Here is a 58,534-nt window from a genome sequence, read left to right as displayed (position 1 = left end):
GTTGAATGTTTTTATACATTTTGGAGAAAGTTACAAAAAATGAAAGCAAAAACAAAGTTGTCACTTTCTTTTTTCTTCTATATTTGTCGGTTTTCAGACAGGGAAATCAGAATCAGAATTTGAAACAAAAGAAAAGAAAGAAAGACAAATTTATTTTTTGAAGTACAACAGAAAAAAGCAGCATTGTATTTGTACGTACTACGTACTACTGTGCAAGTAAGTGTAACAGAGCGCACTTGCTTGCTGTTCTTCACTTTCAACTCACCAGTCACCACACTGGTTTACAGGTTTGGGAAACCTTATAAAAAAATATATAAAAACAAAGGGTTGAATTGCAAAAAGACCCACAGGGTTTGGGTTCATTAAAATGAAAAATTTTGTACTTTTAATTTTGTGTTATTGAACTAAGGCAAAAATGACTCCTCCATCCTTTTTTCCCGTCAAAAACAATATTTCAAATACAACAATCTTTACAACTATCGAGTTTGCAAATTTATGATAGTCCTTATTTAGTTCATCACTAATATTACTTTATTCTCTACTAATAATAAGTTAGTAACTTATCAACTAGAAAATTTTGAAATATTTTGGAAAAAATTGTTGTACTTCTAGAGCTATTGATCTACCAATTATAATTGATAAAAAAGATATCACGTTCTTTATTTTATTTATATATAAAATCATTTATTCATTAAAATTTTAACAAAACATCATTTTAAATTTTAATGATACCATTTTCAAATTATAAAATATAATAAAATATTAATTTTAATTGTAATTGATGAGACAAAAGTGTCAATTTTGTCATTTCTAATAACTCATGGTCAATAACCAAAAATTTAAAGTTTGGATCAATTTTTCAAATACACTCCTTGAAGCTTCACTTTAAATTTTACTTTTATATATATATATATATATATATATATATATATATATATATATATATATATATATATATATATATATATATATATATATATATATCTGAAAGCTAAAAGGCATTATTTATTATTACTATGCTTCAGCTGAGCCACTTCAGTAGTTATGTCATTATCCTTTTTCTTTTCAGTTTTTTCTATAATTTTTTTAACATTTACTCATTTAAGGTGATTAAAAACTCATATATTTAACAATCAAAATATCATCTCTCTCTTATTTTGAACTATTTGTCTTATTATTAATTTCCCAACTTATTATTGCACTTTCTTTTTGTTAGGGTTTATGCCCTAAAATCTAATTTATTGGCATGTTATAAATAATCAAATTGTTTAATTATATGAGACTATTTATATGGACATTATCATATAGCCCTTGACATGCATAATGCATTGTATGTGGTTTATGTGATTTAATTATAGAAGATATAAATTATAAGTTCCTTGCAAACTAAAAAATGTAATTCGTAGTTAGTGATGAAACTGGCTGTTTTATCTGCGAAGATTATAACATGTCAACTATGATGATTTTTAGTGATCATGTAAGTGGAGACTTCTAATTGATGTGTTGGTGTGTCTTAATTGTGTAAGGCGCACTGAACTAGATCACTATGAAATAAATTATTCATTTAACAATTGTCACATGAATAATAAATCTCACGACTTCTATTTAACCTCTCAATCTTGAGAGGATTGTGAACATGATTATAAAATGTAGGTTACTTTGATTTATCAAGAGTGAGATTTAATTTAATAGTCAAAATCTCAGTATGTTGGGTAACCGTAAATAGTGTTAAGGGAATATATATTCTCAAGATAGAATCAATAATCTCTTTTTATAGAGACATAAAATATCCTCTTGAGATAAGACTTCTAGTTGATGTGTTGGTGTGTCTTAATTGTGTTAGGCACACTGAACTAGACCATTGTGAAATTAATTATTCAATTAACAATTGTCACATGAATAATAAATCTCACAACTTCTATTTTTATAGACTCTCAATCTTGAGAGGATTGTGAACCTGATCATGAAATGTAGGTTGCATTGATATATCAGGAGTGAGATCTAATTTAACGGTCAAAATCTTAGTATGTTGGGTAATTGCAAGTAGTGTTAAAGGAACACATATTCTCAAGATGGAATTCATAATCTCTTTCTATAGAAACACAAAATATTCTCTTGAGATAAGATTAAACTAGGGACTCAAGAAATAAAAATAGTGGTTTACAAAGTGACAATTTATTATGACTTTGTTCGTTATGCATGTTTCATGGAGGGGTCAAATGATGATATTATATTAGAATCTTGAGATATAATTTATTAATAGTGCAATTATATTTTCATAGTATTACTTCTTATATAATTTATGGTTACTTTGTACTTGTCAAGAGTTGATAAAAGCCCAAAACTCATTAGAGGTGGAGCCTTATTTCTCCTTTGGTCTCATCTCAAGCCACATCCTAAAACCCAACTCCTTTGGTCTCATCTCAAGCCACATCCTAAAACCCAACTGGGCTATCCGAAAGGCTAACCCAATTAGATAATCAATTGCTTATTTAATAAGAGTTATTAATCAAAATAACTGTCTAGGCAATTAAAACGTACGTACGATTAAAAAGAAGAGGAAACAGTTTTCTCTTTGATCTCTCTTGAACACAGTTTTCAACAAAAGAAAAAGTATGTACTTAAGAACTAATTGAGATATCACACATCTTGGGCACCAAGTGGAACTGGAATGAAGATTTAAGGTATTCTCAGGATACTATATGATAGGGGAATAATATAGCCCATCTCCAAGTCGTCCATACAGGTCGTCCATAGCCCACCTACTACCATAAACACCCTCAGTAACTTACCTACAAGTGCCTCGTCCAGGGAAGAAGAGCTCAAGACGAAGTACGCACCATCAGAGTGATGCACTCGTCCAGAGTGATGCACTCGTCCAGAGTGTCGACATCCTCGTCTTGAGCAAATTCACCCGTTAGACGAGGCAGCCCCCTCGCGTGAAACAAAGCACGCCCAACTGAGGAACTCAAGGACGAGGGTGTCACACTTAGGAAAATCTCCAAATGAGATATGATAATCCCTTATCCCACGCGTAACTGCCAGGTATCCGTTGTGAAACAAGAGCATAACTTCCAGACGGTTATGCAAGTTACGTTTGATTTCTATCTCTCCTTGAAGCCAGGAGAAGTTCCAATTTTGGTAACCGCCTATGATAACACTATATAAAGGCTGTTTCAGACAAACCCAAGGTATGTTCAGTTTTTACTCCAAAAAAGTTGGAATTCGAATAACTTAGAGGAAAAAACTAACTTTGCCATCGGAGGATTTTTGGCCGGCAGCCCCGGTCGCCTTTGATACGCTTTTCTTTCTTTTTCAGGCCGTAGAAAGATCCAGTAGTCCTTTCAAGTCCGAAGCATCCAGCCTACTGATTTTCTTGGCATCATCACTATATACTTCTTGTTTTTTTATTTTCATTACATTAAGGTACGCTTTTTATTCTTTGTTCTAGAATTCAAAGTTGTATGTTATCTCTCATGAATGAAGTAGATCCTTGCGTTGCTTCCACTACTTGTTTTGTATGAGATGCAAAACTACGTTTTCCAACACTTTCTCCAACCTTTCTCATTTTCTTTTACCTTTTTATCTCCCCCCTACTATGATACCCCGATTTTTGTCACTATCGTTGTTATCATCATTATTATTATATGGTTGAGGAGCTATGCATGTGCACCGTAAGATGGGAATAGACAATTTTGTGATGCTACAAAATATGTGAGAATTCTAAAGTTTTATGCAGTAGTATAAAATAAAAAAGGAAGTTGTAACGTAGAGGGCTACTTTGTGGGTTATGCATATAAAACCTTTAGTCTTCATTCTTTTTAGTTATGGAAAAGAAAAGAGAATAAAACTTCTTTGAAAAAAAAAATTAAGAGTTATTGGAATCCCTTAGAGTTCCAACTCATCTAAACAGGTCAATAGTTAATAAACATTAGATTGAGGTTAATTGGAAATAATAAAGTCTTGGAAGAATATTTAAGTTCTTGGGTCTTTTCTTTATGCGAGTGAAAAAAAAAAGAGTTAGAGAGAGAAAGACGATGGATGATACACCTTAGTTTTTTGCAGGACAGTAAGGAAGAAAATGATTTTAGTTAGTAGGTTTCAAATGATAAGATTTCACTTATTAAAGTATTTTTTTGTTTAGAGCTTATGGAAGATTAAAGTGTTTGGTTGCATTCAAATATATTAGCAAGAGAGGTAAGTAATTATGCATAATATGCACAAGTTTTGTTCATTAGGTTCCTAGAAGTCAAAGTTTTTAAAAGTCTTTAAACTCACATCTTCTAAAGTTTATCAAAAAAATTTTATATTATTGAAAGAGAAATTTTGACTTTTAAATATTGTTTAAAACATCTGCATCTTATTTAAAAGATAATTTCTAAGCTAAATTAAAGTTACAAAATATGAAAGCAAAAACAAAGTTGAGACTTTCCTTTTTCTTCTTTATTTGTTGGTTTTCAGACAGGGAAATCAGGGTCTGAATTTGAAACAAAAGAAAAGAAAGAAAGACAAATTTATTTTTTGAAGTACAACAGAAAAAGCAGCATTGTATTTGTACGTACTACTGAGCAAGTAAGTGTAACAGAGGTTATAAAAGGGCGTATAACTTGCTTGCTGTTCCTTACTTCTAACTCACCAGTCACCAAATTCAGGAAAAAAAAAACTCTTACCAGTCACCACACTGGTTTACACGTTTGAGAAACCTTATAAATATATATATAAACAAAGGGTTGAATTGCAAAAAGATCCACAGGGTTTGGGTTCATTTCAGTGAAACAATTTGTACTTTTAATTTTGTGTTATTGAACTAAGTCAAAAATGACTCCTCCATCTTTTTTTCGGTCAAGAAAAATATTTCAAATATAACAATCTTTACGGCCGTTGAGTTTGCAAATTTATGATAACTCTTATTTAGTTCATCACTCATATTACTTTATTCTCTACTAATAATAAGTTAGTAACTTATCATCTAGAAAATTTTGAAATATTTTGTGAAAAAATTATTGTACTTCTTAGAACTATTGATCTATCAACTATAATTGATAAAAAAGAGATCACGTTCTTTATATATATATATATATAATATCATTTATTCACTAAAATTTTAACAAAACATGGTTTTAAATTTTAATGATTCCATTTTAAAATAGAAAAATCAATAAAGCACTCATTTTAATTGTAATTGATGAGACAGAGGGATCAATTTTGTCATTTCCACTAATTCATGGTCAATAACAAAAAATTTAAAGTTTGGGTCAATTTTGCAAAAACACTCCTTGAAGTTTAACTTAAAATTTTACTTTATATATATATATATACACACATATATATAAAATTGATTGTACCAATTGCTTTGGATCCATACACATAACAAATTAAGAGCATTCATGAGTTGTATAAAAGTTGCTATTTTACATTATTTTATTTATTATACCATCTTACTTTACCATATACCTAACGCCTCAATTTTTATTTTTTCATACAATACTAAAATAATATAAATCAACAAAATAAAATAATATAACTACACCATAAAATTTTATAACTCTCTCGTCTTTTTACTTCTTCGTCCCCTTTCTCTATCCAACAGGACAAGCACTGCCGATTCAATTCAAATGCGACCCCAGCCATTAGCCATCGAAACCGAAGCCCAAGCACCACTAAAACATCCCAGCACCACTGAAACATCCTAACACCACTAAAACAACCCAACCCACACTGATTCAAACAAGCTCTAGCCACCAAAACGTCCCGCACCACTGAAACAATCAACCCACACCGAAACATCCCATCACCACCAAAACAACCAACCCACACCGAAACATCCCAACTCCATCGAAACAACCAACCCACACTGATTCAAAGAAGCCCCAGCCATCGAAACAACATAGCACCATCGAAAACCCACATCGATTCAAAGTCAAACAAGCCCCAACCACCAAAACTAATCAAGCACCACCGAAATCAAGCCAAACCACATCGATTCAAACCAACCCACCACCAATTCAAGCAAGCCATAGCCATCAAAACCAACCCAGCAACCCCAAAATCAAGCTAGGCCACCACTAATTCAAACCCACAATCACTGATTCAACATCTATTGAAAGCCACAACTTCAAACCCAAAATGCAACAAATCAGAACCAAAGCAACCCACAACGGCAAACACGCTGCTATCTACCAGATTGAAACCCACAACAGTGAGGGTGATGGTGAATTGAGGCTAGGGATTTTCTCAATGGATTCATCTTAACTGTGCTTTTTTTGTGTGTCTCTATTAATGGTAATTGTGGAAGTAGTTTTCACCTTAATCCCTGTTGGTGATTAAATTGAAAAGGGGCAAGAAGTCTGATCTATTTGGAAACTCATGAATTCTATGATTAGGTCCTAATTGCGGGACCAATTCATCTAGTACACGCTCAAGTTATTCCAACACTCTTGCGCAATCTTGGCGTTGATATTGTATTGTATATGTTCTCCTTTTACATACAAATATCGCAATTTAATTTCAAACATTCCAAAAAATCATATATTTTCAACTTGGAATCAAGGAAATGTCAAAATTTAACTTTTTCGTCCTAGTTGAATGTTGGATTAATCAACTCTATGGATCAAAAGTCATATGGATCAAAAGTCAAAATGACCAAGATGCCTTTTGTTGATTAATGGGGTTTAACCAAGATTTGAACAAAAATTTGACCATATTGCAACAATATGCTCAAATTCATCTCGATCGAATGGTCGGATTACTGAATCCCCTTTAAATTGACTACTCACCTGCCCATATTGGACTTGAAACAAGGAAGATATCATGGAAATGGTGAAAAAGTACCCAATATTTAGCCAATTTTGAGAACAAATGTCCATAAGCTTGATTATGATTCTAATCTTGATTAAATTATAATCAAATGACCACTGATTGACTTGAGTAAGAAGTCGTTAGAAATGTCTCATGATGAATTTCAATTTATTATACTTGGATAAAATTTCCACTTGAATAAAAACAAATTACAAGTATAAAAGGAAACTTAATAATAAAAACTTTAGTTAGACGCCACTTTCCAAAGCATTTAATTTGCCAAATATGAAAATTAGAACCAAAAAGTTGATAGTGTTAAAAAGTAAACATCATGAAACATTGACAACACAAAAATATCCAAAGACCAAGAATGAAGTAAAATTCTCTTTTCCACGTGAAGGATTGATATCATGAGTAACACGCAAGCAATTACACTGCTTGTTGACCAATACTAACACTTAAGGCTCTTCCACACTACCTTTTTTACAAGCGTTTGCAGTTTGAAATGGACTTCTCTATCTTTTTCCATCTCTCACCTATAAACAATTGCTTTTTATCTCGTAGTTTGTCACTCACTACCTACTACATTGTTAGAGCTTTTTATTCATAGAGCTTTAGCAAGTGAGCTTTAAGAAACAATAATATTAGAATCTCAAAAAATAAACAATGTTATTGAAGATATGGCTTTGAGTAAGAATCAACAACTTTTGTCTAAGATTGCAACCAATGATCGTCATGGTGAGAATTCTCCTCACTTTGATGGGTGGAAGGCATATGATAACAACCCATATCACCCTATTGATAATCGTGAAGGAGTTATCCAGATGGGTCTCGCAGAAAATCATGTACAAGGAAAGCATCGCCAGGATTGGCCAAGCAAAACATGACTGTCTCGTTTGCTCCGGTAGCTCCACCACTCATGACTATGCGGCTTGGATCAAATGTGACCCTACCACCTCTCGCTTTACCCATAAAGTTTGCTACAACCTGCAAATAATTCACACATTTTCTTCTAATTGTCAGTAATATATCAAATATGTGTGTATATATATATGCCAGCTCTACGTCCACATTTCTCTATTTTATCTAATTTTCCTTACCCCAATACTTTAATCATTCTATAAAAAATAAATTCATACTTGTCTAAACTCCTTGAATCCATGATAGTCCTGGAAGATAGCAATATTCTTGAATTCGTGAACTCCTTTGGCGGTGCAAATGGAAGCTTTAGGATTTCTCCAAATCCACTTCTGAATCAAATCAAAGCAAAGCTGACATACATACATATATAACTCTGGATGTTAATTAATGTGCATTTTTTGTGAGGAAGAATAAATTCCTCTATCCCAACGTGTGCTCCACTCTTATGCTCTACCAATCACACAGTTTGACTATTTCTTTTTTTCCTATGACATACTGTAGTTGGTAGAATATGACGTGGAACATTCGTGTGTGAAAGAAGCTTATGTGAGATAAAAGCAAAATTAAGTATAAAATTATCCATCAAACCTGATTTTCTGCGAGACCCATCTGGATAACTCCTTCACGATTATCAATAGGGTGATATGGGTTGTTATCATATGCCTTCCACCCATCAAAGTAAGGAGAATTCTCACCATGACGATCATTGGTTGCAATCTTAGACAAAAGTTGTTGATTCTTACTCAAAGCCATATCTTCAATACTATTGTTTATTTTTTGAGATTCTAATATTATTGTTTCTTAAAGCTCACTTGCTAAAGCTCTATGAATAAAAAAAGCTCTAACAATGTAGTAGTAGTGAGTGACAAACTACGAGATAAAAAGCAGTTATTTATAGGTGAGAGAAGAGATAGAAAAAGATAGAAAAGTCCATTTCAAACTGCAAACGCTTGGAAAAAAGGTAAGAATAGAAGAGCCTTAGGTGTTATTATTGGTCAACAAGCAGCGAAGCTGCTTGCGTGTTACTCATGATATCAATCCTTCACGTGGAAAACAGAATTTTACTTCATTCTTGGTCTTTGAATATTTTTTTCCCATGTATATGAATCCTCTTTACTTGTCCAGGTTGCCGGGTTAGGTACTTAATTTTTGTTGTTCAGAACGAGATTTAACTAGTTTAACACTCCACGGAAAATAAAATGCAGGGCAATATGTGAAGTTTCCACGAAGTACACTAGATGATCACGAGGTTTGAAAGAATGAGAGAGAGGTTTTGGTGCTGACTTTTTATTTTTTTTGGAGAAACAAGACCCGAAAGTCTGCAAGATTTATATAAAAGAAGATTACAAAGCATCACGGCCTACAATAGGAGCTATATCGTCAGGTGCGGATTCCATCCACACCTGAAGCTCGTTACCAGATTTAGACTTTCTGGCAAGGAAATGAGCGACTGAATTTCCAAGTCGTTTTACATGTGTGAAGTTATAGAAACGAAAGGTACTAGCAAGCCTAAGGGAATCATTAATGACCAGACCATACTCAGGGTGGTTAGACCAAGGAAGTCAATACCGTACCGGAGGCTGTACCGGTTTGACCACCGGTACGATATATTTCGGATACCGGTCAATACCGTTGTACCGTTTCGGGTTTACCGCTATTTTATATATATATATATATATATATATATATATATAGACACACACACACACACACACACCAAAATCTCTAGAACCATGTTTATAAACATATAATATTTCACTTATATTATAGTAAATATAAAAGTTTATTATAAAACATTACCTCAATTCATAATAAATTATTCATAGTTTTAGACTTTAGTATCAAATAAAAGAAAAAAACACACAATATAAAAAATAGAAAGCTTAGTTGTTCAATGCATACTAAGAAAACAAATAATACTAAGAAGTTAATATAAATAAGTTACCATTATGCCTTTACAAAAATTCAAAAATTACAAAACTAAAAAAAAAAAAAAAGCTTTTTTTTGTACCGGCCGGTATTGCCCGAAATTGGCCGGTATGGTCGATACGGCCATTATTTTTTCCGGTACAATGTAGAAGTGTACTGGTACCGGTGCACTGGCCGGTACGGCCGGTACCGGTACGGTATCGGCCACACTGGATTAGACCCTCCCTCACTTAGCGCTTTAGATATGATCTCGGCATTGCCCTCGATGGTAGCATCAAAGACACTTAGTTTCATGGCAAACTGGGCAGCTCGCCTACAAGCCAGAGCTTCCACCGTAGCTACTGAGGGAGGAAGAGGGATTCGTTCAGCGAGGGCACCAATCACGCTGCCAACAGAGTCTCAAATAATCACACCCAGACCAACAGCTCCTAATTCTTTGAAGATTGCCCCATCATAATTTACTTTGTATCTTGGGGAGATTGGAGGGATCCACCTGACCCTTTGGGCTAGAAGAGGGGGTTGCTGTTGACATGTGGGAGATTGGGCAGTTGCAAAGTTGCAGAGAAAGCGCAAAGCCCTGGACCGAATGTCTTGTAAGCTAGACCAACAGTCCCCCACTCAGTCAGAGTTTCTTTTTTCCCAAATCGACCAAAACAGCACAGCTAGGAGATTCATATCTGTATTTCCTTTAAAATTGAAAAACATATCTAGCTAGTCCGCAAAGGAGGAAAACTTATACTTGAGAATTTTTTTTTTAACTCATCAGCTTCCCAAATAGACCTAAGAACAGGGCAGCTCCATAGGGCATGAATAGTGTCTTCACAGTTAGAGAAACAGCCCGGGCAAACCACAGCTTGGACCACCCTCCTTCTCCATAGGTTGTATAACGTAGGAATTGCATCGTTTGCTGCCTTCCACAACAGGTGTTTGATTTTGTGAGGAACCTGTAAAGACCAAATCCATTCCACATATGCTTACGTCTGCTAGGGTCAGAACAGTTAGGGAGAGACAATCGTTTTGATGAAGATAATAATCTATAAGCACTACGAGTGGTATAAACACCTTGGCTAGAGGGAAACCAAACCTGCATGTTCGGGGAATTATGAATGCTCAACGGAATACCTGTAATGATCCTGGCTTCATGAGCTAGGAATTCACACTGAATCAGGTCCGAGTTCCATGAATGGGAGTCTTCATCAATCAAGGCACTAACCATTGAATTTGAATCGAGAATTAAGGCTGGCGAGGCAATATAGCTGCCGTGGGGGCATGGCAACCATTTGTCACCTCTAATCTTGATGGACTTCCCATCCCCAACACGCCAAACCAAACCCAACTCAACTACCCGTGTGGCTTGAATTATGCTCTTCCATGTGAAAGAACCTTTGCATGAACTATTAGCCTCCATAATTGAGCAAGTTGGAAAAAATTTAGCCTTAAAAACCCTGTGAAACAGGGTATCCTCATTGTTCTTTAGCCGCCACACTTGCTTGGCAAGGAGCGAGTCATTGAAGCTGTTAAGCTCTCTAAAACCCATCCCCCCTTCGCTTTTTGGAAGGCATAGTTTCTCCTAGCTGACCCAATGGATACGCTTCTGCTCCCCGCAATAACCTGTTTTGGTGCTGACTTGAAGTGCCTTATTCTGGGCGATTTTTTGGACCAAATCACACACAGGAATTTCACAAACTTCAGGATATCCCTTTATTCTCCACAATAACCAAAAGATTGTATTTTCTTGTTCACTTTTCTAAGTTTAATACATTACAATGAAATCCATATTTATAATGCAGAATACACAAAAGTCAATGATAATTTACATTGTGATTATATATTGATTGCTCCAATTCCATGAGTTTCTTTAACAATCAATATATTGATTTATTAATCAACCTTATAATTTTTCTCGATAATCTTGATTTGAAGCATTTGATCTTCAACAACAAAAGATCAAATCAAGATATTGTGTGGCTAGAAAAACCTTGAAAGCCAAACAATTAACCTGATGACAGAATAAGTGATGCTTTAAACTGTTCAAGGACCCCACAATGTTGCATTCCCCAATTTCAATGTTTTTCTCATTACATTCACATCCACTATCTTTTCTTTTCCTAGCTATACTTGGTGAAAATGGCCAAATACCACAATTTTCAGAAATTTGTAGCAATTAAGCACTGTTTCAGAACTAAATGAGAATGTACCACTTTTTATGTACTCAAACTCACTAAACTTGGGTTCTAAACAGTACTCGAGTTTAGTAAACTTGAGTTCCTAGTTTCATTCCACTGTGGCACTGCTAACTTGAAATTTGTGCAATTAAAAAAAATAATATGGTACTCGAGCTTGGTAAACTCGAGTTCCATGCAACACAAAACTCGAGTTCCATGCAACACAAAACTCGAGCATACCAGGCTCGAGTTCTTTGTAAATAAACATAAACATTTTTTTTTCTACGGTACTCGAGCTCACCAAGCTCGAGTTCCTTGTAATATGGAACTCGAGCTTGGTAAACTCAAGTTCATTTTTACCAAACTCATTAATTTCTTACTTCTCGAAAGCGTTATGGTCAAATTGGTTAAAATATTCGGGTTACAATGAGAAATTAGAACAACATGTAAAAGAAAAATCTCACTCCATTTTTAGCCATGGGCACACCAAAGGTTTAAGCTACATACTGTTATTACCGTATGGTCAAATGATTTATAAGTATTGCAGAAAGAGTGGACCACTCGGATAAAAAGAACTTAAGATTTACCACATCTGGATATGTAAGTTCTTGACTTGCAGTGTTTCTAAGAGGAATATGATACATTTTTTTTATGTATATCTAAATGTTTGGATGATGATGTGAACGTCGCTTTGGCAACTGTTTTTCTTGACGAGTTGTAGCATCCCATATTTAGATATTGTTCATTGTTTTCTCATAACACCTCATGAAATTGTGTTCTCTAAATTTAAAAGCCAAATCTGTATGCTTTTTCATGTTTAAATTTCACAATAATTGAATCTGTTTTTCTGCATTGATAAAATCTGTTTCTACATTAATAAAATTAGCTCTATGCACATCACGTTTACTGTATATTTAAATCTGCTTACTGCATTTATAAAATCTGCTTTTTGCATTAATTAAAATTGTTCATTGTTTTCTCATAAAAATTGTTCACTGTTTTCTGCATAAATTATTTCTAGCATTCTGCATAAAATTATTTTTTGTTCAACATTATTTAAAAAATTATTTACTCTCTTTTGTGCATAAATTATTTTCTGTTCACTATTTAAAAAATTGTTCATTGCTTTCTCATAAAACACCTCCTAAAATTGTGTTCTCTAAATTTAAAAGCCAAATCTGTATGTTTTTTCATGTTTAAATTTCACAATAATCGAATCTGTTTTTCTGCATTGATAAATCTGTTTCTACATTAATAAAACTTTCTCTTTGCACATCATGTTTACTGTATATTCAAATCTGCTTACTGCATTCATAAAATCTATTTTTTGGATTAATTAAAACTATTCATTATTTTCTCATAAAAATTGTTCACTATTTTCTGCATAAACTGTTTTTAGCATTAGCGCAGTTATTGCATTTAAATGGTTTTTGTGTTTTTTTAAATATGTAACCATATGAATAATGGACAAAATTCATGAAAGAAAAATGAATGATTCATATAAATCACCTAATGGTAAATGCCTCGAATAAATCCAAAGAGTAACTAATAATCCTACTTTATAGACAAAAGTAGTTATTATGCCTTTTTTGGATGAATCATATAGTCCTAAGGTTGTATGTAAACATGTTTGTTGTATGTAAACATGCAGTGAACAATTTATGCATAAAAAACAGTGAACAAATTTTCAAATAATGCTAAACAGAAAATAATTTTATACAAAATGCTAAAAATAGTTTATGCAGAAAACAGTAAACAATTTTTATGAGAAAACAGTAAACAATTTTAATTAATGCAGAAAACAGCTTTTATGAATGCAGTAAGCAAATTTGAATATACAATAAACATGATTTAGCATCAACTGTGGTATGAGTAGTTTTTTGAAGACAAGTCACTAGCCCATTACTGTAGCACCAACTGTAGTCATACAAATCACATGCGCCAACAGACGCCACTGTTTCACATGTGCTACTCAACAACTCGACACTGTTTCACACACTATCTAGTCATATCATCCACATTCATGTGAATACTTAAATATATGAATAATCGTACCCTGGTACCAGAGACATAGCACTGTGTCAATTAAATATAATGCTTTGTTCAAGAACACTGCAACTATCGCCCACATCTTCAAATCTCACTATGACATTGGGAACATTTAAAATCCTGTTCATGTATTGTTTTTCCAGCTTGTATTGACATGACAAGCCTTAATAACTGAAATTCTAATGCATGGAACATGAAATGAGGTTATAAATGCACCACAATAATGATCTTATTTCTACCCCACTAACTTCGTAGATTGACTAAGCTATGAGTCGCAATGCCTCAACATCAAATCACAATGCAAAACAAGTTTGGATCTACTTCAACAAATGGATTATCACAATTTCTAGCAGATCAGCAACTACAGATATACACAAACCACTATGAAGGGAAATGGGTTGGAAAGAAGAGAGATTTTGTTAATATGCCAATATACACGTATGAGAGTCTTGGAAGCGTCGGGCACATTATGGTCGGCAAACCTACAAAATTAAGTATAGATACCACCACAATAGAGTTCATCATAGCAGAATCACCATGGTCAACCCTATACGAGAAGAGGTGTGAGTTGGAGGTGTATTGTCGATGGCACAGGTTACGGGTTCGTAAGGCACGTTCAGCCGAGTTACCTAGAGGTGAACCTGCCAATCAAATGCAAAGGCGATTAGACCGTTTTCATGCAATCCAAAAAGTTAGGAAGCATTTAAAGGGGAAGGCGCAAGAGCAAGCCATCAAGTCTATTAATGAAGTTGCTGCATTAGATGATGAAAGAGATATTTCAGACTTCTCAGATTCAAGCAATGATGATTTCCAAAAAATTTTACCTACGAACATTAGACGTTGTTATTAATGTCTACACGTTCTGTGCAATACAGAATGTTGTTGTTAATGTCTGACAACTGATGATTATGTACATTCAACTTTTGCAAATCTAAAGATTAACTGTTCATTAGTTTTGGCTAAGTTTATATGAAATCACTTACTCATTTTTTCCCTGCTGTTCATTGTTGCTACATATGATTCATGGGCTTTGGTTGGACAATGTCTTCTGTTTTGTAATGTTGGAAACACCTTAGGAAGTGAAATGCCTCCAATTAGATATGTTGATGTTTCCAATATTCTATTTGTGTAATTTGAAATGTTACACGCATAACACTTATCACCCAAATTAGATTTATTGTACATTACTTGTTGAAAAATTTAATAGATTCAATACATACAGACACATCCAAACCACACAGACCAACCACTCTTTCACAAAAAAAACCATATGGCTCCGAAAGCAAGGACTCGCCACGTGAATACACAGATATGGAACCCTTTGCAATGCACTGTTTTCAAGGATGCAGTGCATCCCTGGAAAGTTTATGCATCAATTTTTGGGGTGAGCTGTGTCCACCATTAGCTCCCATAATCAAACGTATATGACCACAATTTTTGATCGAACAGTTGAGTAAATATTTATTCAAAATCTGCAGCATAACAGTAATTGGCTACGATTACAAGAGATATTTCAGTGTTTCAGGCTATGGGGCTGCTTAATTTGTAAGAGTGATGGTTCTGAGAGCAAAGTGATGCTTTTAATGTACATATTTATGAGATGTGATTTTTGACAGCTCAGTTTTAGGGCTCAAGATGGCTTTACCATGTGCTATTACTTCTAACCAGTAGTCACTATGGGAAGAGCATTTTGACTAGCATTCCTGAAAATGACCAAAGATAATAAACAGCTCTACATGTGCTACTTAACAGCTCGGCACTATTGAGCCCTGATCAGAAGTAGCCATCCACACTCACGTGAATACACAGATGTGCAACCCTTTGTAATGCACCGTTTTCAAGGATGCAGAGCATCCCTAGGAAGTAAGTTTATGCCTCAATTTTGGGGGTGAGCTATCCACCATTGCTACACTAATGTTCGTAGTGTTGCATGTGCTGCTCAACGATTTGGTACATTCTTTGATTTTCCATTGAGTTTACACAATTTTGTTCATTCAACGATTTCGAATTTTTCAACAAATTCAGATGATCAATACATTAATACACAGTTTTCCATTTAATTTTCACGATTTTGCACATTTAACGAATTCAAACTTTTCAACAAATTCTTTTTTGATAGGTAATAACAAACTTTATTGATAACAAAAGTATAATGAATCTACGATAGTAAACTCACTGCACTGAAAAGAATACAAACCAATCAAAAAGAGAGGCTAATAGAATTAAGGAATTCAAACAAAGAATGGCAATGCGTAAACCCCCAAAAACGGGACCACTCAAATAAAGTCCTAAGTAGCAAAGACTTCACACAGTCCACAAGTCTCTCAGTTTCTTCAAAAGTTTGAGCATTGCGCTCCTTCCAAATTAACCACATAAGACATGCTGGAACCATATTCCACACATCTGAACTGTGACTCCCCAGCCAATTCCACCATGCAGAGAGAAGAGAAACAACATTGTTCGGCATCACCCACTGAACCCCAAACAAATGAAGGACAACACCCCACAAGGTATGAGCAAACTTACAATGGATCTATAAGTGATCCACAATTTCCTCTTCACATCGACAAAGGTAGCACCAATTAACAAGAGGTAAATTCTTCTTAACGAGGTTGTCTATAGTAAGAATCTCACCCCTAGCAGCTGTCCATAAGAAGAAAGCCACTCTTTTAGGTACCTTAACACACCAAATGCTCTTCCAAGGAAAAGACACCAACGGGGCTGCTAGCAATGATAAATAAAAGGAGTGCACATCAAAAACACCACTACGATTCAATTTCCATATCATGGTATCATCACCCCCTCTAGGTAATTGGATGATACATGCGCAAAAAATCATAAAAGATCCCTGTCTCCCAATCTTGAAAAGCACGACGGAAGTGTAAATTCCAACTTCTACCACCCCCATCCAGTGCAAACTCAATCAAATCAGAAATCATAGCTATCTTATCCACAGCAATAGCAAACATTACCAGATATAAGTCTTTCAAGGCAATAGGGCTACTCCAAGGATCATACCAAAATCTGATACGAAAACCCTCACCCGCCGCATACAACACATGACCAAAGAAGCTCTCAGCCCCCTTCCTAATGTTCTTCCACATACCACATCCATGCGTCCCTCTAACAACTCTAGTACACCATCCCCCACTAGCCTCCCCATATTTGGAAGCTATAACCTGCCTCCATAAACGTGAGACCTCATTCCCAAATTGCCATAGCCACTTCCCAAGCAAAGCTTGGTTAAACAACCCAATTTTTCGGACCCCCAAGCCACCTACCTCCACTGGCCACACAACTTTCTCCCAAGCAACAAGTGAGAATTTAAAAACTTCATTAGATCTCCCTCAAAGGAAATTCCTCTGAATCCTCTCTAATTTGTCTGCCACATGTTGTGGGATAGTGAACAAAGATAAAAAATAAGTAAGGAGACTTGATAAGGTACTCTTCAATAAAGTAAGTCTACTCCCTTTTGACAAATATAACTGCTTCCAACCTGCAAGCTTCTTTTCTATCCGTTCAATAATCGGGTTCCATATTGAGGAATCCTTATAGCGTGTCCCCATAGGCATACCCAAATAAGACATGGGTAAACTGCCTACCTTACAACATAAAATACGAGCTAAGGCATCCAAAGTCCCAACCTCACCAACCGGCACAATCTCACTCTTATCAACATTTACTTTCAATCCTGTGATAGCTTCAAAGAAAATTAGAACCATATGAATATGTAATAATTGTTCCTCGGATGCATCACAAAAGAGAATAGTATCATCAGCAAACAAAAGGTGAGAGATATGCAAACCTCCACTTGCATTGGGATTTGCTTGGAATCCACTAAGGAAGCCTCCATCTTCTGTCCTTTTCAACATCCTACTCAACCCCTCCATTACCAATAAGAATAGGAGTGGAGATAAAGGATCCCCTTGGCGAAGACCATGAGATTTGCCAAAGAAACCAGCTGGAGACCCATTAATAAGCACTGAGAAACAGGCAGTAGAAATACACATCTTTATCCATCTCCCCCACTTCTCCCCAAAACCCATCCTCTCCATAAGGTAAAATAAGGCACTCCAACTGACATGATCATAAGCCTTCTCAATATCCAATTTAATAATCACACCCGGAATACCACTCTTCAATCTACTGTCCAAGCATTCATTTGCGATAAGAACAGAATCAAGAATCTGTCTTTCCCCAACAAAAGAATTCTGGGAGTTGGAAATAAGTTTATCCAAAACACAACGTAGTCTATGTGCCAAGACCTTTGAAAGTAGCTTGTACAAACTACACACAAGGCTTATAGGGCGAAAATCTCTAATATTGACAGCACTAAGCTTCTTGGGTATCAAACACAAAAAGGTGGCATTGAGAGATTTTTCAAAGATACATTCTTTGTGGAAGTCTGCAAAAAAAGCCAAGATCTCCTTCTCAAGAACACATCAACATTTTTGAAAGAAAGCCATAGTAAAGCCATCTGGACCAGGAGCCTTATCACCCTTAGCCTCTCGTAGGGCTGCAATGATCTCCTCCTTCTCAAACTCCTTTTGTAAAGAAAGTCTATCGGTTTCATCCAGATTTGCAAACTCTAGACCATCAATAGTGGGCCTCCAAGATTCAGTCTCCTGGTACAAAGACTTATAAAAATCCACCACTTGATCTTTAATTGCAGACTCATCCTCATACAAAATGCCCTCAACCTCCACAACTCTCATAGTATTTGTACGTTTATGAGAATTAGCAAGCCTATGAAAAAACCTAGTATTATTATCCCCTTCTCTTAAGTACAAAGCCTTTGATTTCTGCCTCCAAGAAATCTCCTCCAAAAAAGCTAAAGACTCAATATCAGCCTTTATCTCAACTCTTCTTGCACTATTTACCGGTGATAGAGAGTGCATCCATTCCCTCAGGTCTAAGTCCAAAAGCTCAGACAGCAAGCATTTTTTCCTAAAAGACACATCCCCAAAAACATGTTTATTCCAATGCTTCAAATCTCCCTTAAGAGCCTTCAATTTACAAGCCAAAACATAACTAGGAGACCCCACAAAATGGTATCCATTCCACCACCCTCACACAAGGTCCACAAACCCCTCCACCTTAAGCCACGTATTCTCAAATTTGAAAGAAGACTTTCCCCTCAACATTCCACCTGCCTCCACCAGAAGAGGACAGTGGTCCAAAATCACTTGAGGAAGAGGCCTTTGAGTCACATCCAAAAAGTGATCCTCCCAATCAGCAGATACCAACACTCTATCAATTCTAGACATAGAAGGGTTCTCTGAGTCACGGAACCATGTATACTCACCCCCCACCAAAGGTACACCAACTAAAAAATTCCCCTCAATAAAGTCTAAGAATTTGAACATGGCTAGACTAAAAGAAGTGCACCCAAGATGCTCTGCTGGATATCTGATGATATTAAAATCAATAAAAAAACACACCAAGCTGCACTCCACCTCCCTCTCACATTATCAAGTTCAGTCCACAAAGCATCCTGAAGACCATCAGCATTTGGACCATACACCCTTGTACATATCCAAGAAAAACCGCCTGCCACTCCCTTTAACAAAATAGAAACAGAAAGCACCCAACAAGACAATCCATTTTTTGATATGCCCTCATGTCCCAAGCCAAAATAACCCCCCTGCTGTATGAATGGCATCCAAAGTTGCCAAATCAACAAAAGGGCTACTCCAAAGACTTTTCACAACAGCAGAATTAACAAAATCCAATTTAGTTTCTTGGAAACACACTATATCACACTTCCACTCCTTGAGTAAATTCTTCACCGTACCCCTCTTTTGAGGATTGCTTAATCCTCTCACATTCCAAGATAAAATTTTCAAATTCATGGACAACTAACTGAACCCACCCCACAGGAATTCTCAATCCCTCTGGTTTGTCGACCAACTTGCCCCTCATAGTTAACGGAAGAAACTAAATTCTTCAATTCCCTCATACCTTTGATAGTTGAAAAGGTATTACGACGAAGACTACCTGCCATAGCTTGATTTTCCCACACTTTCTCAAGCTTTTGAAATAAGGTAATACACTGCTGCTCACATGAATCAATAGGAAATCCCACAAATTTACTAAAGCCTTTAATCCTTCTCTTCACCCACACAGAAGGTTCCAGATCCTCCCCCACAAGAAAATCATCCAGTGCATCCTCTGATACTATTTCCAAGCCCCCGTAAGGATCCGACTTAGCCAGAGGTACACAATCCAAAGCACCCCTACCCTCCTCATCCTTACCTGACCTCATGGGGTTAACCCAATTTAACAACAGAAGTTAATCTTCCTTACAGTCAAAACCCAGCTCAGAAAGGGGAGAGAAACAATTTTTACCTAGCAGCTTGTAGTGGTGGATCATATCGGACAGGTCAAAAACCAATAGAGGCAGGGAAACAGTGGGCTTAGCTATGACTGACTGCCCATCGGAGTTTAGAACAACCCCGGAGTTTGGGAGTCCTTCGCTGGACTATCGACACCCATCGTAGTGTCTCCCAAACAACCCACCTCAGCCCCGCTTAATTTAGAGTCCACCGAGAGACCACCGACAGCCCCAACCTCATCACCGTACCCATCAGACCTTGGAAGGACTCCACCCATCTCGCCGGAACCTGGAAACACCATTAGAAGCTTTTTGACAGAGCTGTGGGGGTCCGATCCTTCACTATACTGTGGTCCCATTTAAAAATCACAAGTCAGAACCTCATCCACACACCGATCGGCCCTTGATAGGTCCCCACCCAACTTGCATGTGCTCGGTGACAACTCCGGAGCCTTCTCAGCTGAGGCATGTGACCTCAACCCTTCACCCACCTCCCATGGACTTCTTTCAATAAGCCTTTCCAGATTATTAATAAACTCACCTTGGGCTTTAGTTGGTTTGGCCGGCTGAGCTAAATCAGGTATTATTGGGCCCAACTTAGCTACTGATGGTTTGACCAAAGTACTCCAGCAAACCTTACGTTGTGTATTCCCATCAAAAGCAGCAGTAATTTTTAAGGAGAAGTGGGCCTAGGTCCATTTGGCAGAAGAGCCACGTAAGGGCCTCTTATTTATGGGAAGCTTATTTGAATTTTGAAGAGAATCAAATCCCCCAAAACTCTCATTCTGCTTTAAATTTCCAGAAATATTTGGAAACTGTTCCAGACATAACTCCCTTCCTGATTTCATGTCACCATTAATATTTTTCCAAACTTGATTCCTTGAGTTTCTGGTGGATTGTTCTAGCCCACCACCGCCAGCAACCACCTCCTTCCCCAACCTAGAAGCTGACTTTCCCAAAAAGAATTTATGTAGCTTCATTTCAAAAAAAGCCCAACCGCCCTTATTCCTCCCTTCCGGGACACACAAACAACCACGTCTTACCCCATTATGATACTCAAAGATTTCCACAAAAAGACCACTCTTGTTTGACCTACTAGAAAACTCTAAGATTTTATACTGCTCATGAAACCGTTTGAAAAAGTGTTTCTTGCTAAAAATCCACAGGCACAGCTCTACCAAACAAGCAATGGTCCAATCCAACCCCAATCTACCAACCCAGATAGAGCCATAATGCCTACCCCTTTTTTCAGTAATGGCATAAGCATCCATACGTCCCCCATCAAAAGCCAAGAGAAAAGATTTTGAATCAATACGAAAAGAAAAAGAGTGTTTCACCTCCCGTCCCCCTGGTTGGGCTAAAAAAGGCTTGGGACGGGGTTTTGGCGGGTACTGTATAGGCTTGGGATTAAAGGGTGTGGAGGTCTGAGTTTGGGTATAATGAGGAATGTATTGACCGAACTGAATTGGCCAATAGAAGGATTGTGTGAAAGGGCAAGGATATGGGGGAAGGATTTGTTGGGGAGTATGGAGAAAATTTTGGGAGGCGAGGGGTAGACATGGATATGTCACTGGTGGAGGCTGGGTTGGTATGGAAGAAGAGAGAGATGGTAGTGATTGTGATGGGGGGAGGGGGTAAGGTGGAGGGTGGTAGCTGGCAGAGGGAGGGGGGAGGGGGTGAGCCATATCGTCAAATAAAATAACATTCACTAGCTATTTTAGTGACGTGCTACTTTATTTTTTCATTTGAAAAATTTTCAACAAATTCAAACTATCTGTACATCTAATTTACAAGATTTTATTTTGTACTTTCAAGATATTATACATTCAAAGAATAAATTTTGTTTTTTACAAATTCAAACGATCTTTACATCTAATGTACGCAATTTCCTCTTAAATTTTCACCATTTTGTACTTTCAACAAAATCAAATTTCTCAACAAGTCCTACATATTTGTACATCTAATGTACACAACTTTCCATTGATTTTTCATGATTTGGTACGTTCAACAATTTCGATTTTCCGTTGAGATTTCACGATTTTGTACATTCAACAATTTCAAAATTTTCATCAAATCAAGATGATTAGTACACAATTTTAAATTGAATTTTCACGATTTTGTACATTTGAGGACTTCAAATTTGGAAACAAATTTGGACGATCTGTACATCTAATGTAATTAATTTTCCATTGAGTTTACTCAATTTGGTATGTTCTTCAATTTTCATTTGAATTTTCACTATTTTACACACTCAACGAATTCAAATTTTTCAACAAATTCGTACTATCTGTGCATCTAATGTACACAATTTTTCCCTGAGTTTTCATGGTTTTGTACATTCAACGAATTCAAATTTTTAAACAAATTTATACAATATATACATCTAACATACATACTTTTCCATTGAATTTTCATTATTTTGTGCTTTCAACGAAGTCAAATTTCTCAACAAGTCTAGACTATCTGTACATCTTATGTACACCTTCACGATTTGGTACGCTCATTGATTTTCTATCGATTTTTCCCAAATTTCTACATTCAACTAATTCGAACTTTTTAACAAATTCGAATTATTCGAGGCATTTACCAATAGGAGATTTATACAAATCATTCATTTTTCTTTCATGGAGTTTGTCCATTATTCATATAATTACATATTTAAAAAAACACAAAAACCATTTAAGTGCAATAACCGCGCCAATACTAAAAACAATTTATGCAGAAAACAGTGAATAATTTTTATGAGAAAATAGTGAATAGTTTTAATTAATGCAAAAAAAAAAATTTATGAATACAGTAAGCAGATTTGAATATATAGTAAACATGATATGCAGAGAGAAAATTTTATTAATGTAAAAACAGATTTTATCAATACAGAAAAATGAATTTGATTATTGTGAAATTTAAACATGAAAAAGCATACAAATTTGGCTTTTAAATTTAGAGAATACAATTTCAAGAGGTGTTTTATGAGAAAACAGTGAACAGAAAATAATTTATGCAGAAAAGAGAGTGAACATTTTTTTAAATAATGCTAAACAAAAAATAATTTTTATGCAAAATGCTAGAAATAGTTTATGCAGAAAACAGTAAACAATTTTTATGAGAAAACTGTGGGGAGTAAAAGGACTCAAGCAGGCATTTGGGCCTTTGGGCTCTAGCAAGGAGGGCCGACCTGCTCTTAAATTAAAGAACCTGTTAGTACTGCAAATCGGCTCATACGCCGAGGGTCTGAGGACACGTCCAAGGGTGAGTTCCTCCTCGGATAGACCCAAGAGAGCTCAGAGATTCACTATGAAGGTCAAGGCAGAATTTCAGAAAGACTGTTGGTTAAAAGGGGGAACCCCTGAACCTTGTAGATACACCGGTATTAGAAAAATATCATGGGCAAAGGTTACCACCTCCACATTAAAGACTCTGCATCTACCTCCCTGGCCGCATTAATGGGGAAGTGACCCCTGAACAGTAGAACCGAAACTTCTGGTTACTATTCAAAGCATTAAGAGAAGAAATATCTAGGAGGGAGGAGATTGGAGCAACACGTGGATAAAGCACTAAGGGAAGAAGTATTTAAAGAGGGTGAAGGCCCAAGAAAAAAGGATCAGTCAGTTACCAAGAAAAGAACTAAGAATTGTAATCTTTAAGAGAGAAAGAGAAATAATACAGAAGTGGTCCTCGACTTACGTCCGAGGAGGTCCTTTTGCAATTATCATCTATTATTTACAAGTATTTTTCACACCTTAGCCTGTTATCAAGTTCTCAGTACCTCTAACTTAGATTTCAAATTCATACTCTACAAATTTCATTGTTTAAGGCTCATTGGGTCTGAGCCCATAATTGTCTTTGGGTCCAAGTGCAATTATGCACTTACAAAAACAATGAACAGTTTTAATTAATGCAAAAAATAAATTTTATGAATGCAATAAGCAGATTTGAATATACAGTAAACATGATGTGCAAAGAGCAAATTTTATTAATGTAGAAATAGATTTTATCAATGCAGAAAAACAGATTTGATTATTGTGAAATTTAAACATGAAAAAGCATACAAATTTGGCTTTTAAATATAGAGAACATAATTTCAGGAGGTGTTTTTATGACAAAACAGTGAACAATTTTTTAAATAGTGAACAGAAAATAATTTATGCAGAAAAGAGAGTTAACAATTTTTAAATAATGCTGAATAGAAAATAATTTTATGCAGAATGCTAGAGATAGTTTATGCAGAAAACAGTGAAAAAATTTTATGAGAGAACAATGAACAATTTTAATTAATGTAGAAAACAAATTTTATGAATACAGTAAGTAGATTTGAATATACAGTAAACATAATGTGCAGAGAGCAAATTTTATTAATGTGAAAATAGATTTTATCAATGCAGAAAAATAGATTCAATTATTGTGAAATTTAAATATGAAAAAGTATACATATTTGGCTTTTAAATTTGGGGAACACAATTTCAGGAGGTTTTTAATGAGAAAACAGTGAACAATATCTAAACATGGGGTGCTATAACTCGCCAAGAAAAAAAGTTGCGAAAGCGACTTTCACATCATCAACCAAACATTTAGATATACATAAAAATAAAATGTATCACATTCCTCTTAAAAACACTGCAAGTCAAGAACTTACATATCCAGATGTGGTTAAGCTTAAGTTCTTCTTTATATCCAAGTGGTCCACTCTTTCTGCAATACTTACCAATCATTTGACCATACAGTAATTTCGAACAGGATTGATAAAGTAACAATATGTAGCTTAAACTTCTTTCGGTGTGCCCATGGCTAAAAATGGAGTGAGATTTTTCTTTTACATGTTGTTCTAATTTCTCATTGTAACCCCAATATTTTAACCAATTTGACCATAACGCTTCCGAGAAATAAAAAATTAATGAGTGTGTTAAAAATGAATGAACAAGGGATATGAGTGGCCTAAAAATTCATATTTTGAAATCTCTATATTTTACAATGCTTCTATTTAAATAAATAAAAACATAAAAAACTACTTATTTTTATGTTTATGTTTATTTGTCTATTATCCCAAAAAAAAAAAGTTATAAGGAACTCAAGTTTACCAATCTCAAGTTCCATATTACAAGGAACTTACTTGAATTTAAAATCAAAACTCTACCACTTTGCTCTCTCTATCTCTCTCTCTTTGTGTTTGTGTGAAAATAGTATTGAAGGAAGGAAATGGCGGGTGGAGGAGTGAAAGGGAGGAAGAGAGTGGAGGCGTCATCGGAGGATGCCGCTTTTACTACTTCTCTCCTTAGAGCCAGAGACGGCAGCGCTTTTGCTCGTTGGTACTATTTTTTACTTCCTTACTCTTTACTCTTACTCTTTTAGGGTTTGTATTTGTAAGTAATGCTAATTACTATTATTATTTTGTTATGGATCTATCTCCACATCTTTAATTTAAATTTAAATTATGGTGCTTGTGAATTTGATTGATGGAAAATGAAATGAAAGATTAATGGAATTGCAGTGAAGAGTGCAAGAAGGATGTTCCAGTGGCACTGATTAGCATGCACAGTTGCAGCCTTGATGCTAGAATCAAATTGAATCTCGGTCTGTTTCTTTCTTAATATATTCCATTTTACAATTCTTCAAAAAAAGATAGATAGTTTTTCTTGATTCTTATTTTTGGATTCAGAGGCTCAGATTGTAAAGAAGCCCAGTGACCCCCTCAAGAAGAAGCCTACTATCACAGACAGGTACTCTTCTTCTCTTCCCTTTCTCTGTGTATGCAACCATTTCTTGGTGAGCTTGGTGAACTATGATGATTTGTCTTGATCATATAAATGGAGACTTTTAATTGATGTGTTGGTATGTCTTAAGTGTGTAAGGCACACTGAATTGGACTACTGTAAGATTAATTATTCAATTAACAATTATCACATGAATAATAAATCATCATGACTTCTATTTTCATAGACTCTCAATCCTGAGAGGATTGTGAAACTAATCATGAAATATAGGTTGCATGTATATATCAGGAGTGAGATCTAATTTAAAGGTCAAAATCTCAGTATGTCGGATAATCGCAAGTAATGTTAAGGGAACACATGTTCTTAAGATAGAATTCATAATCTATTTCTTTAGAGACACAAAATATCCCCTTGAGATAAGTTTAATGGGACTAATTATTCAAGGTGCTGGGTCCCACCACTTTAGTAAAAAGTTACTAAAGTTTATATTTGAAGAAATTTAGATTTTATAAAATATATGAATAACTAAAAGATTAAACTGGGGACTCAGGGAATAAAAATAGTGGTTTACAAAGAGACAATTAATTATGACTTTGTTTGCTATGGATGTTTCATGGATGGGTCAAATGATATTATATTAGAATCTTGAGATATAATTTATTAATAAGGCCTAGAGTGCCATTATATTGCCATAGTATTACTTGTTATATAATTAATGGTTACTTTGGATTTGTCAAAAGTTGATAGAAACCCAAAACTCATTGGAGCTAGAGCCTTATTTCTCCTTTGGTCTCATCTCAAGCCACACTCTAAAACCCAATTGGGCTAGCCCAAAAGGCTAACCCAATTAGATAATCAATTGTTTATTTAATAAAATTAAATAAAATAACTGCCTAGGTATATGTACAATGAAAAGAAGAGAAAACAATTTTCTCTTTGATCTCTCTTAAACACAATTTTCAACAAAAGAAAAAGTATGTATGTAAGAATTTATTGAGATACCACACATTTTGGGCACCATGTGGAATTGGGATGAAGATTGAAGGTATTCTCAGGATACTATCTACTTCTTGTTTTTTTTTTTTTCACTACATCAAGGTACACTTTCTATTCTTTGTTCTAAAAATTCAAAGTTGTATGCTATCTCTCGTGAATGAAGTAGATCTTTGTGTTTCTTCTGCTACTTGTTTTGTATAAAATGCAAAACTACGTTTTCCAACACTTTCTCCAACATTTCTCATTCTCTTTTACCTTTTTTTCTCCCCACTACTATGATACCCCGATTTTTATCATTATCATTGTCGTCATCATCATCAGCGTCATCATCATCATTATTATTATATGGTTGAGGTGCTATGCGTGTGCATCGTCATAAGATGGGAATAGATGATTTTGTGATGCTACAAAATATGTGAGAATTCTAAATTTCTAATGCATACAATTTTGTGCAGCAGTTTAGAATAAAAAGGAAGTTGTAATGTAGAGGGCTGCTTTGTGGGTTATGTATATAAAACCTTTAGTCTTCATTCTCTTTAGTTAAGGAAAAGGAAAGAGAATAAAACTTATTTGAATAAAAAGTTTAAGATTTATTAGAATCCCTTAGAGTTCCAACTTATCTAAACAAGTCAATAGTTAATAAAACTTAAATTGAGGTTAATTGGAAATAATAAAGTCTTGGAAGAATATTTTCTTTATACAAGTGAACTAAAAAAAAAAAAGAGTTAGAGAAAGAGAAAGACATTGGATGAGACACCTTAGTTTTTTGTTGAGCAATAAGGAAGAAAATGATTTTAGTTAGTAGATTTCAAAGGACAAGATTTCACTGATTAAAGCATTCTTTTGTTTAGAGCTTGCGGAAGATTAAATTGTTTAGCTGCATTTAGATATATTAGCAAGAGAGGTAAGTAATTATGCATAATATGCACAAGTTTTGTTTATTAGGTTCTTAGAAGTCAAAATTTTTAAAAATTATGTTTTTAAGCTTGCATTTTCTAAAGTTTATCAAAAGCATTTTTTTATTATTGAAAGAGAAACTTTGACTTTTAAATATTGTTTTGAACATATGCATCTTATTTAAAAGATGATTTCTAAACTAAATTAAAAAAAAAAGTTTCAATATAAGTTTTCTAAAAAGGTTCTTATTCTTTAAATTTGTTTAGAAACAAGCAATTTCAAATTCATATTCCTATTTTCCAAATGGTATTTAAAATATTTCTTATAGAAAATCTAGTTTACAAACTTACTCAAGAATTTGTAAAATAGTTTTATGTGTTCCCTAAGAGAATCAAGCATCCTCTAATTTATGTTCAATTTGTGATCTTCAATATGCCTTTGTATTTGGAATGATGGTTACTATTATATAAATTATTCTTATTTTGTATAAACTTTGCTTTTGTAATATATGACTCATTAAATGTTTTTAAAATTGATCAGATATATGTTTAACCCAACTCACAGGGCTGTAAGTGAGACTAAGTGTTGAACCCTCGCCAGCAAAAGTTAGATGTTAGTATCCGCTCATAGAATTGAATGTGAGAATATATGATATATGTGTGTATGTGATACTGTGTTTTGATCAATTATCTATATGTGTCTTCAAATGATTTTGATATTTAATTACATATGTGTTCAGTGGTTCATTATATGTTTTGGAAAACTATGTTTGGCATCATTGAGTGAATTTGTGAAATTAAGATACTCGCGCTTTGCTTGACTCTATTCTGATGTATATTAAGTATAATTACTTACAAGATGTGTGGCTCACAGCTCACCTCATCAATTACAATTTTTAGATTAAAGTTTAGTTTTTGTAAGGTGCAAGGTAGAGTTGGGAGTTTTTAGGAAACTTCAATAATGCTTGAACCTTATAGGATTTTAGTTGTCTTTATTTCACTTCAAATTTTTAGGCATTTGGAGATTAATTCTAACTTGTGAATGTTTGGAGATTGTAAGAGGTTTATTAAGAGCATTGTTTATTTAGAGTTTTATTTAATTTTGGAATTAGTTACGTTTATTGAGATAAGCAATACTGGCAAGTTAGTTACATACATCTAAATTCATGTTCCATGGATTTAGGTTGTGACAATTACTCTCTACCTTAATATTATTCTTCATCTATCCCTTTATGTTCCATGAATTTTTGAGTCATTTTCAAGATGAATCCAACCGTAGAAGTGTTCAAAATTTTAAAATTCGTTAGTTAATAATATATCTAGGTTTCCATTTAATTAATTGGTAGGAAATTCATGTGCAAAAAATGGAGTAGTCAATTTGATTATTCGTGATGGTTGATTTTCCAAATAAATAATGGGATTTTGTAACATATCTAAATTTAAATCCAAATTTGAAATGTTAATTCGTAAAGACTAAGAAGATTGGATCTTAAATGACCCGATTAGTGAATAAATGACAAGATTGGATCTGGGTCATGTTTTCGGTTTTCCATACACTGATGCAAGTTCTAATATCAAATTTAAGTTACATGTTGAAAATTCACATTTGAATTTGAAAAGCTATATTGAAAAGATAGTCAAGAAAAAAAAATGAAGGTTCTCTTTCTATGTATTATATTTTTGATAGATATGTAGACAATTAACAAATTGAAAACATCAACGTTCTCCCTTGGTGTGGTGGTCATTCTGCAAGTATAAATGCTTGTGGGATATAGGGGAAAGGGTCGGAGTTCAAGTCTCCATGAGGGAGCTTCACATACATATACACTTAGATTAGGCTAGAGTAAAAATTCTTTCTTATATAAAAATAAATAAATAAAAACAAGTTGAAAACATTAAAAAGTCTTATAACTCAACCGGCTTCTTTTGATGTTTTCAATAAAGACATCCAAGATTTAAGTATCTCATTCACTTACTATTGTGACTATCAAATTTGAAGGGGAAAAAAAAATGGGAAACAGTTCAAATGCTGAACCGTATGTAAACATTCCAATGCTCTGATGACATTATTGCTAGAAAAACGGCTTTTATTGGTCCAAATTTGGATTTTGCAATTCAATCTAAAACTGAAATAAACATTAAACAAGACGACAAGTTATTCTATAAAATTGGCATGGATATTGGGAGAGGTTGTACTTGGAAAATAAGGTTTTAGATGTTTAGAGCTGCGAAATCAAATTATAAGATTTATGCTGAATAAATCAGATAATTGGTGTTCAAATTCCCCTCCCCCGTTGTAACTATCAAATTATCAACAACAACAACTAGTGCAGACGTTACCAAAACACCACCGAAGGCAGTGAAATATGCATAAGCTAGAGCCTAGAGGAGAGAGAACCAAACTCAAAATACCCTAAAGGGCTGTCGAAAATTCAAACCTCCAACAGATTATAACTCACTTTGGTTTGTTTTGAAATAAAATCCAAGGGGGATATCTTGCAACAACTTTTGTAGTCTAAAGAGAGAAATTGATGAAGGTTTTGACTGTTCACTCTCCAATAAACTTCTTGCTTTGCTACACTCTCAAAGAATCATCAGGCATGTGACCATACAACAAAATCTCGAGTGGAAGTTAAAGACTAGTTTGGGATTTCAACTAATAAAATATATTCTAGCTTTCACCCAATGTGTTGTAGGATTCCTTCAACCAGGAATCTCAGATCACTCCCCTGCCATAATCTCAATAGGGGATGAGAAGAATTGCCAGCCAAAGCCATTCAAACTCTTTTTACTATTTTGGTGTGACCACAAAGATTTTAGAAGACGGAGGAAGCATGGGTTGACAGAGATTAGAGGTTCCCCTACATATGCTCTATGCAGGAAACTTGAAGCCACTAAAAGCAAAGCTTAATTGTATGGTAGGATCCCTCAGGGAGTAGAACCAACAAGACAAACTTAAAGCAGTCCAGGCCAAATTGTTGCAGAATACAAGTGACATCAGACTTACTGGTAAAGAGGAGCAGTGCCTCAACAAGTATCTGTCAATCTTAAGAGCAGGAGTCAAATCTTAAGCAGAAGTCTCGGAATAGATGGCTGAACTTTGGGGATCATAATAACTCACACTTTTAACTGCTTAGTGAAAGTGAGTCAATCAAAGAACTCAATTAAATGCCTTCTAGACAGCAATGAAAAAAAGAATAAAGGGTCCCTCCAAAATAAAACAAATGGTGATTGATTTCTACCAAAAGTGATTGGGTGGTTCATCCTCTGCCCTAAATGAGACTAATATGACCAGTAGGGTGGCAACATTGTTGACTGATCTGCTTCCAAAAAATGTGAAGGGATTTTTGCAGATGGATGCCACAGAGGAGATTTGGAAGTACGTATTCTCCTTGGGAAGTGACAAAACTCCAGGACTTTTGATGGATTTACTGCACTCTTCTTCAAAGAGGCTTGGTCTATTGTTAAATCCAATGTGATAGAAGCAGTAGCATCCTTCTTCAAATCAGCTCTCCTTGGGGAGGTAAATTCTACTATAATTATCCAGGTTCCTAAGTTCGCAACCCTCTAATGAAGCAAACTTCAGGCCTATTGCTTGCTGTAATGCGATCTCTAATGTATCACTGAAATCTTAGCTTATAGGCTCAAAAGCTGCCTTGGGAACTTGATTAGTTCAAATCAGACTGCATTTGTGGCGGGCAGGAACATACCAGAGAGATCGCCTACTCATGGGCTAGTAAAGCATTACCAAAGAAACAAAGGCAAAGCAAGATGTGCAAGTAAGGTAGACTTCAAGAAAGCTTATGATTCAAAAGAATGGATGACTAGTAAAGGAGCTATTCCACAGATCAAGGAAGCCTCCCTACTAGTAAGGTGCTTAGGGATGCCCCTGATTCCTGGGAAGCTGAGTATGAAAGACTGCAAGCCCTTGACAGACAAGATCATAGCAAGAATAAATTCTCGGTCTAACACGAAACTATCATTTGCAGGTAGACTGCAGCTCCTCCAATCTGTCCAACATAGTATTCAAAAATGATTTGGTACGACAAATTCGTACTCCCTAAAAAAGTAAAAAAAACAACTGAACAATATCTTAATTTTCTGTGGGAAGGGAGGGCACAAGACAATGTGAAATTAAGGTGGCTTGGGATAAGGTCTGCTTCCATAAACAGGAAGGAGGGGTAGGGTTGAAAGAAGTTGTGGATTAAGACAAAGCAGGTGCCATGAAGCATATCTGGAGCTTGTTTACCCATACAGGCTCTCTTTGGGTAGCATGGGTCCAAGAATGTTTGTTGAAAGGAAAGTGCTTTTGCACACCAACACTGAAGTTAAGAGAAGAAACCAGAAATTTCCTGGCATCCTAAGGGGATTCTTTACCAAGGAGCTACAAGTTTGATGCAAGGGTGGATAGTAAGAACTGGCTATCAGATAACTGAGAAAGGATTCAAAGCAAATTAGGCCTGGTTGAACTAAAGGACGAAGACAGAGTCATTTGGTGTGCTTCTAAATCAGGTAAATTCACCCATGCAACCACTTGGGAGGAATTGAGGACCAAGAAAGGTGAAGTGACGTGGTGGAGATTGATCTGGTTCGAGCTTACACTTCTCAAACATGCACTTGGAGGATGGAAGGCAATCAAAGATAAGCTTCTAAAATGGGGCTACACTGGGCAAACTGCCTGTATGTCTTATAAAGACGCATCGAAAACAGGAATCTTCTGTTTTGGAATGCTCGTTCACCAAGAGAATCTGGGAAGGGATCATGGTGTTTTGCCTAATCTCAGAACCCCAGAATAATTGGGAGGAGTTGATGGATGGGGAACTGTTCATCCAAAAGGTAAAGAGTTTGAGAGCCTCTATCATCTATGGCTGCAGAGGGATGCCAGGCTTCATGCAAGTGTGATTAAATCTAAAGAGCAGATTCTCAGAAGTATTAAAGAAAGGATGTGAGAGCTGGAGTGGAGTACAAAGGAGTTGGCCACAACTTGATTCTGAATAGAGTGTGGCATATCTAACACTACAAAAGAACCCTGTCCAATATTTAGCTATTTTACTAATAAATAGTGACCTGGGATGTCTGGCTAGTTAGCTAACTTAGAGAGTAGTTTCTGTTGCTGAAAACATGGCTACTAGTAGAACTGGAGCACCCTGATTTTGAAGATTTAAGAAATCCAGTAAGAACCCCTTGTTCATTGATGTAAAAGTTTCAATCAATAAAACTTCACCTATTTATCCAAAAAATAAAACTAAATGAATAAATTGAACAATAACAATATCACTTCAGGTAGAATTTTTCAGGTATATTCTCTGGATTTTTTTTATTATTATTAGTAAAATAGCTAACTAATTAATGTTGTTTCAAATGCATCTTACTAGGAGATGTTTTGAAGACTAAAACTCTAAAAGATCAATTTATATCCAAGTACAAAATTAGCTTCTCTCAGAGGCTCAGAGCTCTCCTCTTAAGATGGTTGTCCAAAACTGCAGTAAGAACTGCTAGCACAATCAATCAGTGACGTAGGGCTTAACTGCAGATCACATAAAGTAACCTAAAACAGAAGAAAACCAAAAAAACCTGAAGCCAACCCTCAAAAGAAGAGGAGATGTTCTCCATTGAGCTTAGCAATGAATTCAGGACAATTTGGGTCGAACAAACAATTTTGGCTATATTAGAAAATTCAAAGCAAGTAAAGTCACGATAACCTTCATGGACTTGAAAATATACGGTTTATCAGTTGTAGTAAAGAAAAAGAAAAAACTTCATATAAGTCAAACTATGAAGAAATTGGTTCATGCCTATGAGAGTAGGCAAACATCCTTAATCATCAAAAGATGAAAATAAGCCATTTTGCAATTAGTTTTAGACCAACACAAGCCCATTTGCTCCTTGTGGTGTGGGGAGGAACAAAATTGAGGAATCTGATCCCTTCTTTTCAAGCTTGCTCAAAACTCTAATAACCCAAGTTTCCAAAGTAGTAAAGTGATAAATGATGACATCCAGATTGGTTATTTAACTTTCAAAATTGTCTTCATATTCAATAGAAGAAAAAGAAAAAAGGACTGTTTCCATAAAATTTTCTAGAAAACAAACAAGAAGCAAAAATACCAATAACACTATTAAGTAAAATAACAACAAAACACCAATAACACTATTAAGTAAAATAACATTTCCTGATGTTTCCAACGAAGACACATTCGAATCCCCTGTCGGGTACTTAAAATGTAAAACAAAACACTAACAACGAAACATTAAAGTTAGATCACTAGAAGAATACATGACATAAAAAACAAAGAACCACATAAGTCATAGAAAGCCAAAATTTTTGAAGTTTACAGATTAATCTATACAAAAGTTGAGACTTGCAAATTGTTAAAAAAAAGCTGAGGAAGAAAATGAACCTTCAACTAGCTAGCGAATCTCTAAGGCGAAGCGAAAGTCCTGTGAATGGAATCAAGAATCCTCTTCTGGGAATCAAGAATCAACTCCATTCGCTTATTCTCCATCTCCATCCTAAACCTCTCCGTATCCTTCATCATCTCCATCTTCATATTCTCCATCCCAATAAACCTCTCCGCAAACTTCCTTATCTCCACTGCCAATGCCGACACCACCGCGTCTCTCCCCTTCTCCTCCACCTCCTCTTCCTCCTCCTCCTCCTCACCACCATTCTCCTCCTCAACAAAATCCCTATGCCTTTTCCGAATAGGTTTGCCGGCATCCGCGATGCCGGCAAACCTATTCACAGCAGTAGGCTTGCGGAGCAAGTAATTGATGCTCCGCGACCTACTGCTGTAAATGTTTTCCTCATCGCTCTCATTATCATTATCATTATCATCTTCATCTTCGTCCTCAATAATGTTGCTGTTGCTGTTGTTGTTGTTGTTGTTGTCGGGAGGGCGGGCGGAGATAGGGAGAGGGCCGCGGTGGAGAGAGTCCATGAGAGGGAAGTAAGGCCAAGAGGAGTGGCGGCGCTGCTGCTGCGATTCGGAGCGGTAGCGCTGGCGGAGCTTCTCGATTTTGTGGCGGCATTGGAGGGCGGACTTGGAGGAGGGTTCGGAGTGGTCGTAACCGCAACGGGCGGAGACGGTGACGGCGACTTCTTCCCAATTGGAAGCTTTGAGCTGGCCGCGTTTGAGAGAGTACCATTTTTCTTGGTACGCTTGGATCAGATGGACGGTTTCTTCGTGAGTCCAAGGGAGTGGCTTTGATGTGGTGCTGGGACTCGGACTTGGATTCGGATTCAGATTCGGATTCGGACTGCCCATTATTATTATTCAATTTTGATTTTCAAAATTAGGGTTTCGACTTGAGAGAGAGAGAGAGAGAGAGAGATGGGTTTGTTTGTTTGTTTTTGTGTTTTCAGTTTTGAGAGGTGAGTTTAATGTGTTTTGTTAAGTGGGTGGTGGTGGTGGTGGTGGGCGGCGGTGGTTGGTTGGTGGGTGGATTAAGTTAGGTTAGGTGGGTCAACGCCTAAACTCACTCTAGTGCGCCAGCTAGGCCTGTTCCGCGCAATTAATGGACCCGGATCTAGACCCGGATCCGGCCCTGACCTCAACCACAAATGGAATTTTCCTTTTTCTTCTGTTTAGGTTTCTATCTGCCTGCAAATTAATTTGACTTTCTCTATGTGTTAGTATTTGAATAAAGCTATATATTAAACATTTTCACAATTGAAATTTAAGTTGTAAGTTGTTAATAATATATTTTTTTAGAAAAGTGTAAATGAGAACTAATAATAAATTATCATTTAAACATTGTTGTGAAAATGTTGCAGCTAGAGCACTACTTTGAAGAAGAATTTTAATGGATATTCTTTAAAACATTTATTTTGGTGACACTTACTTTCTTTATGGTTTGTTTTATAAGATGTCTCTTGTATTTTATTTTATTAGACAATTCTATTAATGTTCACAAAATTTGATGATGTAACAAGTATCAACACACTCATTGCAAGAACATCCATTAAAAAAGAGAGAAAAATAATTTTCTACATTAAATTTTACCTCTTGTAACATGAACACAAATGCAAAGGAGGATTGAAGTAGATAATTAAAGAGAGAACCAAAGATGTAAAGGCAAGATCAAATTATTTTTCTTCCTTCAAATCTCTCTTTAAATGTGATTGAAAGGTAGATGTCCTCAAAAAATCACAGAGTATTACAAAATAAACCACAAGATACTTCTATATTTTATGTGTATATGTACAATTTACCCTCAATAATACATTTTGTTATCTTTTTGCTATCGCGTAGATTCAATGTTATAATAATAGACCTTGTTCGGATTTTGAACTCGTAAAATTATCTTGTCCTAATACTATTTTCACTATAGTAAGTAGATATTTTGGTCAGGTCTCAAACCTAGCAAGTCATAATTCAATCGTAACTTACCTAGATGTAGGAGTTGCAATGTTTAATATGATCCATGAACATGACACAGGTTTTTGAGGGTTAAGGTTTAGCCTTAACAAGTTTAGGTCATACTTGGGTCAAGATGTTACTGACATGATAAAAAATGTGTCAATTTATTTGTTAACCCGAAATTGACACGATTAGACACAGTTATTTATTTGTTTTAAGACGAAACGACCTATTTTAACATAGCCCATTTAACTCATATAATAATTAAATTTTTTTTTTATTTTAGATGTTATGAGTTATAGGAAAATTGAAGTTATGAGTTATGACTTTGTTTGAAATTTTTTGTTTATTAAATTTTAAATAATATCAATCATGACAAATAGGTTGAAATGGGTCTTGAAGCAAGTTTAAAGTTGGATTTGTGTCAACCAACAAAATTTGTTTAATGTTAACTGTGTTGAAATGGGTCATGTCATCATTTCAACCCAACCTCGCCAGTTTATTAAATGTGTCAAGTGGATCATGTCGTGTTAAATCGCTTCAAAATAACTCATATTAGTTAGGATTGAAGGATCTTGATACTGTTATTAAATGGGTCATGTTCGTGTTGACTCATTTAATCAAATACCCATAACTCAACATGACACAAACACAACATGTCAACACAAATTGCCACCCCTACCTAGAGATGTACAATAAGATGGGAGTGGCATACAATGATAAAATATTGAAGTTTTCACCTTTCGCAAAAATTCACAACACCTAAGCGCTAAGCCCCACTACAATATAAAAACAATTATGAAAATTGCAATGCATATTTTTGGTACCCATAGCAATTTCTATAAAATAGCTTAGGGAAATCCTTGCCCAAAAATCATTGTCTATTTTATTTAAAGGATACACTGGGCAATGGAAATGCCATTTCTAATTAAAATTTTATGCTTGCATTTTATTCTCCTTTTTTTTTTAAATTATTGATAAGCTTTGCATAGAACTTTTTTTCTTTCTTCTTTTAGAATCAGTCTTACATATACCTTAAAAGCCTTTGAATCTACAACCATATCTTCATTTTGCTCTTTAAGGCAATTAACCATTATTTAAGGGTTTTCTTTTTTGGGCAAAAGTTACAGAAACTAAATATTCAAATCTCATCCTCTTTGGAAAAGATATCTCATGCATTCGATATATGCATCTCCATCTTTTAGCATACCAGTCTCACACAACTATTACTATGGAACTTGTGAATTGTGATGTCATGGCATACGAGTCTCACACGACTATGAAAACTTGAAACTTGTAAATTGTGATAACAGAGGATTCCATATTATGAGTGCATAAGATAATTATCACTGCTTTTAGGTTGAGTGGCATTAACAACACGGTGGCAGGCTGGCAGCCCTCCCTTTTAAACAAGATAATTATCACCATGCTTGTGTCGTACTTGGGTCTCTTCTCAGACATTTTAAGCAAAACCCCAATTTGCACTTTGCACTATGCAGTAGTAGGAAAAGTTACACGTGAAATCAAACAAATTACAAATATTGTAACTTGACATTAAAAATTTACAAACTTTTCATAGCATAAAACCGCTCCCATCTAGTTTTGAACCAATAATTAAAAATAAAAGATCAGTGTCTCTGAACTATTGATGTATACACAAGTTGTCTAATCCAGACAGTTCAGAACGAAGATTCTACACGGATTTTGATTGCAAATATAGAAAATTTAGTGCCACTTCCAAAATTCAATCATGACAATTTCTTTCATGCCAACAAAAACAAATTACAGACCAAAAAAAAATTACATAAACCAAACCTACGCTATAATAAAAAAAGTAAAAATTAAAATTAAAATCTCATAAGACATAAATACACCTTATAATAACCCTTTTCAAATGCTCTGCACAACCAAATGACAATACTTACAAATATTTTATCAAATACGTACCAGAATAAAGGTAAAGTTCATCAGCACAGCAGTAACTCTTAAAACTGCACTCTACAAGTTACAAATTTTCATCATTATCAGCAGGGACATACCAAACTTCCCAGCAACATAGAAATCATCACTAGCAAGCGTAATCCTAAAATCAGAAAAACCTTAAAACAGATAGACATAGAAGAGTCAAGGACTTGTCAATCGATATGCCTAGCAGGAAAAGGATAAACTGAAGGCTTGCGGCATTGTATAAACTGAAAGTTGTTACAAATTACAATAATTCCACAGGCGCACCTGGCAGTGACACATGATGATTGTTCTAACACCACTGACCAGTGTATACACCAGAAACGTTATATTCACAAAATTTCCAAGAGGCTTTAGCCATAACAATGATTGCTACCCCATTAATCTAAAAGAGTAAATAATACATGCACTAATCTACTGGGGCAAAAAGGAATAGGGCCCTCTGCAGGAGCAGGGAACCAGGAAAGGAGGGGGGGAAAAAAAAGTACAAGAAAAGGAGAAATAAGAACCCTGTACACATACCTCTATATCCATCTCTATCTTCCCAAAACTCTAAACCAGTGGTAATTTACAAGATTTTCCCAAAAAAAGAAAAAGAAAAAAAAAATGATGATAATGCCCTGCCAATTCTTCAGTTTACTTTTTGACAGAAGATGCAAAAAAGGATCACCGTCTCTTTCTGTCCTGCAATGCCCAAATGAATCGCCAGCTCTATCTGTGCATCAGAACCCCACACCTCAAGTCAGCTATCTTCACTAAAATATGTAAGGATGTCCCCCCCCCCCCCCTAACCAACCAAGATTAATTTCCAATTTGGATTATATTTAAGCAAAAACAAATGCAGGACTATACAAATTAAGCAGGAAAAATATAATACAGGTTTATACCACACATGCACAAAACAAGAAAAGTTAGTAGGCATTAAATCATGATGACATAGTATATTATGAAATAGATAACATAGTATTAAGAAATGATTTCCAACTTCCATGATCTTTGTTCAGGCTGGGAAAAAAACATAATGAAAAGTAATATATATTATAAAATTAATTATATGCAATAAAACTGGACTACCAAGCTTTTAGAAAAGGGCTTTGAATAATTCAAGAGTAAAATATAATGTCAAATGATGCCAGCCCATCCTTTAAATGGAAATGAATTGACACATGATAACCCTTTTCAGAAATCAAATAGCTTAACACTAGACCATATCTGCATATATCAAGCAACAATTGCAGAGGGAACTGAAAATAATAATACCTGTACACTGCTGTTACAAGGGCATGCAGATCCTATCCTGGCAGGCTGATCGCTATCAGAATGCTCAGTCCACTAAATTGATTCATTCCAGTTTCGAATTAGTGGGCCTCATATACAAACTGCCTTGCCCTGCTTGCAGAAGCTGCGTTTGCTGCTGAGATTGCGGTGGCGGCGGAAGATGTTGGGGTGATTGTTGTTCTTGCTGCTGTTCCTGTGGCTGATACTGTTGTTGTGATGGGGGTGGAGGTGTAGGTGACTGTTGCAGTGGTAACTGAGGCTGCCATTGTGCTCCAACATTAAGTCCATGCGAGGGCAAGCTACCCGATAGCTGCCTGGGACCTAAACCTTGACCAATAGCTGGTAATGGCTCACTCCCAGCTGAACTTGAAACAGGCAGGCCCCCAATGGAACCCACTTGAGCTGCTGAATTAGGCAGATTAGAATCATATGCCGGTTCCGACTCCTTCCACTGAGCAGCAATGGCAGATGAAACAACGGGTACCACATTGGCTGAATCAATACAGCCCTGTGGCATTACTGTGCTAGAACTCACCTGAGAAACGCTATTCATAGCCTGCTGGTCAGCTTGAGATATATCAGTTTGAGATTTATTCTGCAACTCAGAATTCACTTGACGATTCTGTTGGAGCATTCTCTGAACACTTGATTGACTTTGATTAACCTGCTTTTGGTGTGGCTGTGGTTGCGGCTGCAGCTGCTGGTGGTGATTCGAAGCAACAACCGCTGATGGACCAGCTTGATGGGATGCTGATAATGTGTGACCTGAAGGAACAAGGGGAGCCTGGCCTTGAGTACTATTATCAGAATGAGAAGGCATCTGCTGTAGTTGCTTTGACGAAGGGGGCACTGAGCCAGAAAGAAGCTTTTGCTGCAGCTGGGGATGGTTTGAAGATTGAGAAGGAACCTGTGGTTTGGACGGTTGAACTGGGTTTAAGCCAGACCCAGAATATAAGCCTTGACCTTGCATTAAGTGCACAATCTGCTCTCCTTTTTCTGGAGCTTGGCTTCCTGGAGGCATAGAAAGGCCATTTAGATGAGATGGATCGATTGAGAGGTTCTGATGAACCAGCATGTTCCCTCTTCCTATTCCCTTTAAAAGTTTAGCCTGCTGTTGAGCTTGCGCTTGTTGACGTTGTTGAGGGTGGTGCCTGCCAGATTGTTGAAACTGCTGCTGCTGTGGCTGTCGTTGGCGTTGCTTCCCCATCTGATTGGTCAACCCACTCGCACCGGGATTTCGGCTAAGCCCATGTTGTGGTAGATGATGTTTCTGCTGGTGCTGAGATGATAAAGGAGTCATTGGGGAAGATGGCGTTACAGGTGACAGAGATACAGATTGAGACGACGTTTGAGGTTGAATCTGAGAACTGTTTTGAATAGAGGATGATATGGGAAGCTGTGGCTGTGGTGGGACATGTGGCATCAAAGCATTAGATCCAGCAAATTGTTGCTGTTGCTGTTGCTGCTGCTGCATATACCGGTGCTGCTGCTGCTGCTGCTGCAGCTGATGCCTTTCTTTAGCCATGCGGATTGCATAGGCTGTATGCTGGGAACCTGTCGCATGATTGGGGCCCTGAATATGAGGGTGATGAGGGCTACCGAGAGCATGGGACTGTTGTGGAGACATCTGATGCGGCTGCTGGGAGTGACCTGCATATGGCTGAACAGGTGGTGAAGTCTGATTAGAAAAGGCAGAATTCAACCCATTGAAAGGGGGAATAACTTGACTGTTCCCTTGCGTGACCTGCATCTGAAGCTCAGGAACCATCATTTGCCTTTGATGCTCTGGGTTATGGCCAGGCTATAACACAAATACACATTCAGTGATGTATAATCAAAGCAACCATTACTGAGTAAACATATATGGAAAGTACAGAATATGTAAAAAAGTTGGAAATTATTGAAGAAAGACAAAAGATCATCAAAAGGAAATACAACTACTTCTGCAACCGAGTATTTTTTCCAAAAATAACATAATAGAGAGAAGGCATTGAATTCTATAATTCTGCAACCTTATTAAGGGGTGGGTTTTTTTCATAACAGAAGAAGGGGGAAGGGAGAGGGAGGGGTTGTCCAGATTGTTAATTTGAACAGCAAGTACAGAGGCAACCTTAATATATCCTTGGCAGAGCATTCGGAATATTCGTGTACAACCTAGGGTGGTTTTTTTCCTGGGGTGTGACATTGGATAAGATCTTGACTACAGACAATCTAAGTGAGGATTGTGCATTGGCTCAGAAAATGTGATTGTAGGTTTTTGGTTTGTTTGGTGTTTCTCGCGTAACATCTTTGTGGGATTTGTTATATTCTTGGAAGTGACGTTTTGGCAAGAGAAGCAATGAGGAGATTTGAAAGGTTTACTCCTCCGTGTTTAATTGGTGTCTTTGGAGAAAGGAAAGGCCCAATGTTTTGAGAGGAAAGGAATACACAGGACAAAGTTGAAGTTTTCTTTTTGAAGACTCCGTATGACTAGATTTCAACTTCTCTCACTTTAATTTCTGTGGATTTTCTAGAGTTCCTCAATACTTTGAGCTCTAGTCAACCTTTGTATATATTTTTATTTTTTTACCTCTTTTTGGGCTATTTCTTTATATACTTCCCTTGTACAGTTGTACTAAGGTCAGCAGCTACATGTATGCTTTTCCGGCATTCTATTTTATCCAAAATATACTCTACGTTACCTGCCTAATTGACATGTCTTTTTCTACTACTACTCATGTTTGTTAGATCTTCCTCTACCTTTCTCTGTTCCTTCAACTTGTTTCAAGTTTCAACTCACTCTTCCTCACTGGTAAATTAGTTTGTTCAAGAATGGCATTCATTCCCATATAGCAATGATGATGTGTTATAAAACGAGATATTATTAATTGTGGATATTTCCTTTTTAAACAGATAGATAATGTGTATTAGTAGAAAAATGAACAATGTTGATATCAAACAAGTAGCAGAGTGGGATCAAGAACATTTTGGATTGTTGTGTTTGCAGAGAGAGAGAGAGAGAGAGAGAGAGAGAGAGAGATTGATGTGAATTTGGCTTAAACAAGATGGGCCTGTTCAGAATGTAAACAGCCCTTAACAGTAACTCTAATTTAAGACAACCCAGACTCAACCCAGCAACCACAGCATAAGAAAATGTAATAGATAAAACTCACCCGTATCATATGCAAAGCCTCGCGAGGTCTTAACATAGAATTCACTTGACCAGGACCAGCCCCAGAGTGCATATTTACAGGGCTTGGCATCCCCACCATACTGGAAGAAAGCATAGACCCAGAATTCAACATAGGCGATGAGGCCATCCCTTGAAACCCTGGCCTTGAGATTGGCATGCCTCTACTCATCCCACACATCATGCCCATACCATTTCCACCAGGTAGCATACGCACACCACGATCAGCTCCAGAAAGAGCCCCAGGAACAGGCATGCTAGACTGCTGAATGTTTCTACCAGACAACATTTGATTGTATTGTTGCATTCTTTGCTGCTCATCAACTGGTAAAGATGATCTTGGAACATTGTATCTGGCATCCCTAAAAGATGTAACCACAACGATTAAGAACTAAAGGTAAAAATAGAAAGAACATTAAATTTTACAAACTCAATCTATATAATGGCAGACTACCTGCCAGAGGTCAGTGGACCAGATGGCGATGACAAGTTACTGCCAAGAACCATACTGGAAGATCCTTGTAGTGCGGAATTGGGCCCAGAAGCAGGAAGTATTGTTGCAGCAGCACCCTGACTTGATATTGCCAAACCACTTGTATGAGAACCTTGATAATTAAGTGGAAGAACATCTTGGCCAGATGTGGTTGTATCACATAGATCAAGGGGCCTTCATCCAAACAGCAAAAATCAAATTAATATTGCAATTTCTTGCATAAGACAGTAACAATTACACATAAGAGCCAGTAATATAAGAATGTACTGATGAGTTAGTACCAGGAAATACCATTAATATGTGTGAAAAGGCACCAATACTTACGTTAGAAAACCTCCATTCAGGTTATTTGCGCCGACTTGGGAAAGAGCAACAACATGAGAATTGTGAACTGCTGCAACTTGCTTTGGATCCTGGTTATCACTCTTCACATGATACACAAGAAGACAGATTAGTAGTCAGCAAAGAGTTTAAAAGGTACTAAAACTTATGGAAAGATTACGTAGACCACTTTCAGGTCTGAAGTCTGTAATTTCCAACATCTAAGATGTCATTTCACTATATCCAGCTAGAAAACCATCACATTTTATGTGTGCCCTTGAAATTCAATCAAATTTGGAGCCCTAGACTTGATAATCCATCTCTATTTCAAGGGATATGACAAACATATTTTATTAGAGGTTCGGATTTAAGTTGACCATTTTACCAAGGGATGCCATGAAAGACTGCACCAACACAATTATGGTGCAGGCCAATTTTCAGATAGCAAGGCAACAGGGTGGGAAGAATACTGGACAAAGGATAGAGATTATGTATGTGCATACGTGCAGGCTAAAAAAGAAACAGCCAACAAATTTCTATAATCTTTTATGTTTATCCATGTGCATATATGAAATGACAAAAAATAATCCTTTTTTGTAAATTATGCACACACCTAGTGAGTTTTATAAATGCAACATTCTCCGCAAGCTTGTTATTACAAGGGAGGAAGCACCATTTGAGCTAGATTTCATTAGCCAGTCTTTTCAGATCTAACAAACTTGAATATTTTTCCAAATTCCATCCCAATTTCATAGTATAGTGAGAACAACCATTCAAAAGCCTTCCCATAAATTCAAAAGAAAAGATGCCAATAAGCTCTAGCTCAAACTCCCTCCTCCCAAAATAATAGGATGGAGGATGAGGTCATAAACTCAAGGCCCACTAGGTGCATGCCATGTATAACTAACCAATTAAAAAATCAAAAGAACAGATTTAGTAAGTTCATTTCAGGCTCAAGGACAGATACAACAACCACCAAAACCAATACTGAAACTTTAACATGTTTCCACTCAAAGGATAAAAAATTAAAACATAATATATTCAAATGTAACTGATTTGACTTAAATAATGTGCATGATAAAACATTACTCTTAGGAATGCAAAACCAGCAGACGTTCCTTATAGCAACAACTTGTATTCAAACAACAGCAAAAACGTAATAGTGAATATAATATATAGTATCTATACTAGGAAGCAGTGGGTAGGAGATTAACCAACAAATTGACTTCTTGAAATACAGGATGGACCTCAACCATAAGGCTCATATAGGGTGCTCCTAAGATGTTATCTGGCCTAGACTTATCAAAAAAAAAAAAAAGATGTCATCTAGCCTAGCAAATGTTGGAAGCAGAAAAAACTTCAATATAAATATGCAGCCCTTGAGCAGCCCCCCCCCCCAAAAAAAAAAAAGATCCCTTTGAAGTTAACACAAATCAACTTATATGTGTAAGGATAGGCATTCTACAGAGGCAGTATTAGTAATACACTTCAGATTTCTACTAATGTGTTGGGATCAGCAAAGAGACATCTAACTTGTACTTCAAATACAAACCTGACTCCTCCGGTAGTGCTGCTTCTGCCCAATTATAATGATTTTCTCAAAATGAGCCTTGATAGTATCCTCTTCCATTGGCCCCTGCAAACGCTGAAACAATTGTCTGGCACTGCCCTGCATAACACCAGACAATACAAGAAGCCAAAATAAGCAACATTACACAAACATCATGCCAATACACAGAATCACAGATAAACTTTAAGGCATTGTCAGAAAGGGTATCAAAATTCTTGCCTTTGGAATGCCAGGTAATGTAGATGGATATGACTGGGAAGACCCTGAATCTTCCGCACTATCAGCCCCATCACCAGCACTCCTGTCCATTAAAAGTTTGTGACGCTCTTTGCACTCTTTAGGCTTACGAAAAATACACTGCACATGTTGAAGAGAAGTCAATGGGACCAGTGCCCAATAAAAGACAACTAACAAGATTTTCCAAAACATTATCAAATTGAAATCAAAATATAATACCGTTTTACCAATAAAAATAAAGCATGCTGAGCTAGGACAACCACAAAGTCAAAATTGACAAACAAACACATGCCTACCTTAAACTGCAGAGTACTGTTGATAACATCACTCACGAGCTCCCAGTTAGGACCCATATCATGTACAAGGACAACAAGTGCCTAATATAACAAACAAAATAATAAGAATGATAACATTTCAGCTACCTAGTGGTAGTAAAAAGTCTAGAACCACAGTTGGAACAAATATGGGACTATAATAACCTGGTCTTCAAATAGCGACCATGGGCTTCCAGAACCAGGCTGCCCAGCAGACATCTGCAAAGAAGGTAAATTGCTAAGTTCATGGAGGAAAATACAAACAAGGTAAATTAGCAATAATGAGAACAAGCTGTTAGAACCCCTATCAAATAGTGCAACCCCAAGTGTACCTTCAGCGCTTTCGCTTTGCGGCCCCGATCCCGACCACCTATCAATTTAATGAATTTATTTGGGTTGGACATATTACTCATTTGGGATGCCACAGGGGAGGGAATGGACCCACTCATTGGAGTAATGTTGTCAAAAGTATTATCTAGTGATTGCTTCATAATCTTTGGCTTCTTGGCGTTAGGTTGCCCATATAAACCTTCAGAGAAACATTTGAAAATAAAAAGGATAAAGAACACAAACTACTAAGCATGTTTGTCAAACAAATTATAAAGCTAATAGGAGAGAAAAAGGAGCTTTACCACTGTTTCCATTAGATTCAAAATGGTGACTGTCCAATCTCTTCTTGGAATGATCCCTCTACAAATCAAATGGCACCATAAATTATTTGACTACTTTCTACAAAAATTTCACAGTATGCAGTATTTATTTCTGGAAAAAGAACAGACCAAAAAAAAAAAGGAACAAACATGTACGCTACTCACAACATGCAAATACCAAAAAAGGAGGCAATACCCTCTTCATAGAAACTTATGTCAACAAACTCAAGCCTGCTATCAAAACAAGATGAGGAAAGAGAAAGAACATCTGCTTTGACTTTATGATACTCCTGCTATTTCTAAAATTGGTTCACCCAAATGCTGGACAAGACAATTACAGCTTCCCTATTGCCAAAAACTTCCCAAAGCTCCCTTCCTCTTCAAAGGGCCTATCTTTTCACTTCAGCTTGCTAAACAAACTCTCTTAGAACATTTATCCTACATTTGAACCATCGCAGTCACTAGACGACATAAAATATGTCTCTCCACCAAAAAGGTTTGCCCGCAAAAGCTAACCACAACCTCTACGCAGATTGCAGCCAAAAACTGACAGCAGCCACGATGGCCAAGTCCTATAAGTTATTAGCCATTTCTCTACTATCACATATCATTTATCCTAGTGGCTGGAAAATGGAATTCCAAAACTTCAACACCTTCTTACCAAATACTATAAACTATAACTAAATAAAATAAGCATGTAATAACATGAACTTAAACAGGTGGAAAATGCAACAAAAAAGATAATGCCCTTCCATAATAGTTTCTCATAAGCCAAGACTTCGAGAATTGAAATTACGTAAGCACCCAAGCATTGTCAGACAAAGCAGATCATAAATGACATTCCTCCCTAATAGCACAAATTTGCCAAGTTATTGCCATAATGGCAGATTTAATCAGATATATTTAAAAGAAAAAAATGAAGAATCATTACAAATCAAGCTATTTTATCCAATGAACAGAACAATAATCACCTGTTCATTAAGAACAGCAGAATCCAACTGCCATCCCTGGTCATATGAACCCTGCAAGCATATAGAATTCAAGCAACTTAACAGAGATTAAAGGAAGAAAATCAGAGAGAAATATATCATTAATTTTCAAAGGAATAAGAGGGCCCTTGGTCTGTTGAAACTTGAAATATAGGAGTTCCTATGTACCAGATGTTTCGCCTTCTTCTTCTTTTTAGGCTTTATAGATGTTTCTGCACAGTCATACGGCAACTGCTTCTCAAAGTCCCCAGCTGACTCAACCTCAACACTTTTCTGGATCTGCGATCCACCATGCAAAGTACTCTGGTCATCCTGACAGGAATTAGTATCTCCACTTGAAGCATCTGTCTTGACTTGAGCCTGTATGGTCCCAGTTGCTCCAGCACCGAAAGGACTCAAAACCCTTTGCCTGGTAGCAGTACGCATACGTTTTGTAGGAATTGAACCAACGTTAAGACTAGCAGGCCTTTTTCCCATCAACATGGATTGTTGAGTTCCAGTTGTACATTGTCCATAATGCAAATCTGCTCCCACTTCAAAGGATCTTGAAGTGTATGATTTCATTAAGTGTTTCCGTTTCTTCTGGGCAAATTTTGTTGACTTGCTACCTTCGAAGGCTCCCGGCAAAGAAAGCATGCTCGTTTCTCCTTCATCCTCATCATACACATTCTCTTCATATCCATACTCTGAATTTGAAAATTAAACTTTTAAGGAGCCTATATTAATCGATGAGGACTGCTATATTACATAAGTCACAGCAATACCTGCTACAGCATCATATGTTGATGTCTCAACTTCTTCTTGCATGCTACTCCCAGTTCTCTGAAATAATTCAATTCAATCTGTTAAAATAATGGTTGCAAAGGAAAGATTCTTATAAAATACATTAGCATAATACTGTTGTCATAAAATAGAAAAACAGAAATTCATCCTAGAACAACAGAAACAGATGTATGAGTTATTGGCAAAAGATATATGACAACATACTCCCAATTTGAAAAAGCTTAAAACAACCATCTTGATGGACAATTATTTACCTCAAACTGTAGCAAATGAGATTCAATAGACTTTCTGTAGCTCTCCATTGCACCAGATGGAACTGAATAGAGGAGGCTTTCCTGCCAAGCCAGAAACTCAACGTATAATAAATTCCATAGGCATCACTGATTAAATATATGAAACAAAAGTAAAATAAGCAAAAAAATGAGTCATGTCTACACAGTAGTGTGGCATATTTATGCAGGTCATCTATAAGGCTATCAGAAACTTGTAGCATACTTCTGTAAGATGATCCTCCCATGACATTTCAACAATTCCTACATCAGATATCCTGTCAGGAGTTGTTGGTGCTTCTGCTTGAAGAGGGCCAAGGGAGCTGTTATATTTCAAAAATCTAACTGCATATCCCAGTACAGAAACTGAAGGATTTTTTCTGGGATATTGTGTCTCGGATTCTTTGATCATCTCCTGCCAAGGACCAACATAAATATCATTAACATATAGTACACAAAGGTAAGACAAAAACTCTAATATTTAAATGAAACTTCACTTGTGTTCATCCTAGAACCAAGAATCTTAAAGCACAATAAAGAAAAGACACTGCCTAATAAAACAGTAATACATCTCTCCATAGGAAAAAAAAATCTTGAAGACATTAAAATGAGCATTTTCCATCAAAGAACACAATTATAGGCTTCAGATAACAAACAGTTCTAAAGCTACAAAACACATCACTTGAACTCAAACACCCTGATCTCATCTAACAACTAAAAAATGAAATTTAGAAGTTAAGTGGTGCCTCAAAAGTGGTTTTAAAATTAAAATCTATTTAGAATTCATTGATAATTGTACTCTTAAAGCTTTAAATGTAATCTACATCCAGTATACTTCCTGCATACTTGATGTTTTTTGGGTTCAATATAATCAATACTTATCAAACAAAAAAAAAAATTTAAATCTATCCAACTATAAGGACATATGCTTTTTTTATTGGTAATTACACATGCACTGTTTGGACATGAATCTATGACCTTGAGCCTCCACCTTGCTCTTACTAGGTGAGGTGCCATTTGAGCTAGAGCTCATTGGCAGGACAATCAAAACATATGCCGCAGAATATCCGATCCAACACTGCAAATATTTGTAGTTGACCAATATATAAGAAAATAAACTGCTACTCCCATGTTTAATATGGCTATCTGCATACATTTGTCTCCGATTTCCCTCCATCTTGTCTTGTTTCATTAAACATTCTCCAGATTCATCAGTTATATACAACTTCATATTTACTTAAAAGGTCCTTGATTGAAAAACTATAATATTACAGCCAACCAGATTTTAGTATTATTTACGAAAAATAGAAAGTGAAACAACTACCAGCAATGGACTAGGCAATGAACAATTGCTGAATATTAAATGAATAAGCAAGAAAAACCATTTGTATAACACAGAATTACTATCATCACATAGACCAAAGTGGTGATCAGAAAAGGAGACAGTAAATAACAAGCACCATATCAGATTCTCCAATCTTGTCCTCAGAAACTTCATTCCCATCAATCCTCCTTGATCCAACCAAACCATACTTGCAGTTCTTTTGAACAACAGTTTGATCATCACTATTTAGAAGCGCCTCTGCTGAAGACCAAAATTGCATGACAACCTTGGCCAAGGAGTGAGCTACTCTTTTCATCTCCCAACATTGGTTTTGTTGTTCAAATCTCAACCGAGAACTAAAAGCAACCCGATGACATATTTGAGCTGCAGCATTTATCTTCCAGAGACGCTCCTATAAGATATAATAAGGGAAATAAAAGGCTTACAACAGGGATAAAACTGGATGCACTTCATTACAGTAAGCTTTGAAAATATTTGTGCTTCAAATAGTGTGATAGAGAGATCCAAAATTGAGAAGGCAATCTTTTAGAGAGAGAAAAAAATGATTGGAAAAGATATTGACTGAATCAAATTCCTAGAAAATCAGACCTGTGCAAAATCATTTGCCAACCATGCCATTTCCTCAAGGACAAAATCCCATTGAGATTTTCGCCGGTTCTCTGAATAGGAAGTGCGAACAGATAACTCTGCAATTCTCTTACGCTTAGCCTGTTTACTACATTATGTCAATCTTTTATAGCTTCATGAACAACCAAAAAAAAAAAATGAAGTGCCAACAAATTTGACAATAAGAGAACATAAACCAGGACAGAAGGTAAACAAAGAACCTCTATAATTCGTGCCTCTTCAAGAATAGAATCTTCATGTGCCTTGTCTGCCTTTAAATGGTTACCAGAACACATTTGAGGTTCAGGGGCAGCAGAAGAGTCCCTCCCTGGCAAAGCAGTCCCTGGAATCTCACAGTCAAAGGCATCCATAGATTCCTGAAGTACGCCAGTGCATAAGTTTTCCTTGCTGGGGTTAGAATTATCACCCAACACATCTTCCACTTTTCTCTCAGTATCTGACGGGATAAGTTCATTTTGTTGCACTCCCTCTATGTTGGAAGGATATTTCACCTCATTTTGAGGTTCAAATCTACTTACATTCACATCTTCCTCAACTTTGACTATGGTACCATTGCCAGAATGGTTTTGATAAACAGAATCACGAGCATTGGTAATAGAACAACTATCAACATCCACGGCCTGATTTCTTTTCTCAATAGCATTAGCTTCGTTCTTTTCATCAAAGTCCCTGGACTCATTCTTTTCTTTAATCACTTCACCGCCTGCTAAATTTATTGTCTCTTCCAAATCTGAGGTTTGTTCCATAGTGTTCCCATTAGATAAGACATTCCTTGTATTAGTACACATGTCATTATCATTATTTACATCTACGCCTAGGCTAGCTTGGGTGCAAGAGGACTCCGAATCTAAGCCCTTTGCACCCAATACTGCATTGCTATTTTGACCTTCATTTATACTTTTCCTATCTAATTTGATGTTGCTGAACCCATTTGGCTGACCAGGTCTAATTTCGTTCTCAGCTTTTGTTGCAGTTGCACAAGGCGGATGTTCAAAACCAGCTGAAACTACCTGATTCATCTCTCCAACAGGATCAGGTCTCCCAGAAGCCATATCAATAGCATTCTGTTGAGCATTTACTTGAGAAGGTTGGTCGTCTTGGTTGTCCCTCACGATTTTGGGAACCTTAACATCCAATTTACCTTCAGGCAGGCTACCGCCAGTAGTTTCTGAAGCCCGCACACCATCCAAGTCCGATTCCAACTGATTATTAGAAGTAGCAATCTTAGAGACCATATCACCATTTGATCTTGCAGACTTTGGATTAGAAACAGAAGGTATATTTTGATCCTTTATGTTGTTTGTTTCAGATGCCATCCCCTTTCCATCCCTTCCACGAGCACCTTCGCGGATTGGTCTGGACCTATTCCTTCGAGCATATGGGCGAACAATAGCCGAATCTTCAGATTCCTTGGCATTTTGACTCCCATCCATCTGGGAAGACTGTTCTGATGGAGCGATGTTATTCCTTCGCCTAGGATGAATAGAGCTCCTTTCACCTTCAAGTAACTCATTGTTACCATCTAAAAGTAACAGATTATCAGCACTATTGGGTTCACATACTGTAGGAACCCCTGGTCTACCACTACTCTCGACAGAATCTCCATGAGGCGAGGCAGCCAACGCAAAACTACCTTTCGCTTCACTGAAATAACAAAGAAAATTAGAATAGAATAGAATCAAATCAAATCAATCAATCTTTTTTTTTTTTTTGATAAGTTAGAGTAGAATAGAATCGATCAATTCAGTTTGTTATAATGTTGATCAAAAACCCATAAATGCACAACGACAAAAACAATCTACCTGGTCACAATTTGTTCTGGATGCTGATCAGTGAGCGATGTAGACTGGACACTAACTGAAGCCGCATTCCCAAATTTAAAGTCCAAAGGATTGCCACCCTGAAAGTGAGGAGATATAAGGTGATTATCATTCACAGGACTTAATAAATAGCAAGAAAGATTAAATTGCCATACTTTCTCAAGAAATTCTAGCTCCCTTCTCCTTTCCTCACGAACATCATACTCCTGCCTGTTATCAACAAGGAATATATTTCTTACCAAAAAAAAAAGGAAAGCTGAAATACATCTAGAAATGGAAATTCAAAGGGGGTCAGAGTAAACAAAAAGAACGCCCATATTACCTAAGCTCTGCTTGAGCCCTCTCAATTGCTGCTCGGCGTGGAGAGGTTTTTAAACCAATACCAACCCCGCCGTCAACAACTCCACCCATGGAATCAACCTCAGCATTTACGAGTAGACCAGACCCTGAGCTACATCCATGCATACCTACCTTAATATCTACAATCTTTCCCCTCCCATATATTCAATATTCTACAAATTTGTGAAAGCAGAAGAATAAGAGAAGTCATATGAGAGCAAGTCGCTGAATAAACAAAAGAAAATGTTATCAGCAAAAATAATCCTTTCCACTATAACATATAGTAAACGCTTTATCAAAGCATACAAACAGGGGATAAATCTCCTCATTCAAGTCAATATTCAAGTTTGCACAAATTCACATACTTTGGAGAGAAAGGGAGGGGGGGAGAGCAAATGTCCACTGATATTACACTGTGAAAGTCCCTCAAGGCATGGGATACTTTAAATATATGTATAAATAACTCATGATCCACACAGGATGGCAGTAACCTCACCCTCCACTTATTTTAGAGGGAGGAGATGCCATTTGTCTCAAATACCAACAACACTGAACACAGGATTCAAAATACATAACAGTTACAGATAGAACACCAACACAACATAAATAAATATGATGCAAGAAGTTTGGGAAAATAACCAACAATTACATGACACGAGAAAAAAGAATCCAATACCAATCCTCAACACCATCTCACATCAGCTGTGTTAATCAGGATATTTTTAAGTATATGGGCAAAATACACCATGCAAACATGCAATAACTCTCACATGCTTGGAATTGAAGATTCAAACCAGCTAGTGAGTTGGATAAAAGAATAGGTTAACAAATGCATATATATATATATATATATGCCAGCAGGTTAATCTAAAATCTCAATTCAGAATAGGAACTAAAACTATGGAAGGAGTCCATTAAATGGAAAAGCACAAGCATGCGTTTAATTGTGCTTCACAAAACAAGAAGGCTAATCCATTATCATAGCTCTAAATTCATGAAATGACTACATGACTTGCTTAGACAGTCACCCCATGTATAAATGACTACACAACTTACTTACACAGTCACCCTGATGTATACATGAAATGCTTCAAAAATAAAAAGTTGCACTACCATGCCAAATTTATCAGTAAAGTATAAATTTTCCAGAAATTTAATATGTAGATGAGGACCTTGCAGTAATACAAGCACATAGAAGTCCCCCCAGAATCCCTTGCCAAAAAAAAAAAAAAAAGAGCATTTCATATAAAATCAAGCACATAATTGAGGGAGGGGTGGGGGATCAGCATGATAAAGATCAAATTCAATCTACAAAACCCTAAAAATATCTTCTATATTGCCTATAAAGAAATGTCTTTTAAAAGAACAAGATACGGAGCACGCTTAACAATACATTTCTAACCTCAGGCCAATGTCTAACAGCACAAGCAAGAAGCATATAACTACTAAGACTGATATGACCACTATGAGAGGGTGTTTCATTCATATAGTTAAGTATTAAAAAAAAGCAAAAAGAAGGAAATACATTGCCCATCAAAAATGGGTGCAAACTAGGCAATGTCGAATCATGGAAATCGATAACTTATAAGAAGATGAGTTACAACATTTATAAATGCACAGTGCCACACCAAATTACAAGCAAAACGAGTAAGAAATGCTCAAAAAAGCCTTGGGGTCAATCATATTCCTTCAAATTCTCACATAGGCAACTCAGAACAAATGCATTTGAGCAACAAAATCACTATCTTACCACTTAAATACACACCCTACTAAGTTTCCCCAAAATGGGGGGGCACCACATTAAATACCATATTAATGCAAAACATTAAAACCCTCTCAAGCCATTCAATCAAAGCAGAAATTCCACATTAATTGCCACTAAAAAAAAGCCCCAAAACAAACCCTAATGCCATTCGAATTGCACCAAAAGTTCACAAATTCTAGGGTTTCGTAAAAAGAGCAAAGAAAGAAAAAATTACCTGAATTGAGGAATATTAAACCAAATTGAAGAGCTAGGGCACCAACACGGAACTCTCTATTTCGCTCAATCCCTCTCCCTCGCACGAACAAAATAACTTTCTCTCTCCTAGGGTTTTGAAAACCCTAATTTTTTTTTCCCCCAAAAATAAATTAACGCGAAATTCAACACGTCCCTCCCGCAAAAATGTCAGCCATGAAAGCCTCGCTCTCAATCTGCGTGTGAAAATTCTAGGGTTTGTTCGCGTGTTTTGTTTTGTTTTTGTTTTTGTTTTTTTGTTTTGTTCGTGTTTTTGGTTTGGTCAGTGTATTTCGTGAAAGAAGAGAACTATGCGACCTCTGCGAAGAGTAGTAGTAGTAGTGGGCTGGGCATGAAGAAGAAGAAGACGAACAAGAGGCCTTTGATTTGATTTTGAGTTTGAGCTTTTACATTTTGGACGTCCGTTTTGGGCTTTTTATTTTTTCCTTTTTTTTTCTTTTTTCTTTTTTTCTTCTTTCTCTATCCATTTTTTTTTTTTTATTGAGATTTGGGATTATGATTTTCATTAAGATTAATTATTTAATGAGGGATGTCAAATTGTCAATCCTATTTGAGGGGTAGTTTTGGAATTTTGACTACTTTATTTGAACTTTTTAGCCAATGGGGAGACTATAGAAGTGTTAGTTAAAGACTTAATTCCCTTAGTGAAATTACCTAAATTGTGACACTACAAAATTATTAATAAAAAAAAAATTCATTGTGAAAAATTAATCCGAGAGCTAAAATTACCAAAGGTGAAATTACCCACAAACCTTCCCCTCTTGATGGGTCTCTCGAATGTTTGGTAAGAATTTTCTTTGACTATGGATTTTGAAAGGAAGATTAATAGAAACTTTTTTTTTTTTTGAGATGTGTGGGCTACCCACCCATTGTGGGTGGTGGTGCCCTTTAACCCAAGGGCAAGGGGCATGCTGAATGTTAACTCCATATTGGAAAAATCAACATATTAACCACATTCCACCTACACAATCTAGGCATACATCCAACCATTTTAATGCCCTAACTTGGTTATAAGCTTACGTTACTAAGCTCAACAATAGAAACTAAACTAGGAAAGGAAACTTAATGCAACCATGTTGAAATTTGTTAAATTCAAAGTTAAATTATTAAATAAAGAGGCATGTCAAGCATTGTTTCAGGGGGTTGTTTTGGAATTTTAACTGTGTTATTTTTGCTTTTTGAACGATAGGAGTCTAAGAATATGTTACTAAATGAGCATTAGCATCCAAGTATCTAAAAAAATATTCATTTTACATCTCTAAAAAACTACTTTATTTGTTTTAGCATACCATTTTACAAACTCACCCTACATCCATGGTTTTAAAAATCGAACAAGACCAACCGATTCAATTGTGAACTATGCACCAACCCGGTCCGATAAAAACCTTGAAAACCAGTAAAAATTGGTATAAACTAGTAAGAACCGGTCAAAACTGAAAATAACCAAGAATCAGAACCAAAAACAAATCATTGACCATATTAGTTTTTAAAACCATGCCTTCATCCCGTTTCTTATTTTTCGCTTCAAAACTATCAATATTCATTTATTTATTCATTTTAATCTCTTTTCCTCTTCATCTCTCTCTCCTTTCTTTTCCTTTACAGATTTACAATAGCAACCACCACCACCACTCACAACCAAAATCACAACTCAGCAACCACTACGACTAAACCTACCATTACCGGCAACCCATAAATCCATCATCACTGCCAACAAACCCACAAATCCACCAGACCCTCCTCTCACTCCAATCCACCACCACCATTGTTGTCTTCTTCATTGTCACAAGAGAGTCTATCCATTCTAAGTTCGTCCTAACTCAGCAACCACCACAAGTTTGTCTTGAGTTCCTTCCAATTTATGGGTGTTGGATTTTTAAGAGAGAGCGAGAGTGATCAATGAAAGTGTGAGAGGGGCAAGAGAAAGGGAGAGTGAGAGTCGTATAGAGACTGAAATGAGAGAGGAGACAGTAATAAAAAGATTTTTTAGCAAGTTGTTAAAATTTTTTAGATTTAGCAATTCATATATTGCATTTTTTTTGTGGTTCACGAGTTTGAAAATAACACTTTTAGAGGTTTAACAAACTAGATGCTAATGCTCTTAAGAGTTAATTCTTATAGTGAAATTACCTAAACTTTGCTCATGCCAAGATAGTGAAATCATCTAAAATTTTGCTCCTACCAAACTTTTTTTTTTTTTTTAAATGTACCAAGCCAATATTCAATGTGAAATTACCAACAACTTTTCCCCTACAGGTGGCATTTCTCAAATGTTAGTCGTGGGACACTAGGAAGTTGATCATAATTCTTTATGTTGAAAGCAAAATTAAATTAGTTAATAATTTAGTTCATGTAATCGGGTTTGGACTTGGGACCTGGTTTAAATATTTTATTCAAACTTTAAAGAGACAAATCTGGCATTATCTGAGGAAATCTTCGAAATTTCAATGATTTTTTTTTACACTTTTAGGCCAATGAAAGTGCCCGGAAGTGTGCTTAAAAGAGTTAATTATTACAGTCAACTTACCTGAAATGTGCCAGTAACTCAGTAAGCACAAAAATTTCCCATTATGAGAATTTAACTTGAAATTACCAAATAAATAAATAATAACTGGGTGGATTAATTTTTATGTTACTTTATTTATTTATTTTTTTCCATTTTTTGCTATTCCTGACACTTGATATAATCAATGCCATCTCTTCGTATTTTAAATGTTTTGTACTGGAAAGTGGAAACCAAAAAAAAAAAAACAAACGATATGTTTAGTAATTGATTTTTTCCATTATTTTCTGTTTTGAGAAACAATTTTCTATTTATGAAACTAAAAAATTTGTTTGGCAATTTAAAATGGACAGAAAACAAAAACTGTTCTCAAAATTTAATTTGTGAAGGAAACTGAAAATATGCAAAATGCTGATTTCAATTTTTAATTTTCAAAAGTCAATAAAAACATGCATTTGATTTAATAAATTTGTTTCATTCAATGAGTTAGCATTGGAATTCAAATCCTAGTAACAACATATTTTTTTAATTTTTTTCTTCAAAAACTATTTTTTTTTAAATTTCAACTAACCCAACATGTTTTTGATTTCAAAAATACAAGAAATTTGTTTTTTTTAATATTCCCAAAAACAAGTTTTTAAAAATAGAAAACAAAAATTGTTACCAAACATAACCTAAATGTTTTGTATTCCATTTCTATGTGTTAGCTAATGGCGAACTTATGTCCCAAAAAAAAAAACCAAAACCCTATAGGTGAACTTATTTTCATGCAATGGTAAAAACTAAAAACATAGGTTCAAGTTTCAACAGTAAGAACATTCACAACAAGGTTGCTAAAATGACTAAGAGGTGTTTGGTAGGTTAGTTTTAACACATTTTTTCATATTTTTTACAATATTATACATATTTCCACACACATTTTCACCAACGTGTATATCAAAAACACCCAAATAACATAACTCAAACTCATCTCCCAAACACTTCCTAAATAGTCATTTTAGCAACTAAAACACTAAAAACACACTACAACAAAGAAGTTAAAGTTAAAACATTTTGAGTGATGGCTACAGTGAGTTAGTATCCCTAGCAGCTTACTGTAGCTAAATGTTATTAGCAAAAAAACATTTTTTTATTCCCACATGCTCACTATCTCACTCACACATGCGTATTGCTTCTACCCTGTCTAGTATCTCTCTCTCTCCCCTGTGATTGCTCTGCCCTCTCTCCTCCTAGCCCACTTTCTGCCCAGCCCAGCATTCTCCCCCATTCTTTATTCAGTGTCATTTCTCTCTCTCTTCGTTCTCTCCTCTCATTCACTTCGGTGTGCGACATGGAGTTTTTGAGTTGTTAAAATTCGGTTGAGATCATGGTTGTTTCGGCATTTTGGATTCATGAGTTTGGCGGGTGGTAGGGTTTTGGATTCGGTTGAGATTGGCATTGGTTTTTTGGATTTGGTTGAGATCAGCTTTGGAGTTTTGGATTTCGGCATTGCTGGGTTCATGGGGTTTTGTTGATTGTAGGTTTCAGGGGTTGTTTGGTGGAGACAGTGGGTTGCAATGGGTGATGGTGGCAATGGGTTGTGGCAATGGTTTGCAGTGGGTGATGATGGCAACGGGTTGCGATGAGTGTTTATGGGTTATGGTTGATAGTGGCAGTGGATTGCGGTGGGTGTTTATGGGTTACAGTGGA

The 58,534-nt window shown here is 36.0% G+C and overlaps 4 protein-coding genes across 5 annotated transcripts; all 4 read right to left on the bottom strand.

The window, feature by feature from the left end:
* Positions 1-7,315: 7,315 nt before the first annotated feature.
* LOC142620839 (1-aminocyclopropane-1-carboxylate synthase 1-like) lies at positions 7,316-8,472 on the bottom strand. Its single transcript, XM_075794138.1, has 3 exons — positions 8,308-8,472; positions 7,938-8,069; positions 7,316-7,785 (listed from the first exon to the last, which is right to left on the bottom strand). Exons 1-3 carry the CDS (start codon positions 8,470-8,472, stop codon positions 7,615-7,617), a joined length of 468 nt encoding a protein of 155 aa, XP_075650253.1. The 3' UTR covers positions 7,316-7,614.
* Positions 8,473-16,666: 8,194 nt separating this feature from the next.
* LOC142620838 (uncharacterized) lies at positions 16,667-20,555 on the bottom strand. Its single transcript, XM_075794137.1, has 9 exons — positions 20,382-20,555; positions 20,211-20,292; positions 19,726-20,117; positions 19,319-19,422; positions 18,951-19,271; positions 18,361-18,809; positions 17,668-18,267; positions 17,359-17,553; positions 16,667-17,160 (listed from the first exon to the last, which is right to left on the bottom strand). The coding sequence occupies exons 1-9, from the start codon at positions 20,553-20,555 to the stop codon at positions 16,667-16,669; spliced, it is 2,811 nt and encodes a 936-aa protein (XP_075650252.1).
* A 13,361-nt stretch (positions 20,556-33,916) lies between these two features.
* On the bottom strand, positions 33,917-35,276 carry LOC142618863 (uncharacterized). The gene has a single exon (XM_075791897.1). The coding sequence runs from the start codon at positions 35,059-35,061 to the stop codon at positions 34,216-34,218; it is 846 nt and encodes a 281-aa protein (XP_075648012.1). The 5' UTR covers positions 35,062-35,276; the 3' UTR covers positions 33,917-34,215.
* A 3,043-nt stretch (positions 35,277-38,319) lies between these two features.
* Positions 38,320-54,591, bottom strand: LOC142618419 (chromatin modification-related protein EAF1 B-like). 2 transcript variants are annotated; one of them, XM_075791346.1, is made up of 23 exons: positions 54,305-54,591; positions 52,309-52,498; positions 52,142-52,196; positions 51,969-52,066; positions 50,367-51,810; positions 50,128-50,247; positions 49,655-49,930; positions 48,421-48,609; positions 48,180-48,260; positions 47,907-47,964; positions 47,311-47,828; positions 47,125-47,175; positions 46,136-46,193; positions 45,836-46,032; positions 45,669-45,722; positions 45,486-45,566; positions 45,172-45,309; positions 44,935-45,051; positions 43,386-43,486; positions 43,023-43,235; positions 42,552-42,930; positions 39,382-41,200; positions 38,320-38,836 (listed from the first exon to the last, which is right to left on the bottom strand). In XM_075791346.1, the coding sequence occupies exons 2-22, from the start codon at positions 52,449-52,451 to the stop codon at positions 39,464-39,466; spliced, it is 6,108 nt and encodes a 2,035-aa protein (XP_075647461.1). In that variant the 5' UTR covers positions 52,452-52,498; positions 54,305-54,591; the 3' UTR covers positions 38,320-38,836; positions 39,382-39,463. The 2 variants fall into 2 exon arrangements, with proteins under 2 accessions (XP_075647461.1, XP_075647462.1); XM_075791347.1 differs by having other exon boundaries at positions 52,309-52,550; positions 54,305-54,445.
* Positions 54,592-58,534: the final 3,943 nt, after the last annotated feature.

The sequence above is a fragment of the Castanea sativa genome, chromosome 12, assembly GCF_040712315.1.
Source record: "Castanea sativa cultivar Marrone di Chiusa Pesio chromosome 12, ASM4071231v1".
In the NCBI taxonomy this organism is placed as follows: domain Eukaryota; kingdom Viridiplantae; phylum Streptophyta; class Magnoliopsida; order Fagales; family Fagaceae; genus Castanea; species Castanea sativa.
The sequence above is the reverse complement of the archived record's forward strand: the minus strand, read 5'-3'. Positions and strand labels throughout refer to the sequence as shown.

Bases quoted from the DNA above. Each gene is read 5' to 3' on its own strand.
- LOC142620839 (XM_075794138.1), bottom strand. From the start codon at position 8,472: ATGGCTTTGAGTAAGAATCAACAACTTTTGTCTAAGATTGCAACCAAT. The intron at 8,070-8,307 runs GTTTGATGGATA...TATGTATGTCAG, and splicing joins TGGGTCTCGCAGAAAATCAG to CTTTGCTTTGATTTGATTCA. The intron at 7,786-7,937 runs GTATGAATTTAT...AATTATTTGCAG, and splicing joins GATTCAAGGAGTTTAGACAA to GTTGTAGCAAACTTTATGGG.
- LOC142620838 (XM_075794137.1), bottom strand. From the start codon at position 20,555: ATGGGACCACAGTATAGTGAAGGATCGGACCCCCACAGCTCTGTCAAA. The intron at 19,272-19,318 runs GTGGAGTGCAGC...TAATATCATCAG, and splicing joins CTTGATAATGTGAGAGGGAG to ATATCCAGCAGAGCATCTTG. The intron at 17,554-17,667 runs GTTTGCATATCT...AAGCTATCACAG, and splicing joins AAATCCCAATGCAAGTGGAG to GATTGAAAGTAAATGTTGAT.
- LOC142618863 (XM_075791897.1), bottom strand. From the start codon at position 35,061: ATGGGCAGTCCGAATCCGAATCTGAATCCGAATCCAAGTCCGAGTCCC.
- LOC142618419 (XM_075791346.1), bottom strand. From the start codon at position 52,451: ATGCATGGATGTAGCTCAGGGTCTGGTCTACTCGTAAATGCTGAGGTT. The intron at 47,829-47,906 runs GTATTGCTGTGA...TTTCAAATTCAG, and splicing joins AACATATGATGCTGTAGCAG to AGTATGGATATGAAGAGAAT. The intron at 47,176-47,310 runs GTACATAGGAAC...ATATGCTTGCAG, and splicing joins AGAAGAAGGCGAAACATCTG to GGTTCATATGACCAGGGATG.